This window comes from Copadichromis virginalis, linkage group LG15 (genome assembly GCF_057382275.1).
Source record: "Copadichromis virginalis isolate Kocher_CV1m ecotype Utaka linkage group LG15, C_Virginalis_male_GT1.1, whole genome shotgun sequence".
NCBI lineage: Eukaryota > Metazoa > Chordata > Actinopteri > Cichliformes > Cichlidae > Copadichromis > Copadichromis virginalis.
Genome location: NC_140632.1, coordinates 15365342 through 15433327, shown reverse-complemented (window position 1 = coordinate 15433327; position 67986 = coordinate 15365342). Strand labels below are relative to the sequence as shown.

Sequence of the window (67986 nt, the reverse complement as noted above, 5' to 3'; positions counted from 1 at the left end):
TTGTGTAAGCGTTCTGTTGCCGGCAAATCAAACATTCTGCAAATTAAGGCAAATACTCAGTTACAGGTTTCTTTATATTTTATTATGTTACAGATTAAGTCATTTGTTCATACTTACTTTGGTTTTTCTTTTCAGTCTTCAGGGTCAGGTGTGGGGAAACGCCCGCCTAGCATTTCCTCATTTTAGAGTCCTGATGATGTCACACATGACATCAGCAGGTCGAACCAAGTGGAGGGGTTTCTTTGTCCATAGAAATGCTTCCTTTTGTTTGTCTCAAGGTTTAAAGGGATTTGTTGGATCTTTTTCTTTTCGTTAATACAGCCTTAGTTTACAGTTGTTTAAACGTGCCAATTAGAAGTGTGAAGAGGTTTTGTGTCTTTTTAATCATCTGTGTGGCGTTTTAGATCCCTCAGTTCAAGTGAGTGGTACTGGCTGGGCTAATTGAAGGGAAATTGATGGCCCTATTTAAAGCCAGTCTCTGCCAGATTCAGAGGAGAGCGTAGCGTACCTCTGGAAACCTGAAATGTAGTGATGGGCAGATGAAGCTTCATGAAGCACTGAAGCTTTTCATCCAATTGGTTCATCCCAGCGCAAAGCTTCTTGAAGCTTCATTTGCTCTAGTAGGACACCTACTGGATGTAAAAATATTAGTTGGCATGAATATAACATTTTTAAGCTAACAGTTCACAACCCTTAAGTGGTACATCGCTGTGGTACTCTACTAAAACCATGTGACCTTTCCCTGGTATTTAAAATCGTCTGCAAACTTTATAACTAGATAAAATTAAAATACACTGAATAATGATAAAGACAGTGATATTATCAGAGCCATAACCTGCGGTCACTGGCTGTTTTTAGCAATCCAGCTGATAATGAAGTCACTTTTAAGAAAGCACAGAAATCAAGCCATAAACTCAGAGGACAGTCAGCTCTTTTCACAACTAGCAGCAGGACTTTCTACCGCCACGCACGCTCAGCTTTCATTTATGCTTATCTGTTTATGACAGCTCCCACAGTCTATTCCCCTGTGCATTGTGACTCAGTGATTAATCCATTCTGCACACGCTGTACACTTCGTGAAGGTAACACAATACCTTCTTATCTATCTGTGTATGAATATTAAGTAGCCAGCCTTGGTGACGCCAGCAATGTTGCAATGAAGACTGATAGTTTTGATAAGACCACCTAGAAACATCCACTAATGGCGAGTGAGCATTGAACCCTTTTAATCAAGGTTAGAATCAGTATGTGTAATAGATCACCGAGTGTTGAGGACTTTTGTTAGGCCGTTCTGCAGAGATCAATCATTAAAAGAGCACATTAGTGTTGGAAGGAGTCCAAGGCTTTCATTTGTTGCCTGAAATATAGATTCACACCCAGAGTCAAATCTAATTTTAAATAAAAACAGGAAAGCTGACTCAGATACATCACTTTCTTTTCTTTTTTTTTTTGCCAGAAGAAACCACATCCATAATTCAGGGTATCACAATGGGGTACAGCCTCCTTTGTTGGAAAATTATGTTTTGTTCAGCTTGTTAAGTGATTAACAAATAAATCAGAACTATTTCTTCTTTTTTTCCATTCATTTTTTCCCTCTATTTGTGTATTTAAGTGCAATTAATTTTTATTTGTTTGAACAAGGACACTAGCATTAAGTAATTATTAGGTGTTCCTTTGTAGCAGTTGCTGTGTTTTTTCCCTCTTACATCTTTTTTCACATTGTGACGGGCATATTCACCTCTTACTACAGTAAACATGCTTAAACACAGAGCAGCCTTGATCAGCATTAGCGCTCATTTACAAGTGCATTTCTGTCCACTTTACAAATGTCAAGCAGTCCAATATTCACTTCCTTTGAAATTTTGTTTTGGTTTCCATGAACTCCTGAGGGAAATATCTGGCTCTTTAGCTGCTAAATGCTCCAGTGTGTTCACCAGCTACTGTAGCAGCAAAGTGCTGGCTTTTTGTGAGAATTTCACTGGGCCGTGTGTCTGTTTAACACGAGGGGGCATGTGCTTACAGATTGGGTGGCTATGGAAATGGTTAAATCCTATTTTCACAGTTTAGGCTTTAAATGTTCAACAGTAAGTTTAGAAACCTGCGTGTTTGTATCCGTATTTAAGTCTGACTCATTTCTATGAACAGTTATCTGGATATTCATTTGCAGAATCTGTATGCAACGGACAATATTTTTACTGTTTTTCTGGTTTATGTTTGAGTGGACTTTGGCTGCATGTAGTTAAACAAACAATTATCTAACCTTTATTTAAACACTGGCTGCGGTTGGCCTATGAAAGCAGATCAAATTTCATGAATTTGTAAGTCAACATTAGAGTTTCTGGTAATACGGTAATATTTACTTTGTCAAAAAAAAAAAAGGATTAGAAGGTATAAAAATTATGTAAAGCCATGAAATGAAAAACATATCCAATCATTTTCTTGTCAAACGTTTCCATTAAAGGCAATACAAATCATTGAATGAATATGTTGACTTGCAATCTAGTTTAATTGCCAGTTTATTAGATGACTTCAACAAAGTGTTCAAACTGGCCTCTGATAGAAAGATGAATATCCGAGGCACAAACCCCAATTTGAGAAATGCAGGGACAGACCCATATTTATTCACAACAGAATATGGAAAACACATCAAATGTAAAACTTAACTGATAGAAAAAAACCGGCAATTTCGACTTTGATGGCAGCAGCATGTCTTAAAAAAGTTGGGATAGATCCATATTTTAGTGTGTGGCATCCCCTCTTCTTTTACCAACAGACTGAAACATCTGAAAAATGAGGAGACCAGCTGATGGACCAGAAGAAAGAGGAACATTGTTGTATTTCATGCTTATTTTGTCATGTTTTCATTTAGTTAAGGTCTGGTTCAGCCAGGCCCCTATCCTGGCTATTTTGAGACAAGTTACTACCAAATGACTTCAAAATACTTCAAAACGAGCTAAAATGTTTCATGAAATAGCAAAATTTCCAAGTTTTAAAATCTGATGTTTTTTATGTTCTATTGTGAATTAAGCAAATGTTAAGTATTAAACAAATACTTGCAAAACTTTTAGCATGATTCTGCAAGACTGAAGGTGACTGTTTGTTGTCCAGTGGGCAATAAATACAGTGCAGTTATATGGTGGAGTCAGTGAGTGATTTACATACAGATTACTGTGCACAATGGGGTGTGCAGCAGCAGCGTTGTGTAGCCACAGAAGTGACTATGGAATGAGAACAGAGACATTTACTAACAAGTAAAACACCGAAAGAGCCACCGGAGAAGAAACTCCTTCAAGTCAGCAAATACAAAGGTGGTTCAGAGAAATTCTGCAGTACCGGTAATGCTACGCTCATCTTATTGGTTCTGATTTAAATTAGCTGAGACTAAGTGCTGCAGGAAGTCGTGGATACACAGTAAATCAGATGCAGAGAGAGAAAAGGCACTTTTACCAACTTATTACATATGGAGAGAGCACAATTACATTCCTGATGTGCAGTCTTGGTGATTTATAGATGAGTCTCTCGCTCAGAGGGTCTCGGAAAGGTGATCTGTTGCAGAGGCAGGCACAGGTAATTTATTCTATTCCCAAGTTTGCCATTTACTTCCCCCCACCCCAACCACTTGCGCTGACAAGATTTATTCAAACAATAGCGGCATTATGCTGTTATGCTGTAAGTCTAACAATAAGAAAGAAAAAAGATTTGGACATACATATAAAAGTTCTAGTACCGTGGAACGGTTCTGTAGCTTATGTTCATATTCAGGAGGATGTTTTTAATTAAATGTAGGATTTCGTTCTTGGTTTCATTCTTCTGACTCTACCGTGTAAAAAACACGAGTGGAGATTTCATTTCGTGAGTTGCATCAGAAAGCCAACAAGGCATCTAGAAGTCTGTTCAAATTGAAGAAAATAACAGCAGTGTCATTCCAACACTTAGAGTAATGGTCTGTTTACATGCAATAATTAATTTTGCAGTACATGAGGTGTGTAATTAGATGTTTGAAATCCCCTTATTTATGTTGAGCGGTGTCAAACCTCGATTAACCGCTGTCCCTGCTAACAAGCATGCTGTGAATATGGGAAGCTGGATATGACATTAAAGAGTGTAAGGTGACACGATTTTGAAGGATTATTGATTTGGGGGGAGTTATATTTATTCCGCTATGTGACAGGTGATTGTCAGTAAACAGTGTAAGGTGATATTTTACTGCAAACTGTTTGCGCAAGACAGATTCACCTAGCATGTGTATTAGCATGCTGGTATGTTAAAATGTGAAAATGATCCCTCATTGCAGTGGGAAACAGAAGATAAGTACAGTATGTCTTTAAGCTGCGATAGATGCTTCCTAAGCAGGATAGTTTAACTAAGACTAGCTCCCATTAAAAATGCAATAATTTGCACACCCTACAGTGCAAGGACTATAGGCTGCTGTGACTGGAACAAAATATAAACGATGACAATCATCAACCTCCCTACAATTCGTGCTTTCTTCAGCTCCAGAAGGCTTGAGGATTAAAGTTAAATTCTTAGACGCCAAAAACTGAACTTATCCTCCACATTACGCCACAGTGAAATTGATGTTGTCAGCCTTCTTTAAGTGCAACCTCCACAAATGTTTTGGAGGTGGGTGTATTTAGGTTTGAAGTAAAGTTAAGCTTTTACTGCAAAACATGCCTGAAAATCTGCTGCTGCTGTAGTTTGTGCTCTCCGGAAATAATTCCAGTGGTTTTGCGGCTGAGCTTGTAATATGTGGCTGACTGCCTCGATTTGTTGGGTCTGAGCTATTACTGAGACTACAAACAATTAATTTTGTTGAAATGGCCAGTTGTTGAGTGTAAACTTTTGTAGTAGTTTTTAGCGCCGCTCTACTACCACATCTATCTAAAAAAAGTTAGCTGGCTCGTCTCTGTTAGGAAGTGATGTTTGACGCTTTGATTGTAAAAATATGAGAAACGACATATTTCAGTGTAATTTTCTTTCAGGCTGATGTCTTTGGGGTTGGCACAGAGGATCATGTGCCTCTGTCTCACCCCAACCTTTAATCCGTTTTGGTCACACCAACCCTCTTGCATGCCCTCCTGCATGACATCCTACTCTCTCTCTCTCCATCCGAGCATGCTTTCCCCCTCTCCTCCTTTGTCTTTGCCTAACAATAGCACAGCTTCCGTTGACACCCTGCTGATCAGCAGCACTGGTGGCAGTCTTGTTAACCCAGGCTTCAACAGATCCAGTATAGAAATCTCATTGTCAATGATCTGCATATTTTATTTGGCAAAGATTTGATACCGAATGCCTTTCCTGGGCATTTGCAACCCTTCCCATGTTCCCCATTTATCTTGGCTTGACACTGTCATTAGGAGCACATTGGCTTATGGATGACAAGCCTCCTCCCTCCACCAAATTCATAATAATTTCATAATGGATTGATTAAATATGCTACAAATGATTGCTTTTTATGATTATAAATAATTTAGTCTAAACACACTAGCAGGTCTAGCATATAGTATATTTCTCAAACAGTGGGAGATGTAGTTAATCTATTTTTACATAAACACCCTAAAATGCTGAAGAAGGAATTAAAGTAAACACTTGACTAAACTGCTGAGAAAAAATCTCTCTTAACAGGAAGTATCTTTCAGCACATTCAGGCCCATGGAGAGTAGCAATTTTCCACAACAATTTGCTGTGTGAGGGGCAGAGAAAAAAGCACAGATGTGCATAACAGAACAAACAGTACAAGCTACAAGACAGGAATCACAAAGTTACTGATATGCAACAGTGGCACATAAATACATGGAGAGTGAAGGAGAACTGCTCAATGCATGATGGGAGGCCCCCCAGCAGACTGAACCAGTCGCACCAAAACCAAGAGATGCTTCAGGGTCACCTGATCCATTAGATTAAGAAATGGCTTGCCAATAACAGCAATAACGCACCGTGTCAAAGTTAACATTTCTTTGTCAGCCTTAATAATGCAGACAGGAGCTGAACAGAAAACATTCAACCAGAATGAAGTGGACGTGCTCCACGTCTCAGAAATATTTCATACTCTACCAGCAAGAACAATCAATATGTTTCTACAGAGGAGAATCCATGAGAAGAGACTGTCAGTTTGCAACTAATACCGTAAGTCACATACGAACCCTGCGTTCTGTATTAAGTAATGAATCTAAAGTAACAACACAGGAAATCGGAAAGTAATTAAGCATTTCTGCAAATAGCTTTTGCTTTTTTTCATACAGTAGTTGGAAAACTGCCTTTTTGCGTATTTTGTATATTTTGCTAAAACAAGGCCCTAGTCAGTATGCAAGCACATGCAGCACAACTTGTACCAATTTGCAAAGCAAGCACAATTTTACCTGAGTTTTAGAATCATTACCGCTGCTTTGCAAGGGATTTGTAGTAACGCAACAGGCAAAGCAAATTACATCTTTCCACAGATAATTGATCTGAATTTGATACGCCTGTAATTGCTGCTTGTGCAAAACACCTCTGTGTTCCTGTTTTTGTGCCGCACCTTCCCTGCTTTTTTCTCTACCTTCTCTCAAAGGTCCCGTCAATCCTCAGTGAGGCTTTGCCCAAATCGCAGCCTTTGACCTTGTTGCTTCATTATCAATAACTGTTTTTCATTCATATTTGTGGAGTGTGTCCTTGCTAGCAAATAGTAATTTCAAATAGGAATTTTAGCCAATGCCATTTTTGAATTAAGCTGTAATTAAGCTTAAATACCATCAATACAAATATTTATCTTGGTCTTTGCAGTTATTTCAATCTGATTTAGCTTTATTAAAATAGTACTACCTGCGCAAAGGACAATTTGAGAACCGGGTATGGAATAAGTATGTTTTTTTAAATTAAAAAAATCTATTATGCATCATGGAATAAAACAATATGACAAAAGAAGTGGCTGAAATTCGACATCAAGCAAGAATGGGAAACCATTTTGCTTTTAAAAACTATAGCAATTGGTTTCCTCAGTTCCCAGACGCTTACCAGAGTGTTGTTAGCAGAAGAGGTGATGCAACACAGTGGCAAACATGTCCTTGCACTGACTTTTTTACTGGCATAAAAAAATCAGAGAGCATTAAGATTTCTTAGTTTCAACATTTTCAACATGTTGCCGTCAATTAAGTTTAATTACTTTGCAAAACCATGTATTCCTTTTTATTAACATTTTACGCAGACTCTCACCTTTTTTCTGAAAACTGTAAGAAGAAAATGCCATTCAGTCTCTTTGCGACTCTGCGGATGACAGTTATCGTTAATTGAGTTGGGCCACTCAGCGTCTGAGAGTGTGTCCCTTTGAGCTGAGATCAGCAGTTAACAGAAGTTAGATGACCTGATGACGGTAAAAAATGAATCTCCTCATGTGGCTGACCTCTCCACCTTCTTCTGAAACACCCCGATCCTTTGATACAAGTCTCTATGGAGACACGAAGGCTTCTCATTGGCTGAAAAAAGTTTTGTTTGATAACTGATACCCGGTCAATACAGAGGTGATAACTGGTAATAGAACAAAACAAATTTAAAAAAAAGCTGGAAGGTGATAATGAGAACTGGGAGGAAAAGAGCGAAACCAACAAAAGGTTCATACATTATTATCACATTTTGAGAATAAATTCATTGACTGCATTCCCCCAAAATTGGTAGCCTTAGGGACAAAATGCTCCAAGATCCCAGAAAAAGGCTGCGCAGTCTAAATATTTATGTGCTGTGTGGATTGTTTTGTGAAAAATATGTTGATGTTAGGAAGCTGTTGCTCTCAAAATATAACACAAGCACCAAATAATCTTTAACTGAATAAAAAAACCCTATATTTATTTAATTATACTCAGCACCGAATAAAGAAACCACCATCTTGTTATTATTAATTTCTACTTTTATTAAAACATCATTGACCTCCAACATGTAAAGAATGTACATAATAATAATAATAATAATAATAATAATAATAATAATAATGAACTGAATAACATCTGAAATGTCTTTTTTCTGTGTTATTTTATTTCTTTATGTTTGTCAATTCTCTTGTGAGGCATACTTGGGATTCTCAAGGCTTGAGATAGTTTTAAAGGAATGTACAGTACAGGAAACAAGGAGTATCTTTCCCCCATCATCTTATTTCGCTTCTGACATCTACATGTTTTTGTTTCATTTGCAGTTCGTCACACCCATCAAACACTTTCATCTGCTCCAAAACAGCTTGAAATAGGCTAAACCTCCCATGGTCAACACGCAAGCCCTTCAGACATACACACTCTCGCGTGCACGCATGCACACAAACACATATCGTTTCACTTTAACGCACTCTGGGATGCCTGCAGTGGATGGTATAGTGATTTGCACCGGTGCTTTGATCAGACTTGGTCTGTAGCATTTCCCACAGAGAACCTTCCTCAGCAGACCCAAACATAGAAGCCATCAACCTTGCTCTAGCACAGATAGCCAGAACAGATCGCCTCTCATGAATGACCCTTGTCACTCTCTGCTCCTCTTTTCCATCAGTGCTTCACGCTGAGTGGTATGTCCTTTGGTGCTGGAATTCAAAGGAAATGCCACAGATGCACTGTCATAAAAGTGACCTTTAAAAAAAAAAATGCAAGATACTCACTGAAGGGGAACCAGCTGTCCATTTTACACGACTTAATGTCACTGGTCAGAGCCGTGTGGAGATTGTCTCTAAATAAAGTTTGAACTTTTAAAACATTTGAGACAATTAAAAACACAACAGCACGATAAAAACTTTTGTTTTGACTTGAAAAGTCTGCTCGCTGCACTCAGTCAAGTGTAGGTTTACAGTATATTCTGACAGGCAGGTGATGCTAGAAATCTCTTTTATGGTTTCACAGCAGTTCGTGTGGGCTTGACAAGAGCAGAATATCATCCTGTCATGCAGCTGATTTCTCTATTCTCTGTCCTCCACTCCTAGAGCTTTCACTTATTTTGTACTGTTGCTGAGTCTAGCGCTGGCGGTCATGTGTCGATGACATCCTGCGCCGGTGAGGGTTCGTGTGGCAAACTGGTGGCGTTGGGCAGTGGCTGTGTGTGGCTGACTGAGTTCTGCTGCAGCTCTAGTGCCATTGCATTCTGTGGGTGGGGGAACTCTTTCACCTGTCTGCGATACTCCAGGAAGGTGGAGGCCTTGGTCGCGATGGCCACCACGTTCTTCCCGACGAAGATTGTGGAGACCCGACTGTCCTGAAACAACACCATGTTTACACCACGTATTAGGATAGTGACCACGTTAATGGTGACCAGGCTTAGGACTGGGTACAGCATCATTTTCTGGGGTGACATGTGCTCCCCTTGCATGCTGATTTCACTGAGCGACACACAGGGCAGAATAAGCAGCAGGATGTAGCAGTAGAAGAACATCAGGCCCTCAGCCCAGATGGGCAGGCCTGTCCGCTGGGGCTCCCACAGGTTAGCTTGGATATCTAGCAGGTCCAGAAGATCCAGAGCCACCCAGAAGAGACGACTCCTCATGTCCTCCTTCTTTCGGAAAGTTCTCACATATTCCATGCTATCCAGAGCCACTAAAACTAAGTATAACCCAGGCACACACACGGATAATAGTAACGTCAATGCTTTCCGTGCTACTGTCTCCAGACTTTTCCTGTCAGCCTTGCAATTCTGGAAGACAAAGTAGAGTTTGATCTCCAGCACAAAGATGTACAGAAACCACAGGATCATGGCGTATCCTCGTCGGGCGGTGCGCACCTCAGCACCGACCCAAACTGCCACATATCGTAGTACTATGAGAAAGCACACATCCCCGACTAGCACTATTATGCACACACCGATTTTCCTGGGACCCTGGTTCTGCTCCACCAGGTAGGCATCCATGAAGGCCATGCTGGTCATGATGACGATGGTGGTCAGGCAAACGTGGCGTTTGTCTGGGGGTGGCAACACCATGGCGAGGGCACCTCTTGGCTCTCACTGTCAGGCCACAGCTTGTGAAAATAAAAATAAAGTAATCTGGACACTCCAAACCTTTAAGGCTGGAGGGGGAAAAAATGGTATTTAAGGTGCTCTGACAGATGTTGTGTGCACAGGAGCAGATGTCCTGCTACAGTTTATTTCATAATAAAATAAGTCACTGCACTAATAGTCCATAGAGGACGATGATTATTGCAGCGTAGAAGCAGAGCTCTGTGTGGGGTACGACGCTAACTGCTGATTGCTCTCAGACCACGCGAAAACAGGGACATCTCCTCGTTACTCAACGCACTTCCATTGATCCAACTCTGCCCCTGAGCAGTAGCTACACCAAGGGCTCCACAGCTGACACACCATAACTGATCGTAATCCACACGCCGTCAAATGGAGCCGACTCTGAGAGCAGGCTTTGTCTAATGGACATGTGACTGGATGGCGGGGCACGGTGCCGCAGTGTAGGAATGTTTATGGGGGTGTTTATTTTTGTATGCAGTGGATATATGCACGCTTGTGGTGCAGCTTGGCATGTGCAAGGAATCCCTTTTTGAATGCTCCTGTGGACGGTGGTGCAGTGTGTGTGGCTCCTTGCGGTCCTGCAGTGTGCGTGAAGGGAAGTGGAGGAGAGAGAGGAGAGGAGTCTGCAGTGGCCAGAGGCCCCCAGCCGCCATAAATCACGGAGACAGCAGGTCAACGGCCCGTGAGGTCTTGCGTCTGACGCCGGCTTCCCCGGGGGGAGGCTCTTACACCGGGCTGAAGATCCATCCTACCCCCTCCTCTTCTTGCCACGTGCCGGCCTCTCCAAAGCCTAAAGGAGGAAGAAATAAAGAGGGGGTGGGGGGGTAGAGGAGAAGGAGAAAGAAACCTGTCAGCACTACTGGGCCATATAACACAGTTTCATTGCCAACGGCCTTCCACATATGAGGAGCCAAGTAATGTGTCAGCTTGGCTCAAATATAGCCCGTTTCACTATTGATGGGACAGAGCATATTGCACATGTAAAACTGCTTCAGGATGTTATTTCCTCTCTATTGTCTGTGATATCTCACATGACATCTGGTTGCACGACTTAATATGCTTCCGTGGAAATGTTAATATATTCAGCATATTTGGGGCCATAATACCCTGTAGTTTAATTCTGGAGCTAAATTAATAGAGGATTTATTACAGAAACTTGTAGAAGCCAATTTTAAAGTCACACACAGTAGCTAACTGCTCTACGCCTCTTTCTTTCATTTTTCCCCCCCATTCATTTATTTCTTTTTTTTTAAACATTGCTTGGCACTGCATTTTCTTCCTAGGCAAGGGTAAATGGGATAAACGACGGCAAAGAGTTCATTTCCTGCACATATACTGAGTCAGTTCGGTGCAGTTTCAAGGAAACGAGGAAAGTGCGATTGCAGCATGTATGCAGCAGGATTTTTTTAGCGGCTATGGTGACTTTTGTTTCAGTGACTGCAGAACACATTTCAGCTATCATTCATGCGTTCTCTGTGTAAAAAAAGTGCATCATGAATGATATTGATAATAATAACCCTGTCCATGTTTCATTTTACCTTCAGTTTAAGCTCCAGTTACAATTACTCTTCACACTCTGTTTTTTTTGCTGAATGATGTTTCAAGGTGTTTCTGTTTTGACCTGTTTAATATTTGAGCTGATGTGTGTGTCGGAGCGTGTGACAGGTTCGGTTTGGGGAGGCTGTGTGTTCATCTGTGAAAAAAAAAAAAAATTAATAAAAAAATTAATAAATAAATTAAAAAAAAAAAAACAGATGCCAAGCACTTAACTAGCCAGCAGGAGCTTAACTTCTGCACTGACCTCATCCATAAATAACTCAACAAGTCTAAATATTAGCGTGGAGAAAAGAGAAAAAAAGGAAAATTCGAGGTTTGAGAAAAGAAAGTGAAATGTGCTAATTGAGCAGAAACGTCTCAATCAGTTTGAGTTTGTCGAGTTTCACATTGAGCGGGAACTAGTGTTTATCTGTCGCTCTGTTCTGTTCATTTCTGCCTACTCCTGTCACCGGATCCTTCAGGCAGAACGCACATAAATCACATTAGTGTTTCTGTCAGCCCAAGCATGCTTCAAATCAAGACGACTGCAACATTCAATATGTGCTGCTCGTACAAACAAAAGTTGTTTGGCTAACGCAAGTCTAACTCAAAATTTCTGCAGTGTGGAAAATATCCTGTTATTGTCAGGAAAACAGAAAACACAACTGGTGTGATTTTACTTTGCATCATTAAATTTTCAACAAATGTCAATATAATAAAAAAATAACATAGAAATGAAAAAGATTGTACCAGCCGATATTGATTGTTTTTCTTTTCTGTTGTTATAAAGAAGTAATACGTGAACTGATGAATTCTCATGTTCTCAGTCATTAGGTCTTCAGTTATATACTTTACTATGTTATTGATGAGTAGGTTTTGTCTGGTTTGTTTAGTATTCTCCCAAATCTGGACACCTAAAAGTTGTTGGGTCATATATATTCTTTGGTACTACACACTTCAAGCCATTCATTCAATAAAGTGCCAGAACAATTCCTCGCAGATTTTGCTCCATATTGACATGATAGTATCACACAAATGCTGCTCATTTGTAAGCTGCATATGATGTGAATTTCCCATCCCACCAAATCCCTAAGGTATGCCTTTGGATTGAGATTTGGTGAATGCGGAGGCAGGAAAATTGCATTACAACAGCAGCCAGTCTGGCACCAACAACCATGCCACGTTTGAAGTCACATAAATCATCTAATGCTCTGAACTTTAGCAACTCATCTAAAGCATTACTACATCCTTAAAGTACTGAGCTGACTGATTAGATGTAAATGGTAAGTAGGACTTTCCTACTCTACTTAAGCACTCAAAGTGCTTCCATACAACATGTCTCATTCACACACACTCATACAGCCACTTTTTCTCCAAGTGCTTTCTATCTACAATAGTCACACTCTGATGAACAAATCAGGAGGAACTTGGGGTTCAGCATCTTGGCCAAGGATACTTGGGCATGTAGACTGGAGAAGCCAGAGGACTGACCCACAAACCTTGCAATTAGTAGATGACTCGCTCTCCCACAGCCACCTGATTATTGGGTTTATGAGCAGTTTAAGAGGTGGTAGTGGGTTGTTCAACTGCTCGTTAACACAAATAGCAACTTGAGTGTATAATGCATTAGTAAATCATTATGAAAATGTCATGGTCCCTGAGTTATTGACCAAGTGTTTTGAGTTTGAGTTTTTTCTAGGTCTTTCTCATTTTTAATTATCGTTGTATTATAGTTCTGTGCACATGTTCTATCATAGGTCTTTACGGTTTATGTTTGAGTCCCGTGACCTTCTGTCTATGATGTACTCTCCTAGTGCCTCAGAGTTTTGTTATTTATATTTCTAGTTGATGGTTTCATATTTGATTATGTTAATTTCTTTTCGTGCCCTAGTTTTGTCTCTGTGTCTTGTCCTCAGCGTCTCCTGTGAAAAGTCTCCCTGTTCGTTTATGTCTCTGTCTCTCCAGTCATGCCCCTGTTTAGTTCTGTCAAATTCTTATGTCTTAGTCTCAGTGTTTGTTTTCCCATTTCCCTAATTACCTAGTATGTATATATTCTCTAAGTCTTCCTTTCCTCTTTGTTATGTTGTCCCTCCTGGTTGTGTCCTCACTTGCAGTATGTGGTCCTTGTTGAGCTGAAGGTTTGATTTTCTTTGTTTTGGTAATGTTATTCTGAGTCCTGCATTTGGGTACTGCCTTTGCCCTTCACACAGCCTACATGATATAAAATAGTTAGTAAAAGCAGTGCTTTCAACAGCCACTCTTAAACTGTCTTTTTTTTAAATAAAAGTTTGCCTTTGAAAGTAGAACCAAAATTGGAAAAACACTAAAACAAGAAATACTCCAACCTCAAATATGTCAACTGTGTTTCTAACAAAAATGGAAAGTCAAAGCCTAAATTTCCTGCCCAAGCCACTTTCTGACCACTTTAGCAAAACAATGGCAAGCCTTTTAGTGATATTGATTACCTTCTTTGCAAAAAGCCTGCATTAAAAGTGATCCACCACTGTGGACTTTACTATTGTAATTTAGAAACTGGGACTTTACTCCTAGTTTGACTAACTGTGCTCTTGATATGAGAGATTTAAGTATGACATAAATAAACATGAGCTTGTTTTCACACCCGCTGTGTGAAATCACTAAAGCAAAAATGGGCTTTTGAGCTTTTTGAATGAGATCCAAATATTGCAGAGAGGTTGTTTTTCATCAGAAAATACCCCCCTTAGAAAACATGAACTGCACCGTGTACACCCTAAAAGCACATACAGAAAAATACAGCTTTAATGGCACCCCTGCAAGAATTTAAAAGGGTGCACTGGGTTATACCCCCATTTCGTTGAAGAATACAAAAACAACATGTTATCTAATAACATGTCAAATCAAGGACTGCCAGTGGAAGCCCAGTTTGAGTCCACGGTACCAGAGTGCGCCTCATTTGTAATCCAAGCATGGATTTGAATGTTTAAAACCCATTATGTAGAACAGGGCCTAAGTAAGAGATTAAATTCATAAGATGGTGATTAATTGACTGATTAGCAGAATGCTGTGGATCATTAACATGCTATAAGGAAGACTGCTTCCACATATACCGTACATCGAATCATCATTTAAATGCCATTAATTATCAAAAAAGACTTTGAGATTGTTTCGCTAATGAACGGATTACGGCCGGAGTGATAATATGAGAGTGCCAAATTGGATGGTTTGAACCTTGGAGGAATTATGACTTGAGCTGCGAAACATGGATCCCAAGATGTCATCGCTGTGATTCGTTGCTGCTGGTGCGCCCTACGAAGCAGGAAGCTGATGAACTTTGACAATATTAGATTATTATTAATCCCATCTGCCACAGACTGTGAAAAAATCTCTTTGTCTGCGTGAAGTGATGACAGAGGCGCACTGCTCTGCTTAGCATATTCCGTTCAGAATTATAATGTATTTCTCAAGGCTGAAGATTAGTTAACGCTGAATTAGAAAAAAAAGAAAAGAAATGTCCACTGATATGAGATTTGACAGCTGCGATTTCACATCTCTGCATGACTTTTTCCTCCCCTCCCTTTGGCGCAGGGGGCCTCTATTTATAGGAGTCTGTATGTTTCAGCTCTACTCAGAGGCTTCAATTATACTGCGTATTAATTATGGTTTACTATAAATAGGCACCACGGGGGGCTGTGAACTGGCAGGACAACATTTCTTCACAGAGGGAGGCTATTATTGTGTCTGTGGTCCAGGCCATTATCTCTCTAAACAGCCAGAGCTTCCTTGTCAGGCAGTTATTTTAACAGTTAGCCTCTCTGACTGGCTGCAGACGTCCACACTGATCACAACAGGACCAGAGGTTGGGGCATCAAGTGACATGTTTGCTTTGCTGTTCTGTTTGTCCTAAAAATCAGTGAAGGAGGTCAGTTTAAGCCAAAGAACAGGGCAGTGCAGCTGCAAGAACAGCACTTTGGCACAGGATTCTTTCACTCTCTACCATGTGGAAAAAAACAAAACAGAAGAAAAAATCAATTCAAAACCCTATACTCGTTTTAAATGGTGTAGTGTGCAGGTGCTGCTTTTGAAAATGAGCCTGAAAACAGAACCTTTTCAAGCTCTGACTTCACTTAATTACCCATGTTCCTGCTGGATTGATGTTTGTCTTTTTTTTGACACAGATTCAGAGCTTGAGAAAAGTAAAGTCTTTCAAGCTCCGAGAAGCTTCTCTTTTAACACTGAGGTGTTCTGACACTTCATACACTCAGTAAAGGTTGTGGGCTTGCACTTGTTTACAGCAGCAAAAACATTTCATCCTGCGACAGTGGATGGCGTTCTCCCTTACCTGTAGGTTTCAAAGAACACTGAGCTGTTTATGCTTTTTGGAAACTGTATTGTTATGCATTAAACATATCGCATTACACTGCCAGTGTCGTTGTCTCTCCATGCTTCCTCCTGCCTCAAAACCTCAAGGATGATCAAATGTTTACGTCGATGTCAGCAACGTTGCAGTGGGACAGCGCAGGTCTCGAGAGTGGGCCGTTTTGTCCGATATTTATGTCAGGTTGTCTTCATTAGGACCAGAATGAGACCCATATGCTGTCTTGGCTGCAAGCCATCTCCATCATCTCAGCAGGTGTTCTGCGCTGTCCTTTGTGTTACAGTCAGCGCTTGGCTAGGTTGAGGAGAGATAGCAGATTGCTTTGAATTTTCTCAGTACACAGGGTACAGCTCAGCACAGCTCAGCTGAACAAATGCTTGTGCACACACACAGTAACTTAACACACATGCACTGTGTATGTGAGTGAGCATGTGCAAACGCACGAAAGCTCTCAGAAAACTCCATCTTTTCTTGCCTGAAAGGCTGCTGAAAGGATTGCAATCTCTAGGTCACACCTTTATCCCGTATTTCACAGCTTCACAATGTTCGGTAACCACACACTGATCGAATATATCCTGCGCTGATTATAACACAGAAAGGTATTAAATCCCCAGATCCCTGAATACATGTTAAAACGTGTCTCACGTTCCCTACTGGGACCAATAACAAACCCAGCTGCATTCAAAGCTGACTGCTTGATTTCCCCATTTACGCTGAAGACTCCGTGTGACACAATGTTCTATAACCACCAGAGGCTTAAGCTCTTGTGCGATACATTATTTACAGTGTATTTCTATTATTCCTAATGAATTGCTGTGGTGGTGAATTCAAATTGTGAAGACATTTATTTTGCTTTCTGTTGTCATTTTTGGCAGGTTTAGTCCTTTTCCATCTATTTTGTGCAATTCAAAGCAGAGACATCAGTTAGTCAAAACACAATACACTAGGTTTGTACGTTACTAGCTGCTCTTATATTGCTATTCTCTTGTTTTCTTGTTATCCCTGTATAATATGCTTGTGATTGCTTATAAGGTTGCACTGGGTTAGAATACTGAGAAGGATCTGAAACTAAGAAGAAGGCTGTGATTTGTAGCAGTAGCTAAGCTCATTTTATCACCCATTATGGTTGATTAAGGCTGATCCTTATTCTACTTTGCCATGTCACATTGTGTGTGTGTGATAAGCACTGAGGGTTCATTTCAGCCCATAACTGTAACTAACCCAATCTGTATTTGGGCTGTCTCTGCTTTTAAATAGCCGTGGGTGTTGATCAAACACTATTGAATCAAACATGCTGCACATGACAAAGGATAGATAGCTGCTGTGCAGGATAGGCTCCAATAATAGGCATTGTATAGGGTTAGATGTTGAAAGCAGCTCAAAAGTGTTTTTCCTCCAACTTGGCCCTTAGCAGCAGAGACAAGGGGCTTTTCAACATGACAGACATGTCTTTTTCTCCTCTGCCAACTCTCAAACGGCCATAATGTGCGCAGCGTCAATCAAAGTGTATTCTTTATTCACAAAGCTGGGGAGAGGATCAAAGGCACCATGCCACAGTGAATCATCATCAAAGTGAAGAGCAGCCCTCTGACATCCCACCCAGCATTTAGTCACTGACACAGGGGGCGAAGATGACTGGTTGCCTAATGTATACACGTGAGGCAAGACACAAGACACTTGAGGTACCGCCCAAAGAAGATGCAGTTTAAATGGTCATTACCGTCAAACATCTTAACCTGATATTCTTGTAATTCTTCTATAACCAGTTTAGACAGGGATCATATTAAATGTAAACACTGCATTACTGTGCTACTTTCAAAGTTCTGGCAGAAGTAAGAGCCAATCGTTGATTAATTCCCTCTGATTGTCGAATTCTGAGGTCTAGTCTTTTGTCATCCATGCATCCATGCATTTTCTAACGATTATCTATTTCAGTGTCGCAAGGCGCTGGAACCTAACCAGGGTGGAGAGGCAGGATACACTCTCGACAGGTCGCCAGTCTGTCTCAGGGCTAGCATATATAAACAGCCAACGATTCATCTCACGTTCACACCTACAGCCAATTTAGTATCACTTATTAACCTAATCCCATGCATGTTTTTGGAGTGTGGGAGGAAGCTGGAATGCCTGGAGAGAACCCATGCAGAACATGGAAACAGAAAGGCCCAAGACTGGACCATCTTGCTGTGAGGCAACGGTGTTATCCACTGATCGGCTATGCCGCCCATCTCTATCATTTTTCGTTTTAACAAAGATAAACAATAACTGATTTGTGTAACATCAATAAAACTTTTTCCTATTATGGATGCAGTATCATGATATTAAGGTAAACTGCAGTACTTGGAAATTTAGAAGGAATATTCGCCATTAAATTTTGGTTGATTTTTGGTTAGAAATCGACAAAAAAATTAATTAAAAAATAAGAATAATAATACCCAAAACATAATAAAAATGAAATTGGATCATTACAACAGGAAACTGAGCTAACAGACATCATTTATGGAAGAAGAAATTGTAGGTCTGGAAATTTTGTGCTGCTTACAGCATTTATTTTTACTCAGTGTGACTAATATTGGTGAAAATTTGATTTCAGTGCAATTTAAATGTGTCGAAGTAATTGGTGTTTCACAATATAGATGGCAAAAGTGCCAAATCAATAAAAGCTTGATGATAGTGTTTTTCTATTGTACTGTGGGTGCATATGTTATCATAGGCACCACACGGATTGGAGAGATTGGGGAGTAAGTGCAAGTACAGCGAGTGAGACGAGTCATACATCGAGATAATTTATCTCTAATCACTCAGGCAATAAGTAAAAACCTCAAACATATCAAAGTACCTCAGAGACACGGATCCAAATCTTCATGCGGAACTCAAGCTGAGTGAGATTCAGTTTTTGCCTTTGTATGAACATGATATCAAATTACAGTTTGAAAGTTAATAACAAATATCATTGTAACTTTATCCATCTGCTTTCTGCCACTTGCGAGGTCTTGAGGGTGCTGGGGCTGATCCCAGCTGTTACAGGGTGAAAGTTAGGGTACACAGGAGAGGTCACCAGTCTCATTCGCAGGGCTAACACAAAGTGACAAATAACCATTCGCACTCACATTCACACCTGCAGTGAATTTAGAATTTGCCATTTAAACTAACATGCATGTCTTTGGACTGTGGGAGCAGCACCTGGAGAGAGCCCACTCAGGCAGAAGGAGAACATGAAAACACCACACAACAGGGCCCCTAGGTGGTGAGTTGACAGGTTTGACTTCTGCACCTCCCTGCCACCTTGTATTGTTAGTAGCCTCTGTAATAGCAGTCAGACTATAAAATCATGCCAACATGTTTGTTAGTGTATTGCATATACAGTAGTAGATACAATCTAATTTAAGATGAAATGAAATGTTGGCAACATATAAAGCTTTAAGTTTTTAGACAAAGGAAAAAGTAAGCTGAGCAAAAGTATTCCACGGGAAAAAAATGTTCACTTCTTTCTCTCTGCTTCTTTTTCTTTTCTTTTTTTTAAAACTTTGTACTCTTATACCCCACCTCTCAATTAGCCTCAGTCTGTCAAACATGTGACACCCAAACCCTTGAAGTTTAAGGCCTTGAAATAGTGTGTGAAGTGTTAGAGGCTGCAGAATAGTTTTCCTTGTAAAATTCCGTAGTCATGTACTAATGAGTATATGGATATTTTAATATGTCAGGAACCTCAATGTGTGACTGATACTGTGCAAAGGCCATTATATTTATAGGAAAGCAGCACTGGACATTATGGCAGCATAAATATCCCACAGTGAAATGTGGGCTATTGCTGGACTGTGATCAAGGCAGCTGAGCTCTAATGTGAATAACTCTTCATTCTGAGAGTTTAATTGGCTTCATGTTGCAAGGCATAATATACTTTACTTTGAAATTTGTTAATCATTACTTGGTTCATCTCAAACGAGGGTGGGTAACCATGGTAACCTGTCTTCAACTGGCAGCTGACAGGAAGTGGAATAGAGTGTAATGAAGAAGTGCATCCAATTAAGCATATTGTGCTTAATACAGAGCAGTGCATAGAATGAAATTACGTAGTTAGTTTAGTCTATAGTCTTTTCCTGTTTGCAGAACAGAAACAAGTACGCTTTATACCACGCGGGATACACCAAGCTGTCTGCCAAAGTAAATGTTAAATTTAATTAAACAAACACTAAAGTTGTGGGTCATAAAACTGAAAACTAAAAAAATGAAGAGAAAGAAACTAAAACGTCTCTGAAGTGCATAGTGAAAGTCAATGCAAGTGATCCCATTTCTTTTTTACATTTTTAATATAAAAACAGATTTAAGGTGAAAATGCAATGTTCTGCCAGTTTTGCATGGCATTTTTAAGCTTATACTTTGTCTGCAGGGAACGAGAACCCCATTTTCCATTATTTCCAAAGAACAAAATGAGAAAAATCCACTGGGTCTCAACATTACTGCTCTCTGTTCAAACTTGATCTTCCAAAAATAATATTGCTGGTTATACTGGTGATTTAGGACATTTGAATTGACCTGCAAAATATACCTTATACCCAAGTGTGCTTTCACCTCTAATGCTGCTGTCAGTTTTAATCAAAGAAACGCATCCTCATCCCTAAAGATATAGCCCCTCATTTTCTCTCAGTTTTCCAAAATTCCCAAATGGCAGTCAGTGAAGCAGCACCATCCTGCACACAAATCCCCCAGCTTTGGGCTTTGTGGAACTAAAGCCAAGCAATAACAATTAGTGATTCCTGAATAATTACGTTTTTTCTTAAGGCACACCTTCAAGCACTTTTCCTTCCTCTCACGCTGATAATTGGATTGTCCCTTTAAGCAATAGTGTGACTCCCTTTTAATTTTTTAAATTGAGGGCCACAAAAGGGCATAAAGTACCGCAGTGATTATCATTACCCCACTTCTTCACACACACACACACACACACACACACACACACACACACACACACACAGACAAACATCTGTGGCATGGCACTGAAGCTGTACCATGGTAACACGCTATTACGCACTCCTCTAGCTTTTAATTCTCTGATGTCTCTGAGTCTAACAAGCATATTGATTTACCCATGTGATCCAAACTCTCATATTTATTTCAGTAACGATCATTTGGGTGTGTGATCAACCAGGGAAAGAAGTGATTTTCATCCAGCAGTTTTACAGGGAGATCCATTTAATCTTTGTGTCAATAACCCAACCCCCTTTCGCTCCCATCTCCCTTTTTCAGCGTACTCTTTTGCCATGCTTTGCAATTCCTCCCCGTGTGTTCAGTGTTGCAATTTCTAATCTGGCCACCCTAAGGGAGATGGCTTCATTCCAGTCATGCTTCATTCCAGAACAAGCACTGTTCTGTTTGCTTTTATCCCACTTATGGAGAAAATGACATCTCAAAGACATCAAACCCTCACAGGTCCTATATTACGTTACTGGCTAAAATGTAGGAAGTGACAATCCTGATAGTTCTCTCCGGTGTAACCAGTAAAGCTTACTTTGTTGTCCATCTCAATTAAACACCCACTCAACCTGCTGTTGCTACTACTTTGCATAAAACAGATATGCGTTGGTAGGTAAAAGGGCAAGGCCAGTCACCTTCATGCGCTGTCCTCAGGGGGAAGAGCAACTAGAGAGCAAGGAGAGGGAGAATGAGACAAGGGAGCAAGGGTTGCTGTTCCACGGGATCGACTAAAAAGCAAAAAGAGATGTGATACAGGGAGGATTTGAAGTGTTGCTAATGAGCAAGGAGTTAAATCGGATATCCTTTGCAGAAGAATCTGATTTAAATATTAGCAGCTAGGGATTCATGATTAGAGGGGGGAGGAAAAAAACAGGAAAAATTGTCCCTTTCAACAAGTCATTTAATCTTAACGTTCAGTCTTAAAAAATAATTTGCCATGAAGTAAGTGGAGAAAATCTATTGATGATGTGAGAAATGTCCCCAGTTTTAAGGATGATTGCTTTTTTAAATGGAATATAAAATCATTTACCTTAAGAGGAGTTTGGCAGAGAAAGAGGATCTTTGTTAGATTCTGTTCGTGTGCTTTCTATTATGACTGAAGCGGTATTTGACAAAATGTTGCAAAGCTTTGAATGAGTCTCATGGGTACGGTGTTTGCTGAAGGCTGCACCTGTTTTCTATGATAATGAAATGGAAAACAATATTTCACTCAGGATTAGACAATTGTTTGCCGTGCGACACACTGAGAGGTGTCGAATTTCTTGGCAGCTGCTTTATACCGAGGTGTGTTTGGGCATGACTTCAGTGCTCACAAGTGCCTATGCGTGGCGTGAGTGAAGGATTCACGCAATTTATATTTACTGACTATAACTTTAGAAAATCGGAAATACTTAATCTGTTTGCCGCGGCTGCTTTTGTCTGTTAAATGGCCTTATATTTTGCTCGTCTTCATTCCCCGTGGTTGTTGTTCACTAAGGTTTACTAGTGATTATTAGTTGTTTCATTGTGAAGAGATTGCTGCAGCTTTTGGCATGTTGTTATTACTCTACACAGCAGTGTGCAATTTTTAATGGGATAATACAACTGTGAAGCTGGAGCTTTTTAGCCTTCACATACACTGGACATAAGCAATTACGACAATGCTGGGAAAATTACTCGAGAATATATTCAGATGGTGAGTACTTATTGTACCCTAGTGACTGTACACGGCACTCCAAAATGCTATTCTCATAGCAGAAATGTCCATTTTACACATCCTCCAGCTGAGAACGGAAAGTAAGAGCACATAAAATGCAAAGACTGCAACTTTTGCAGTATCACACAGCATACTAAAAGCAAGTACTTATTTCCTGTGACTCAGATTACTAACAATCACACAAAGGCGTCTTCAAACCTCTTCCGAACCACTATAACAGCAGGCTACCTGGAAATATAAAAGAAGACTGTGGCTTTAAAGTGACAAGCTTAAAGTGTACAGGGATCTTGCTGATCAATAGTTCCAGCGCTCCAGAGATTCACCTCCAAATAGGCAAAAAAAAGCAGTAAATTAAAATAAACCAAAACATTTCATTTGTTATTTATCTAATTTATGCACTCTTGTTGCACTTCATCTGGATGCGAAAGCCTTTGCTGTCAATTACCCTTGTGATAGTTTCTCTCCTCTCTTTTGACTGTGTTTATGTCACAGTGTTTGTGTGTGTATGTGTGTGCTGGGGGATGGTGAAGAGTAGGAGAGGAGAGACGGCGTTGGCGAGAACTTGTATGCCTAAAAAGAAAATGCAGTCAAAAATGCTGTGTTTTTAGTTTTGTTGTTGTTGTTTGCAACTCAAGGCCACCGTATTAGCCTCCGTTAAGTGCTTTATAAGCTTCCTAACAAGTGTTAATACCTCTAAAACTGAAGATGGACAGATGCTGACCACAAACCTTTGAAAGTGCGATGGCAGGAAAGATAGTGCCGGCTACAGCCCTGGCGGCTCCCCTGCTGAGTTACAGCTGAACTCCCTGAGAAGCACAGGAGGACCAGCTTTGATCTACCTTCATTTCAAAGGCATGGGAGGAAGAGCTGTTATTATTAACAAACTGCCCAGAGTTCAACTGTGTTATCTGTAATCTGTCCAGAAGCTCTGGGATTCACAGATATTTCAAGTCTGAATGAAATTCAGGTAACTCTGCAAGACATGCCCACAAGTAGTCGGCTAGCCAGCTTAGAAGACACAGGTGCGCAAAAGATACACGAGACATGAATACATTTCACCTATTTTGGTGAATCCATCTCAATATCCATTTCTCCAATAAAAACTTCTCATTTAATTCTTTATGAGACAAAAAACGAGCCATCTACCAACATTACTGGATGGCCGTATGAAGGTTAATCATGTTACACTAATATGTAACAACCATGCAGATCCACACAGGTGATTTTGAGTATGTTATATGATTCAGTGAGAACTTGAGGAAAAACTCCCTCACTTTAAGTGACTAATATAACTTGTAATGTTATGGTCATATAAAAACAAAAAAAGAGCTTTCTGCCTAAAAACCTACTAAGAAGTGGTTATCATCAGTGATCTCTTCCAAAACCTAAAAATAAAACTACTCCTGACAAAAGCACAAGGTAAGTCTAAAAGTAATAAAATGTTCGGCCCATTCATCCACCTGCACAGACTTCCTCCGTCTTTGTACAACTACTTCTAATAAGTGAAGCTTACTTTAGTACTTTTTCTTCAGCTGTGGCGCCCCAACAGCCTGACTGGTCAGGTACAATCGTGTTTCTTTGATCAGTGTGATGTTGAAGAACAAACACTAGCACAGCAATGCCAGATAAACTTTTATGTTTTAAAAAAACTACAGGAAGGAACACTACAGGAAGGAACTTTCCTTTTTGCGAAACGAAATAGTTAGGGCTGGATCTGGTGACCCTGAATCCTCCCTAAGTTACGCTGAAATAGGTCTAAGCTGCTGGGGGATTCCCATGATGCATTGAGTGTTTAGTCTTCACTCACTATGTGTCTATACACCTCTCTGCGTTTAATCATTACTTATTATTAGTCTCTGGCTCTCTTCCACAGCATGTGTTTAGTCCCGTCTTCCTTCCCTCACCCCAACCGTTTGGCAAATGGCCATACCTCCCTGAGCCTGGTTCTGCTGGAGGTTTCTTTCCCTTCCTACGGTCGCCTACTTGCTCATAGAGGTCATATGGTTGTTGGGATTTTCTGTTTTCTTTGTATTATTGTAGGGTCTTTACCTTAAAATATAAAGGCATTGAGGCAACTGTTGCTGTGATTTGGCTCTATATAAAAAAAATAAATTAAAAATTAAATTGAAGTTATATTTGCTGTGTGTTACTTTAGTTGAATTTCCAGAATGTAGGTGTGCTATGGGCACACACTGTTTCACAATAAAACTTTGTCCAGCCTACAACTTTCTGCTAACATCTCCAGCTTCATTACATTACACCCTTTATTTACTGTTGCAAAAGTTACAATCATGGACCACAAGATATGATCAGTGATAATGCAAAATTATTTATATTTCAGTTTTCTCACATATAGAGACTATGAATGGTGAATAAAAAAGGTCTTAACTGCTGCACTCTCCAATGCCTCTAAGTGCGTACGTGTCCAGTAAGATTAATGCTTAATTTAACCATAAAAAACCAACCAACTGAGAGAATCTGTGCACACTGACTGCTTGCTTCCTTTGATGTGCTGCTGATCTGTCCAGGGGGCAAGCCTTCTGTATCCTAAAGTCAGCTGGGTTAGGCTCAGGTCTTTCTGCTACTCTAGTCAGAGAAGTGGTCAGAGCATGGATGGATGGACTATTTGCTAAACAGTGTAAACCAGGATGCAAACATTGACAAACACTGACTGCTTGAATTAAGGATCTTCTGACATCCACAGTGACTCAGTGTTTTACTCATCTAACACCAGCAGGGTCTGTTCACGCTGTTTGATGTCCAGACTGCAGGCAGAAATGGCACAAAGCGAATTTTTTTCTCCCTCTCTCATATGTGACTCAGATCTGTTTTTAGTGCAGTGGAGACAACACAAATCCCATGCAATCAGATTGTTCTTTTCCAGTTCTGATTTAGGCTGATTCCATATGCGATCCAAACACAGATCCTATGTCTTGCAATGTGATCTCAGTTTCAACAGCCACACTGAAAATCATGTGACTTTATGACCTGTCTGTCTAGCCCAGGGAGTTTCGTGCAGAGTGTCCAATCCTAAGCCAGATGCGCTTCTCTCTGTAAACATCGTCGCCATGCAAACTGCAACAACTGTCCTGTGCTTGGTAGCAATATGGCATGCAATCGTGAAAATCAATATAAACACAACATACTGACTTGTTCAAAGATATTTCTTCTGTGAAATAAAATTTAACGTGTAATGGGATGTAATTGCGGCTTCTGGCTTCCTCATAATGCTAACGCAATAGTCGGTAATCTGCTGCCGTAGCCATCTTCTATTTCCTCGTTTTCAAAGCTCTGCCAGTCTGTGTATAGACTCGATTGGTGCTCTCTATTTTTGCCATTGCAATCATTTCAGCAAAAGAAACTGCTGCTCAACATTTATTAGCACCGACTCCAACGTAACAGCTCAGATCAGTCCCCTTTGTTTGAAGTACACAAACTAACTCAACTCAGTGGCGTGGTAATCACACCGCCAATTAGAGTTTTGGAGAACAACCCATGTAAAATATGTTAGCAGATTTTTTTTAAAAAGGCATAAAGGTACAGCAATTAATTTTCACTTGTTTTATATTTTTATACTTTGTTTTTACATTATAGCTTCTCATGGCAGTTTACTTTGAAAATTACTTGAATTAGAGGGAAAGAAGCTCCTCTAACCTGGTGTAAAAGTCATAAGGCTAACACCACAAACTTAAATATTTCTGTTAAAGAAGAGTTACAAAAAAGATACTGACTACCTATGAGTGTTCTGAGCAAGAAGACCTGGCTTTTTAATTTAAATTAGCTTTATTAACTTGTGAATCCCTATCCACAATCACAGCTAAATGTTTCATTACCGCCAGACATAGTGCTTTGTGATGGAAAGCCTTAGAGTCAATGAGAAACCATTAGTGCACAAGTATTCTATTATTTGCTTAGAAAATAATCATGTCAAATCTAAAATTTATTATAGTGGGTGCAATATTATGGAATTAATAAAACTGATTAATTGCACCATTAATACAATTTAAGGGAGCAATTAATTTAACAATTTGAGCTGGTGCACCACCACGTTTCTGCAGAAGCTTTGTCAAGCAACAGTGGCATCTATTTAAATAGCATATTCTGTTTCACTTAATGCAGGCATCTTTAAATTAATTATGGAGATCAGAAGAAAGGCATCAAAGAGTGACATCAGGTTGTCTCATGTACACGCAGAGCCCGGCAAACAGATGGGGCACACTAATAAACTTCTGGTATGTCACGCTTTTCAAACAATGCTCATAAACAATGCAGAGGCGCCATTAAGACGAGCGATTTCAATCTGAGGTATTAATTACGTGACAATTAAGCTGTGGAATGAAGAGAGAAACTTTCATAAAAAGCCTGAAAGTTATATCAGACTGCAAGTGATGACTTGTGGAGTTGTTTTAATTTGATGGCCTCGCTTTATCAAGACAGAAAATACAACCACCCGGCGGGCTAAGCTGGCCAAGGCCCAGCCACCTTAATCATTGTCAGCCTTCTGTCTTAGGACATCAGGATGCCAGTGAATGCTAAAGGGCTGTTTCCTGGCTCAACAACCAGCATCTGATAATAAGTCATAATACAATATAGAGTAATAAAAAACGTTATGTTGTTGTAGAAAAATACTCTGTGGTGAAATACTTTGGATTTTGTTGTAGTACATACAGAACAGTTCTGGTTCTTTTAGTTCTGTATCGGATTTTTGTAATATTAGTTTTTTTCTGATCTCAGATTTTTCATCTGTTTTTTAGGTTTCTGTTTCCATGCCTCGCCTGTGATCCACGCTCCACGCTTAGCCAGTCTTATTTTCATGTTTGTGTATTTCGAGTCTCCGCGCTCGGTGCTCCCTTCCTGTCTCCCCAGTCACTCAGGTCCCTGTATCTGTTTCAACCTGGTCTCAGTGTCAAGCCCCTGTGTCTTAGTCTTAGTCTCCGTACTTCCTGTTTTATTTTGACAGTCTCTCGTCTGGTGTTCAGTGTGTTCAGTTTTGCTTCCAATGTTCTGTTAGTCTGTATTAGTTCCAGCTGTGTTCCCTCCCATCCTCGCGTTATCCTGTGTATTTAAGTCCTCTGTCTTCCTCTTTTTGTTGTGTTATCTCCTCATCCTATGTTTTCAGGAGTTATCTGTGAGTTCCTTAGTCTCTCTGTTCTAGTTTCCACCTCGTATTAGTTTTTGGATTTTTTTGTATCTTTGTTTTTTCACTCCATTGTCTTCGAGTCCTGCATTTGGGTCCGGCCTGATAGTTAGGGCTGGATCAGGTGAACCTGAAGACTCCCTTAGTTATGCTGCAATAGGTCTAGGCTACTGGGGGGTTGCCATGAAATGCTGAACATTTCTATGTGTTTTTACACCACTTTACATTCAGTCACTAGTTGTTATTACTCTATTCTCTCTTCACAGTTTGTCTTGTCCTGCCTTCCCTTCCCTCTCCCCCAACTGGTTATGACCAGATGGCTGCCCCTCCTTGAGCCTCCTGGTGGTGTCTTCCTGTTAAAAGGAAGTTTTTCCTTCCCACTGTCACCAAGTGCTTGTTGAAAGGGGATCATCCTATTGTTGGGGTTTTGAGGTGAATGTTGAGGTGATTTGGTGCCAATAAAATCTAAATAAAACTAAACTCAATTGAATTATTTAAGTCGTCTACATATTTCTTAATTTTAAGATAAAATCACTGTATTTCATGATTTAACTGGATTTATAAAGCTGCTTTACTTTAATAAGAAATGTTTGAACTGCACTGTGTGAACAACAACACTGATCAGTTGTTTCAGGTTTACATTTATTATCATGGCCATCTTCATTTTTTGTACTAAGGTACACGCTGTATTTTTACATAGGCAGCATTGACGTTTTTGAATTCACCAAACAATCCCATTCTTGAACCGCTGAGCAGCAAGACAAAAGAATTACACAAATCAATTTAGGTTTTGATTTAGATATTACATGTTATGCTGCTTGACCTCTATTGTGAACACTGCCTTGTGAATCAATTTGAACAGTGCGAAAAAATATTGTCCCACCCTAACTCAAGGTCTCAGACGAAGCCGGGTGGGTGGGAGGTGGTGCTGTTGCAAGCTAAAAAGTCAATCTGATCAATCAGCCAACTTTCAGACGTGAACAGCCTCAATCTGTGGAAATGCTACGCTGGTGCATACCACACACGCACGCACGCACGCACGCACGCGCGCGCACGCGCGCACACACACACACACACACACACACACACACACACACACACACCTCAGGCAAGCCTGCACCTTCATAGGCAACAGAGTGTATAGAGGAAGAATTAAAAAACGTCAATTGGTGTTTTTTTCTCCAGAATATTCTCCGTGTTTTCCAATTGATTCCGCCTTTGGGCTGTGCCTTCTGCCTTTATTAACAGATTAAAGGCAAAAAAAGTAATCAGAATTAGCAATTCATCAGAAAGTTATTGGCAGTTTGGTCTCGCCAAACTGGGTCTGAAACCATTCAGGCCATAGGCTCCTATTACAGACACATTTTTTTTTTGTTTGAGCTTAGAGCGGTAGTCAGTGGAAACAGTGTTGTTTGCTAATGCAGTTCTTTTTGAGGTTTGTAATGTCCTCTGACAGAAGCTGAGCCCTATTTAACTGCCTCCTACATTGACACGCAATTTAGTTTCTGCTAATTATAGGGTACAGCGGTCATAAATTATTCCCTGCTCCTTAGCTCTCTCTCACCCGCTCTCTTTCTTCATACACAGACAGAAACACACACACCCACGCGTCCTCACTAATCATACAAACAAAATTACCCATCTGCTGATTTTCACACTAAGCCTGAATGTTGTGCACAATAGGACGGCACGCACTGACTCGCGGTGGGAGAAGGAGAGAGCAGGCGAAGAAACAAGAGCAGGGAAAATCCAGCAGTTCATCTCTCCCCTGCTGTTAAAGGCCATTCATAAATACTCAGCCTTCACTCTGCCTCACATTCACAGATTCTATCAGACTCCGGCGCCTCGGCATATCACAAGAAATGCTTTAAATTATCACAACACAAAAATGCTAGAGACATAAAATGCATCTTGACAAGAGAAAAAGAGCAGAAGCTAGAAGAAGGCAGCACCAAAGTGCCTGCTAACAACAGAACATGCATGAGCTCCCCGGCTATAATAATGAGACTTTCATAGAGCTGATATATTCAGTTTGCATGCAGCAGTAAGACACTTTCAGAGTGTAATGCTGCAAATGCTGAAGCAAAGTGGTTTTGTGTGCCACTATATTGTGGAATAATTGGATCACCTTAGACAGAAAAGCTAAATGCAATGAAGGCATGTCAGTACAGAAAACATATTTTAACAATATTTATGTGCAGTTCACATGCATACATTATGGAGGCTATAGTCTAAAAACCTACTGAATAAATAAATAAGACTTGCGGACCTTACAGTACAGAAGTAGCATGATTTTGCTCCTAAAGATTTTGCTTTAGGAGCAAAATCAGTATTCATAAAATAACTCAACAACTCACAACTGGCTGAACGTGCTCTCTGCCATGATTGTGGTGTTGGTGCTTTTGGAGAATTTTCAATGCACTTATCTAACAAGTAATATGACACGCTTTGCAGTTAGCTCTACAGCCATCCAAGCCATCTGTGCTCCAGTTATGGTGACTGAAATGCTACCATTGTATTTGTATGCTATTTAACACTAATTAGCAGATGCACCACTACAACTGATGGATGCTTACTAATCAACATTGCTAGCATTAGCTGATCACTATAATTATTGCTAATTGTAGTCACTTCTGGCTCTAAAAATATAGCATTATGAGAACCATGATGGTTAACTCAAAGCTTTAAAATCAGAAAAGCTTACCAAACTGTGCCTTTGTTTAAATATGATCTATGATCCTAAATCAGACATTCAAGGAAAAGTTGAAAAGTGCCAAGGAGCTGTGTATTTCTAAATGATCGTGTCAGATCTATGTTGAGTTTATTATTTAATCCAGGTCAATTCTGCCTTGACTGACAGCTGGACTTGATAGGCAGGACAAAAATTTAACGAGTTAACATTAGAAGAAGGATTTAGCCATGCGAGGGCTAAACGCAGGTATAAAGAATGCACATATATATTTTTCTCTCTTCTTTTGTCTCTGTCTGTCTGGTCATAAACGTTGAGTATCCACAAGGGGAAAATGCTCCAATTCTCCCATTTCTCTCCTTGAGCGAGCTCACAGATTCCTCCCCCCCTTCCCACTATGATCCCTCTCTGCCTCTTCATCTCCCTTGTCCTGATTTCTTTCTTATTTCACAGAACCTGTTTGACCTGCACTGAGGGGCTCCATCTCTCCCTTACTCTCTTCTCACAGAGCCAACGGACTTTCTTGTGCTCCCAATTATATTGAGCATTCTCGGTGCACACCTTGCAATGCGTCTTTAATTCAATGCTAAGTTTGCTCTCTTCATGTTAACAGTAAATTCCAAGACACCAAGAACAGTTGCTTGGGATCACAACTGAACCTACACAACCTGCAGTAACTTTTTTTAATGACTTAAAACAGTCATGCACAGATGAGAGGAGCCAACCAGGGTGTTTAACAGACCATGTCAAAGCAAAATTCCTTTGTTGCAGAGGCGACCTGTCTCCTGGCAGTCTGGGGTGCAATATTGAAGAGTAAGGATATAATAAAGACCTGGTTCCCTGTAGAGAAAACACTCGTGGCCAGTTTCACAGACAAGGATTATGCCTGGTCCTAGACTAATTTGCCTTTTCAGCAGACGTCTCTGTTGAGAAATCTCTTTAGTTGGTGACTATGCGTAACTGGCCCCCTGTGTCTCTCTCCTGAAGTTTCTTCAATTCAAGTGTGTGGCCTTTCTCCTCCTTTCTCTTTGTGAAAGCCGTAGACTGACTTAAGCTTGCTCCATCCATATTCTCACCCCGCTCCCCCTGGCGAGGAGTCTAGATTTAAGACTTCAGCAGATAGCACAAGTTGTACAGCTCAGGCATATTCATCATGTTAAATATCTCTTAGCCTTCCGCTCTCTCGGTGTAGATTATTCAAATGACGGCTCCCTCATATTTGGAATTAGGCTGTAGACATATCGGCTCATAAATTGGCCCGATCCGACAACCATCTCCAGCAGCAAAGAACTCCCGTGATGTATGCTCTTGTGTGTCATAATGTACTATTATTCCATTTCGAACATGCTAGTAGGCCCTGTGTCTGTGTCAGCTGTCCAGATTAGAGTCATAAAACTTGGTGCTTAGATGATCTGACATTTCACCCAGGCTGTAAAATCTCCACAGGCTGATCATGCTTTCAAAGTGTAAATCCAAAGCTTGCAGTAAGAGCACTGAGACAGGGTTGTGCATGCTAATGGTATGGTAAATTTGTGTCTGTGGCCACAGTACAACTGGGTGTGTTCACTTTTATTTGTAGTGTACGTGCATTTATCCTATTTACTCAAACACATCCTCTGATGAGGTCTGCATGAATTTATATATGCAGGATTTAAAAGACCTAAAACAAGAGGCGTTTAGGAATCTTAGCTCTGATTGCATGTATTCATCCATGATGACTGAACACATGTGTGCACAATAAACTGTAAAGTATATGCATGAATGGGTATTTGCCTAGCTACTGCTTTTGTATGAGGACTAAAAAACTTTCTGTGAATGTTCAGTGCACTCTCCTGTACTGTTTGTGTTCGCGTCTGCGTGGCATGATCAGTATCTTCACAGTCTATCGGGTGTGGTGGAAGCAGGTTGTACAAGGGAAGGAAAAGGGACAATGAATGACATTGACAGGCAATGTGCTCCAGAAAGTCTCCCTTTTCCAGGGACAACGAGCTGATCGCTGATAGCAGATGTGCGTCTAATTGCAGAGGGGCTGGGCGCCCTGGATACGTCTCCTCTCCTCTGCCTGCCAGGAAGCTAAGCCCCCTCCAGAGCCCCCAATCACTGCCTTAATTAGAGGCCTTATCTCTGTCAATCACAGTGCCTTTTGCTCTCCTCTGCGGCCCGCTGCACGGATAACAGGGTAACAGGCCTGGTCAGGACGGCACGGTGTCACTGAGGATGAGGACGAATGGAGACAGGAACGAGAGGGTGAAACGCCTCAGGGGGCTCACAGAACTAGAGGAAGGATCAGAACGATGTGTGTTTGTATGTCACTGCGTGTGTGCTCAGGTGTGAGTGTGCTGTGCTTGCACAGGGTGGTGTAAAACTGTAAAAGTGGAGGTAAGGATGGAAAATGTCTTTTTAATTCAAGTAAGCCTAGCTTTCGAAGATCCATCTATACAGATCTACTGAGCGAATGCGCTGGCTCGGTTGGAGGTTAAGTGCTTTGCTCAATGGTAACTCAACAGCAGCTATTGACTGAGAGCAGCACTGAGTGTATTTACCTTCTCCTCCCACATTTTTCTAGTTTCTTCTCATGGATGTCAGGCACAGGAGCATTTATTTACCCTTGAGGATACTGCCAAGTCTAAAATAAAATGATACAATTGCAACCACAATTTACTGTTTATATGTTTATATGGGACTAAACAGGCAAAAACTAGTTAAATTTGGTTTAACATGCTAATGATGTCACTATCCTGGGCAATCACATCAAAATTCATAGATAATCTCCTATAGATAGTGAGCTTTGGACTCACTGCTCCATCCATAAGAAATGTATATATTAAAACAATTATAAAAACGTAAAAACTTGGCTTAAAAGGGCATTGTGATTTCATTAAAAATGTCCCATTATATTGCCACTATTCAGTTCAACACTGAATTTCTCTTTGAGAAGCACAACTGTATTTGACAAGAGGAATGCTGCTTTTCATATGTTTAAACATTGCTTTGGATTTGTTCAGCGAGTGACACGAGAGGATTAATGACTAAATATGAGCTTTGCCTGAGACACTCTTTGCTCAGCTGAGCTTGTAACATGAGGGCTGAAGGTGGTAACCTAAACAAAAAGGCAGACGCGGCCCAACTCAAAAGGTTTAAACAGCCTAACATATGCAGAGCCTGTTATTTCTAATATTACATCACATGAGAAAGAAATCAGCATGTGGCTTTGCTCGGCATTTCTAATACAAATTATTTTGTCCTCAAGTTATCATCCACATAGTTTAAGGAAAGGTTTTATCTTGCACTCAACTACCGCAGATAAAAATACTTTGTTCTCTGAGGAAGGGTTTTAGAAAAATCTGATGATTTGTGTTGCTGTTTCTCAGAAAAATAAATATGATCAAAGGATTTTAAGCAGGAGTCTATCTAAGGTCATGCAAATGGACAGAAATAAACTCTCGTCCCCCTACTCATAAAAAATTCTAGTTGTGATTTTGACCTCTATTTATTCACCCATCCTCCAGTCTCTTACAAATGTTGTTATATAAAACACTGGCACATCCTGTCTACTGGCCCTACTTTTGTCAAAGAGTTTGTTAATTCTCCAGTATTCGCTTCAAAGCAATCGAGTAATTTCAGAGATAAATTTTTAAAGTCCCATCTTTCAAGTCCTCTTTCCCCTGGAAATGTTCCATGTTTGAACTGTGTGAACTATGATGCCACAATTAAAGCAACCACAACCCCAAAAGCCTTCAAAGAATCTCATGCAGGGCCACATGCAGTATGTAGTTGAGTTAATAACATGTTGATTTTGTTATGCAGAGAAGACTACTGGAGATTTGAGAAGACAAGAGTAACATTAGAAATAATAACGAGGGATCTCACATAGCTACAGTTTTTCCATTCTGTTGGACATAGTGTTTGCTATGTATGGTTCAGGGGTATTGAAGTAAGGCAACAATAGAGAGGGGAGGCTTCTTCAAAGTGAGGCCTGTTGGATATATCATCAAACAATGTATCCTGCAGGATTAAAAGAGCAATTTTTGTGTTTCTCGTTATTTCAGTATTTCATCTGTCTTTAGTGAGATGTCTTGTATTCCTTATCAGACGTCCTGGGGTAATCAGTTTATTTATGTGGGCAATCGTGCACAGTGGCACAGAATAAGACATTTGGTCATTTTTCTTATAATGGGTATGGGTTATAGTCACTAGACTCTATGAAATGTTCAGGGTTTAGTTTATTCTGTAAGTGTTTTCTGTATGTTGACCTGTTACTGATGCAGAACTTCGACAATCTCTATTCTTATGACATACATACGGTGGCCCTGAGAGGCCAAACGGATTGCAACTTAAGAAAACACCAGCAATAAGAAAAACGCTGCAAAAGCACACAAAACACAACGGAAATAGGAAAAACAACAGCGGAAATAGGAAAAAAGAAGACAGAAATAGGAAAAAACACAAGGGAAGTGTTTCTGGGGAGACAATAACCCGACGGACTAGTTGCAGGAACCCAAAAGATGGTAGGTGTGTTTTATCATGATTCATATAATACTGATGACAGATTTTTAGGCTAATAGTTAGGCTAACACACTTACCTCTCATCTTTTCTTTCCTCACAAAACCGATAGATCCTCCACTCTTATTTTGGTTCCTGCAACTGGTCCGTCAGGTTATTGTCTCCCCAGAAACACTTCCCTTGAACTTTTGGAAATCTGTTTTTCCTATTTCTGTTTTCTTTTTTCCTATTTCTGTTGTGTTTTGTGTGCTTTTGCAGCATTTTTCTTATTGCTAGTGTTTTCTTAAGTTGCAGTCCGTTTGGCCTCTCAGGGCCACCGTACATACATCATCATTTCTTTCAGTTTGTTATTCGATGAGTCGATGATTGTCAGGTGTGATAAGACATGATCGTTCCCTCATATGGTGCTTTAATGTCTGGCTGAAATGCACTACTGTACATTTTATCCATCTGCAGTTCCACAGTGACATAGCACTGCAGAACGAGACCGAGGCAAAATTTCTTTTTAATTGCAACTCTCTTGTTCTGTCCATCAGACAGCCTTTTTAGAAACTGAAAAATACAGGAGGCAGAGGATGTAGGAATTTAGCTGGTTTCTTAAAACAACAACAACAACAACAACCCCCCCCCCCCCCCCCAAAAGAAAAAAGCCCAAATAAAGGACCATCTTCTGAACAAACACCAACTAAAAATTGTTTGAAGAGGGAATTTTTCCTGTGTGGAGCTTAATCATACGTTGTCTCCCTTAACTGGTACTCGGTTATCAAAAATTTGGAAACCCTTGTCCTTGTTGATGTTACGAAGGCTACAGGTTTATTCTTGTTTGTCGAGGGTAGTGGAAAATACTCTTTTTCAGTTCTCCGCACTGATTCAACTGATGCACTTTCCACAGTGTATCCCGTTGACGATATAATTCACACTCTTGAGCAGAACGGCTCTCTTTCTCTTTGCCCTGCTCAGCCTAGAATCAGCATTACCGCAACAACACTTCCTCTCTACTACAGAGCGGCAACACCTTTCACAAGATGATTCATTTGGCCTACTTGTTCACTGAAATCCTGTTTACTGTTTGGTTTAGCTTGGGAAGAGATGGCAAAAAAGAGGCAGTATTTTTTTAGTCGTCACATAGAGCCGCGATGTCAAAGTCATTTACCTCATGGACCACAAATAGCTCAATTTGATTTCAAGTGGGCCCAACCGGTGAAGCCAATGCATAATGACTTATTTAAATAACTTCCAAATGTTTCCTTTTCTTATGAAAAAGTACAGCTATACTCTAAAAATGTTTTTTCCACATTCAGCCAGTCTAGTGTCATTACAAAGAAATGCTAGCGTGGTAAATCAAAAACATGCCGTCACGGCTCTTTGGCTTAAACCATCTTACTTGCGAGCTGATGGCAGGCCGTGGGTAATGTCTTTGACAGTAGGAAGGCTGTAAAACTGATGATGATTCAGACCTGTGGCTCCTATGAAATTAACAGTTTCTCACTCTCACGAGGTGATCCATACTTAATGCAACACAACGCTGCATTAAGACTGGGAAAAAAGGGGGGAAAATTATGCCCTCTTTGTTTCTTGTACAAAGCCATCCAGTCGGCAGGACTGAAACCTGTGACGGGCTGGTTCAGGCTTTCGCACCCATGATATAGACTTTATATGGAGTGCCGTTATTAATTCTGGAGGTGGCTAATTTCTTCTGACGGGAACACAAAAGATGTCCAACTGAAAGCACATTAAATCCACTTCACTTATACTACATTTAGCAGTGTTGAGTTAACATTAGCATACCTTTTTACAAATGTTAGGATGCTGTTTGCATGTAATAGCTTCCCTTAGCTGTTTCTTGGCATTTCTTTCGATGTAACGAGTTAAGCTCATGGACCACTTTGTTTTTCCAAGAACCAGTAACTTCACACAGGCAGACACATTAATGAATGTAAGTAGGCTCTCATTAATGCCAGTATAGCAGTAGGAAGCTTATTCTAATCAGGAGCTGAACTGTGGGATTCCAGATGCTGCAGACCACTGAATAAGACTTTAAACAGTGCATAGTCCATTTGTCCATTCCAATGTTTTTTTTTTATTAGAAAGTTCATCTGGTTTTTATTTATTGATAAAAAATGCAAAAGAATTTTATCCTGGTTGATATATTCTTTATTTAGGCCCGAGTGCTGACAGTGTAGAGGCTCTATTATGTCTGTCCAGTTTGTTAGTAGGATTATTTGCAGCCTTTACAAGGACATATACTCTCTTGAAAGTACAGGGAATGTACGTAAACAGGAGCTGTGCTTGAAATTTGGTACACACTAGAGATGGACCGATCCGATATTACGTATCGTTATCGGTCCGATACTGACCTAAATTACTGGATCGGATATCGGAGAAAAATAAAAAATGTAATCCGATCCATTAAATATCACGAAAGCACCTCACAAAACTTGCAACACACCGTAACTCGCCTCAGAACGTCGGAGCAGTATGCATCATGTGATAGAGCAGCTGTGGCATGCGGGACCTGTCGGTGGTCTGGATAGCATGTGGAGCTTCGCTAGCAACCTGGCATTTCATCTCCGACAAAGTTATCCCCGAGAGAAGTAAAGCAAGTGTGTAAGTCCATCTCTGAATGTTTGTAAAGCATTCCCACGTTAAGCTTAACGAGCGACTGCCTCTCGCTCTCCGGCTGCTACTTCAATCGTGAAACTGCTAATGATCAGCTGATCGGCTTTTCTGTCGTGAGTCCGTCTCTCTTGTTTGTTTTTGGTCCACTTTGCGCCAGAAAGAGCAAACCAGCGGCTGAACAACAGCAGCACGTTTAAGCTTGATAAGCTGTTGTTAGAATTTATTTAATATTTCTTTCTACACCAGGATCTTTTTCTACGTAGCTGACGGCTGGTAACTGTGCAGGGGCGGATCTAGCAAAGTTTAGCCAGGGGGGCCGATAGGGCATTAACAGGGAAAAGGGGGCACAAAGACATACTTTTCTTTCTTATTCTCATTTAAAATGTCTAGCTTTTAATAAATAATTATCTGACACCCAAAGTTTTAATTTGATGTAAAATGAATAGAAGTCAATTACTGTATATAGTGACTATTAAGTCTAATATATATACCCTAGTAAGCTATAGTACATTTTCCTTTGGGAAGGTACCATCTGTGCAGTCTGCAATTTTGTTGAAGAAAGATGTTGAATCTATTTAATATTTCTTGAAAAATAATTGATTTCTGTGCATTTTTTTTCACACTGCATCAAATTAAGGTTGATTACGTTGATTAAGCATCATGAGGTGGAGCGTGAGGGGTGGTTCCCTATTTTTTATTTATTTATTTTTGTTGTTGCTGGGAGTTGGAACCCTATTAGTTAGGTTGCTTAATATTTACGCTAAGTACTCTTTAAAATACCAGAATAGGGAGGATGGTGTAGGTCTAAGTTTATTAGATTGATCAGTATTGCTGAACTATGAAATATTTTTTTTGTATACAGGTATAACAGAATAGCTTTAGTGTAGTTGTTGTTTTAAACTTGAGTATGAACTTGCAGACTTGCAAAATGCAGCAAGATATTTTAAAAAACAGTTTTGTTGATTAAAAAACACTATATCGGATTCATATCGGTATCGGCAGATATCCAAATTTATGATATCGGTATCGGTATCGGACATAAAAAAGTGGTATCGTGCCATCTCTAGTACACACATAACAGAAAAGACACAAAAAAGCCTCCATGACCTAAACCCCAAAGGAAGTTTGATTTGAAGAGAAAAGTTTGATGCCATTTTTGTCATTTTCAGGGGTTATACTTTTTTAAACTTCCATCCATCCATCCATTTTCATCCGCTTTGTCCGGGGCCGGGTCGCGGGGGCAGCAGCCTAAGCAAAGAGGCCCAGACCTCCCTCTCCCCAGCCACCTCCTCCAGCTTATCCGGGGGAATACCAAGGCGTTCCCAGGCCAGCCGAGAGATATAATCTCTCCAGCGTGTCCTGGGTCTGCCCGGGGCCTCCTCCCGGTGGGACATGCCTGGAACACCTCACCCAGGAGGCGCCCAGGGGGCATCCTTGTCAGATGCCCGAACCACCTCAGCTGGCTCCTTTCGATGTGGAGCAGCAGCTGCTCTACTCTGAGCCCCTCCCGGATGGCCGAACTTCTCACCCTATCTCTAAGGGAGAGGCCAGCCACCCTTCGGAGGAAGCTCATTTCTGCCGCTTCTATCCGCGATCTCGTTCTTTTGGTCACTACCCACAGCTCGTGGCCATAGGTGAGGGTAGGGACGTAGATCGACCGGTAAATTGAGAGCTTCGCTTTTACACTCAGCTCCCTCTTCACCACGACGGACCGGTGCAGCTTTTTTAAACTTCTCCCGGGGATTTTATTTTCTTTGTATTTGGTCAATGTCAACTACAGACCCTCCAGAGTTATAATGACTAATAAGGGTTCATGCACATAAGGTGCAAGGGCCCTCAGTTTGACAGTGAATATCTTTGATATTGTTTATGTGGATATTTATGCTGTTTTTCATCGATAACATTTCTTCTAAACAGCAAATATGTGGAAAAATGCAAAAATGTAAATAAACTTGGTATAATACTGCAAATGCAATACACAGGGTTGTTTTCTCTCTCTCTTTCTCTTTCTCTCTCTCTCTCTCTCTCTCTCTCTCTCTCTCTCTCTCTCTCTCTCTCTCTCTCTCTCTCTCTCTCTCTTCAGACCACTGCAACTTTGAAAAAGTATAATTTAATATGTGACTACAGATCACTACAGATTTGTCCTTGGATTTACTCCATTAACCATGAGATGTCAACTTCCATTTCCTTACTGAAATCCATTCATGCTCATTTAAGTTCGGTTTGCATTCTCAGTCCAAAGAATTTAGACTCCAGTTCACCTCAAAGACGACTGGGACCTGCAATTTGGGGTCCTGCATATATATGAGTGAAGAGTAAAATGGGATAATAGTTCATAAGATGATCCCATCGTAGAGATATGTGAACAGATTGTGTAAATGAAGGTGAGAAGTTGAGGTTAAGTAGGAGAGATTGAAACAAAAGGACAGATGTGTGGCGATGAAACTTAAGTACAGGATAAAACGGCGGCTGAGGCCAGAGGTGTAGAGGGCTGGAACATGTCCAGAGAGAGAGTGAAACAAGGAGAGTGAGGAAGGAATCCTCTCCCTCGCTCCATCTCAATGTCTCTCCATTCCAGTTCTGTCTGGGCACCTCTTCAAAATCAATTTAAGAAATTACCATTCAGCCGGAGTTCCGTCATTAGGATTTTATAATTTCATCTTCCTCCTCCAATGCCTTTATCCCAAAGCCCCTCAGTTCATCTCTGCAGCGCAACCCTGGTGAATAATTAACCGCAGCCGTGAGCAGAAAGACGATGAGCGACAAAAGCGTTCTATCATCCACACACAGGCGCACACCTTTGGCGGCGGCGTGCTTTTAAGTCTCTTTCTCTGTTTATCTCCATGCAGTTTTACTTATATCTGACATACCATGCCTCTCATTTGGAGGCAAACATGCCAGAACTCTGAAAGACAAAAACAAGGTCTCACAAGCAGAACTCACATTCCCCTTATCGTATGCACGCACGCTTGCTTACTGTCTGTCTGCTCTGCACTTCCTCTGTTTCCTAAAATGAGAGGTAGGTGGGGCTGGAGAGGGTTGATATAGGACAAGCAACACCTCACTCTCTAAGATCCCATGGTGACATAGCAAGTTGGCAAGCCCGTTCACCAAGACAGGCAATGGGAGCAGGGCTGGGGCTGGAAAGACAAAGCCTCAGTTGCCTGAAGTGTAAAGCTCTGCAATTACTGCTGCTAAGGGGTGCATGAGGTGACGGTCTTAGTCTAGAGTTTAGCTTTGAGACCTGATGTGGGCAAACATGCTTTGTGACAATCAATAGGACAGGTCAGATGGATTCTCTGCAGTCCTGCCGTTTCCAGACTTTCCGAAATCAGCTGACTCTTAGTGGAGCACAGGCATTTATCTGGGAGCCGTTTGGTTAATGAGCCTTTGGTGTGTAATATCTCCTGTAAACAGCGGTAGTGATTACTCATATTCTGCTAACACGGGTCCAGCATGTCTAGAAAAAATATGCTAATGTTTATCCAAAGAATAAATTGGCAGATTCAAGCAATGGCAGGGAATGAGAGATCTATTTAACATATGTACGTAGTTCTACAAAGACAATACATTTCTTTTCTTCTATTGGCCTTACTGTTGTCTATTGAATTCTTATTATTGTTTTTCTCCCTGCTGAATGTTTCCATTCAATTCCTGCTGGTTATTTTTTTTTTTTTAAATATCTTTAAATTATCATTTTGATTCATATATGTCTGTTTTCTTTCTTTTCTAATTGGTTCTCTTTGTGGTGTGATGCTTTTCTTTTTGTGTCTCATTGTTTTTTCTCTTACATGCCTCTGCAGTGGCCACAGGCATTATGTGCTTGAGTTGTTTGCCCATCTGTTCTATTCTTGTGAACTCGATATCTTGCCAATATTACGGCAGAGATGTTCACGGGGGTTAAGGATGAAATTGTTAGGTTTTTGTGGTCAAAGGTCATTCTAGCCCCACAAAACACATCTTGCATAATTAATGTGCATGAAAATTCATACATCAGTGATTAAGGAGGCTAATAATGACGTAACGATGATCAATTTGGCTGATCGCTGATGCAGAATTTTTTTTGTTGTCATTTATTCGTTCTTTTTGTAAAAACAACTGAACTGTTTTCCAGTCTTTCAGCTCGCATTTGAACATTTGACCACTGTAAATTTAATGTGACACAACAGATAAAAATCAGCCACTCTCAGTGATAAATCCATCTATCCATTTTCCACAGCTGGGGCAGCAGTCTAAGCAGAGACCCAGACCTCCCTCTCCCTGGCGACGTACTCCAGCTTTTCCCAGAGGACACAAAGACATTCCCAAGGCTGCGAGAGATGTAATCTCTCCAGCATGTCCTGGGTCTGCCCCGGGGCCTCCTCCTGGTAGGACATGCTTGAAGCACCTAGTAGATGCCCAGGAGGCATCCTTCCTCAAACCACCTCAACTGGCATTCAATGTGGAGGAGTAGCAGCTCTACTCTGAGACCCGTATGTCAGACACTCAGTGGACGAAGCTAATTTCCACAGCTGTCCTTTGGTCTCTACTGGTTATAAGTAGGTGTGGGAACATAGACTGACCAGTAAACTGACAACTTCAACTGAACTTCAGTCAGCTTTCACACTCGGCTCTCTCTTCACCACAGCAGTAAAGGGTCTGCATCACTGCAGACGCTGGAACAATCTTTCTTTCAGTCCACTCCACTCTCCCCTCACTCATGAAAAAGACTCTGAGATACTTCAGCTCCTCAGGTATTATTGATATTTACCTGGTGTATTAGTGAATCTCTAAGAATAATGATAAAATTTTACACATTTGTCTGAAACCATGAATTAATATCCTAAGTGACCAATGAGCGTTATTGGAACATCATAAAACAACAGTGGAAAACCAGCTATTGTTTGATATTCAGATATTCAGATATACAGAAGGAGAGATGGAAGTAAAGTGCAACATATCAAGAAGGTTTACAACCAAGGAATAATTATTTTAGTTTGTAAATGAAAGCTAATAGCTATATGAATAACATACCAGCATATGCAATAAATGAGAAGTTTTGCTCAACATTCTCTGTCCCCAGCTGAGACAGTGTACTCTGGTACCTGCTGAATTGTTATCTAACTCCAACAGCAGGGCAAAATTTACATAAACAGATCTCTGAGGACCATGAATGATTTTAGTCATCCTCCTGAATTTTTCTCTACTGCCATCAGTAGGTTGACAATAGCGACTCAGACTATAATTTCTCCAGAACTACTCCAACAGGCTGACTTGCCATGAAGTTAGTCACACTAATTCTTGGTTTTTCATAAACTTTAGGTGATCCAGCTTGTCATCTACTCCATTTAGACACTCAGAAATTCAGTTTATTTCATACTTTGGTTACCTCTATTTAGCATAAGCATTGCAGCCTGCTAGCATGCTGGCACACACTTGAAATGCAAAGTGCTGTTTCACTTGCAGAGGAAAGTACTAAAGTGAGCAAAGGATTGTTTTCATCTATACAACAATGGAAAACAGAAGCTGTTCTGGCTGGCTCCACAAAATTCTGGAAAGCTTGCTAAGGGTAACTGATTGGTTACTGTCTCTGTCTGGAATCAGACCACTGCAGAGAAACGAGTTGCTGCCAAAAGAATAATGTTCCAAAGGATGTAATCTGGGAACAAATCAGTCAGGAGTTACTGGCAGCTCTGCATTTAAATCACAGCCCTCAGTTGTGATAGAAAGTTATAGGAACACCAAAAATAAATAGAAAGTTAAAGTGTGAAATACCCATTTGGCCTCATTACGAACGGGCAACACTTAAGAGGAAAGACACAAACTGGAGAAAGCATGTTTACCTAAAATATATAATAGGCTGAATATTTAGCTTCTATCCCTTTCAACATGAAAACAGGATAAGCCGCTCTGATATTGTTGGCATGTGGAGATTTGTGTGTGCGTGGGCTTAGGGTGGCAATGTCGGCCTGACTGAATACCCCGCTCTCAGATGATGTTCACCGCACTAAATCAACGCCACTTACAGTAATGTTAGGCCTGTAAAACAAGTGTAGAAACTGTTGGAAAGATTGCTTGCGACTGCTACAAACTAGGTGGAATTTGCAGATTGTAAGTGGCATGCAATCATTCTTAATAATACACATTCCCCAAAGTGTTGACTAATTGGAACCATTAAAATCTTGACACCGGTGGTTAATTAGTTTCCTTGTGTTTTATAGAGATCATTTGTCCCATCGGAAAGCGCTGATGAAACATTAGGCGATTATGCCAGTAAATAAGTCCGATGGCGTTGAAGCGGCTTGAACAAGGAGCAGCCCAACATCTCACACCTCCCAAAATCTGTAATGCCATCAGTTGCTGGTATTTTGTCACGTGGAAATATGAAGATCAGTCGTCATGGCGAGCAGGACCTTTGCAAATCTGCTGAGACCCAAATGGGAAAATAGTCAGCTTGACCTTTCTGTGAAATCCTTATGGAGAACACAGTGAAATATCTTAATTAGAAAGAGATGGAGTTGGTAAGAACACACATTGATCAGGCAGAAACCACAGCAGTCTGCAGGGCTAGAAATGGGGGAGGGGGGCACAAAGCAGGGCTTGCTGTTAGACAATAATCATGAATCATGTTAACTCTGCTCTGGAGTGAAGAATGGGATGAGTATCTGTGCAAAATAGTTTTTAATACAGACACAGAGCGCTCCCAGCCCACACTGTACATAACAGAGCCTAATTTGATTTAGCTAAATTTCAGATAAAAAATAAACAATAGACTGTAGTCTTTAAACCCACTGACTGAAAGCAGAGGCAGGAAAAATGGTGACAGTGATGAAACCGTGATGCCCTGCCAATCATTTCAACAATCTGTAGGTCCTGTTCATTGTCAGCAGGTTATAAAAAGCCCAAAGACAAACCGTACAGTCCAGGACTGTCTGAAATCACCCCGTTCACTCTTTCACTATTCACTTTTCATGTTATTGTCGAATACTTTGTGAATACAATTAAACAGTCAGAATTCAGAACTGAATTTTGAATGCAGGGAGTAGCAGTTCGTCTAAAACACCCAAATTATTTACAACACTTGTTATTTTCTGCTTCAATATTATTTATTTATTCATTATTATTATTATTATTATTATTACTACTAATAATATTGTTACATAAGTTGTGGGTTAGGATGTAACGATAGCCTGACCAATCTCATAACAAAGTGTCTCTTTATTTTTTATCTTCCTGGACTCAAAATCGTCTTAGCGAGGCTGAATTTGTAAGTATTGTGTTTCAAAAGTAAGTATACTTCATGTCATAATCATGAAGAAAGTGGGGAAGTGCAATCATTGCAACCAAGAAAGCGAAAGCATAATTTAGTTAAACCTCTGTTCAGAAACGAATCAATTTCAAAAACCATTTTCAAAAATAAGACAATGCTGGATTCATTGGATCAAAGATGATTTCACAGTGTCCTATGATGTTGATATTTTTGTGTAATATTTTTTCTGTGTTGTATTTGAGGTATCCACCAATCCATTTTATTCAATTTAGGGTCATCGGTGGGGTTGAAGCCTATCGCAGATGTCATAGGGCAAAAGGTGGTGCACAACCATTGACAATCATTGATGTTTACAATCAGACCTTTCGACAGCTGCTAATTTAGGCTAACATGCATGCCTGTGGACTGTGTGAAGAAGCTGGAGTTCCTAGAGAGATCGAACACACGCATGGGGAGAACATGCAAGCCACATACAGAAAGGCTCTGGCAGAGCAGCAGATTTAAACTCAAGATCTTCTTGCTGTGAGACGACGGCGCTAACCACGGCATCACCATGTTAAAACTTTAAATAATTAAATATTTCTCATACCACAATCTTCCCTAAAATAGGCCCAGATGATCTTCTTTCTCAAACCTGCAAAACTGAGATTGATTGATCAAACTAACTGATGCAATCTTCATGAAGGATTTTCTTTTCTTTTTAAATTTTCACAAACATTTTCCCCCCAATCTTCACCAAAATTGACACAGAAACGTTTCAGACCAAGCCTCGCACGAGTTATAGGATGATTGAAACGGTTTTGCACCCTTCTACATATGAAGTGAGCTCATATTATTTTTGCAACTGCTTATAGCAAACTAGCTGTGTGGTTTTGAAATGACTATATAACAGTGGTTTTCCTATCAGTAATTACAGCCACAGTTTTAACATTAGGTCAGGTACCCTTCTGAATTCCTCAGTCCTCTTATCACTGTTTATAGCTGTTTTTCTTTATTTTTTCTGCCCTTTTTAAGGAAATCCTGCTGTTTTGATCCTCAATATACCAATTATGTTTTGTGTTTAGTAGGCTTATCTAGTAAAATCCTATAATATTGAAGTTTTTAGCATTTTAGATACGTAGACTGTCTTTATCTTGTCCTCAGGCTGCACTTTATCCCTCTTTTTAGTATATTTTCACTGTGTACATGTGCATACTCCTGTTCAGGGCTAGTGGGAATTGTAAATTTGTTTTTTCTTAGACAGATGAGCTTCAGAATATAGATGCACGGGTTCCCCAGTGCCGTCTAGAGTGCAAACATGTCGCTTGTAGCTTGTCATGGCCATTGACTGAGACCTTGTAAAACTCACTCCAGTGTCCAGTGATGCAAGGCACCAGTCAACATTTTTGACTCCTGTTGACCGTCTCAGATTTAAAAAGGGTGCCAGCAGACCACTTGTTTGACCAGTACAATGTGCAGACCAGCTGTCTGTCTGCTGGTTTGATACAGTCCGGCCCCTTATTCAATTTCCGACCTCCACTTGGTTTCCAACAACTTGCATCAATGTAAGTGGCTGCTGTGATTGGTAATACAAGCATTTCCTTCCTGGCATGCTTCAATTATTGGCAAGAGATTAAAAACAACAAGATATGAGAGATATTTGGCCTGACAGCATTCACAAGTAAAGCCTAGTAAGAGATGGAGATGCTGCTGGTTTCATCACACAGCTCCAGAGAGTTTGAGGTGAAAAAAAATTCATTACTACCAAGTTTTAGTGATTGCAAACAGACCGACAGGGAACATAGTTGATGTTGATCTGCTGAGGCTAAGAATAATGTTCAAAGGCATCAGGCATCAGGGAGTGTGCTGGTCTGTTTCATTAAGTGTAAACATTTTCAGCTAAGAAATAGCTCGAAATGAGAGAAATCTATAGCAATGGCTCGGTGGCGGACTCCCTCAGGTGTCGGTGTGTTGGTGGTTCTTTGTGTCTGGGGGTGGGCGTCCGGGTACACACCGGCTCACTCCTTGGCGGCCGCTTGTCGGGGCCTGGGGCCTGGGGCTCGCTCGGGCCCCTTTGGAGGTGGGGTGCCCCCGGCCTCTCAGCCTAGGGCTCGGTCACTCAGGCGCAGCTGGGGGCCGGCGGAGCTCACGGGCGCGTCACTGCAACTCCCCCTGACTTCTGCTCCGCGGCTGCTGGGCGAGCCCTCATCTGGGACTCTCCTCAGCTCTTACTGGGACAGTGGCGCGGCTGCCCCTCTGTTGGTCTTCCATGGTCTCTTGTGTTCTGGGGGCCTCTGGATGTCTGGAGTTTTGATCTCCTCCATACCCGCTTCACACCCTGGAGGACGGGGCTGTGGCCCCCCCACACTCCCTAGCAGATCATTACATGGAGAAACCTTTGGAATGCAAGCATGCTGATCCACACAGGTATGCACACATGGGTATTCACAGACACGGACTAAAGCTTTCTTGGCTGCTGGCTCAAAGCACACTGTGCGCTGTCTATCTTGCGTGCTGCACAATATCGTTTATTATTTAGTAAATATTGATATCTATGACTAGCTAGTTTATTGTGATGGTGCTTTGTTTTCTCTATTATTATGTTGCTCTTTGTTGTTTGCTGTCTCCTCTGTTTGTTTTTTTTTTTTTTTTTTTTTTTTTTTTTTTTTCTCCATACAGGTGACCCAGGAGTTCTTTTTTTTTTTTCTCTCTCTTCCCCCCCCCCCCTTCTCACCGTCTCTTCTCCTCTTTGGTTTTCTTTCTTTCTCTCCCCCTCTCTCTCTCATTCATTCCCCCTGTCCTATTTATTAAAAAAAAAAAAAAAAAAAAAAAAAAAAAAGACAAAGGATGAACTGAAGCTCTGCCATCACGTAATGTCGCATACTGCTGTTTCTGATGTCATTTAAAAAAAAAAAAAAAAAAAAAAAGAAATCTATAGCAATGGCTGATGGTATAGATAGAAAGCCAATGAGAAAAGAAAGAGCAAACAATTCATGTTTTTCTTTTTTCCATTTTTTTTGTTTTAAATTCCTCAAGCTATCTCTTTTGCTCTGCAGTCAGCTCAGGATAGATGACCGTGTTTGCTGGATGATGGAGCTTTTCAGTCACGATGGTGGCTGCATTCCCTGACTTTGGCTCTGACATGAAACTATGGCTAGTAGCCCCTGATACTCTCTGCCATAGCACTGTGGGGACAAGGATGAAACAGCCACCACTGCTTTAACTCTGATTCCAGTAACAACACCCACATAAGTGGCCTATATGGGATTTTAATAAGTGTTTGAGCAAACAGGCACTTGCATCTGCTTTTGTTTGATGTGTTTCAAGGGTATAGTAGTATCTGTTTGGCAGAGCGGGCTTCCACCTGCCGAAATATATTGCCGGGATGATAATAGCATTTGACTTCGATTGAGGGTTTTGCAATGGGCAGGGCGTAAATTGTTTCATCTTTGTTTATCAATGTTTTTCCCGTGGTTTTCGGCTAATTGCAGTGCAGAGTGGCTTGCTGAATGCCTATTAGTGCCGTGCTGAGTTGAGAGACAGGCTAGTTAAAAAAAGTGCTCATCACTGAAAACAAGACACAAGCACTCACACACATTTGTATGTAGGCAAATTCTCATCTGCTTTGTTCAAAAGTGCACTTCCATACACAAGTGTGCGTTTCTAAACACACAAACACACACACACACACATTTGGGCAGTATGACAACAGGAAAGATAAGAAGGACCAATCTTTTGTGTTTGAGCCCACACAGAAAACGAAGCAGTACACGTGAGAGTACATCACTGTTGGGTGCGTGTGTGTGTCCTTGCATTATCTACTGCCTGTTGGTGCTGGTGTTTAAGTGCTGCTGAGAAAGGAAGCAAGAAAGATGGGAGAGAGGGGGAGGTGCAGTGGGAAGAGATAGAGGAAAAGAGTAACGGCAGAGAGGGGGGAGAAAGCAAGCTTGGGGAAAAGGGGAGGAGAGTTGTCCTGTATCTCCAGAGTCTCCTTCCACAGCCGAGGGGCAGTGACACAGCAGCAGCTGCTTCTGCTTTTCCGAGCCGGAGTAACAGTCATATGGAGCTGAATTTATCCCCCCAGCAACATCTACCAGCAGCCACTATGGACTAATCAGTCTACCAGTCCTGGCTCCAGTCCAGCTCAGGGTGTCTGACTTTTCCCTTCGTCAGGCTTGATCTGTATCGATGATGATATACACAATAGTTACTGCACTCGGTGGGCTGAAACGTACAACACACAGGCAATAATGTCTTACAGACGGGTCAGGTGGCCCCATACAGCAGGGTTAATTCCCTGCCATGGTGGCTATCCTCCTGCACCTCACAAACCCAGTGAATTTGTAGAGGGCTGGCAAAGGGCAGCGAGTGACAAACGAGAGGGGAATACAGAGAGCTGCAGAAGAGAGTATGAGCCTTGTTGGCTTGCTGTTGTTTGTGTGCACATGTGTGTGAACTGTGTGATTGTGCGGTAATTAAATCACGCAAGCCTCTGTTTTGTTGCATTGTACATGGAGCCTAGGCTAGCTTGGGTGCTGACTCGATGGGCCAGACTTAATTACAAGGAAAAAAAGCACAAACTGTAATTATGCACAATCACACGTGCACAGCATTGCCAGCTTTACAAAGGTTGTCCAAACAATGTTCCCTACAGGAACAGTTTAAAATTACTAATAAGGATGCTTAGAGGACGATCTAGCGGTGTTCCCTTATTATCTACTGTATATATTTGGTTTGGACACCGCCTTAACCAATATAACCCTGACTGGTTTTGTCCGGGAGCAAATAAAAAACAGAACAGCAGGAGACTGTCAGCAAAATGTGCCGTGGCTACTTTGATAATCTTTTTATGTCTCCAGTGGAGTGAAATCTGTCTCATGTGCACCTCTAGCCCTTGCCCAACTTAGACAACACCATAATGAGCGGGCAGCATATAGCTGTACAAACAGACATATGGTGACACATAATTGAAAACAACTTGATGACATCTACACAAAGGGTGACTCTTTGCACAATACAGAAATAGACGCACATAACGAGGCCCTTGATGTACACCACAAGCTGTGTTTGGCAGATTTTCAGACAGTCTTTTTTTGTTTGTTTTTCCAGATGATCTCAATTCATTTTGCTTCTTAACCAGCAATGGCAGACAAGTCAACCAGCAAGGCAAGCCTCCCTGTCATACTGGTACACCGATCTGTCACTCACTTGCTAACAGCTCTTCAACCCAAATGAAAAATGTCTTAAAAGCTATTATTAATGTTCACCATTCTTTTGCAATCTGATGCAAAATACTATTGCTAAGTACAGAAAAAAAAGTCAACTTTAGTGTGAACCTATAAATGAGAAAAAATGAGGCAAAAGCTGACATAAACCATCTTGCAGTTGGTGCAGCGTAATACTTTTTCATATAGTTTGTCAGTGGAAATCTACTGCAGCAAATGTAGCGTATATCAGCCAGCCTGTGTAGCCTGTATATAAAAGATGTACATAGCCACATTTTGAACATTGCTTTTCAGAACCTAAACTGACAAAATTTGGATTTCAAGATGAATATAAACACTAGCAAACTTGTTAAGTAGACTTCATCCATTAACCGTATGGATGTATGGTTGTATCCCACAGATAGAAACAAATGCTGATTAGTGATAAGAGGCTCAGACTAAGATAATAACACAATCGCAGTGTTTGAAACTAGAGCAGAAACTTCTTGGATGTGCTCTACTTCGAAGCAGCACATAATGTTTGTCAGATAACTGCTTCAAAAGGCACTGACACAAAGAGCAATAACGAACAGAGGTCCAGTTCGGTGACTTGAATTTGTAGAGGCGTGGCACAGCAAACAGCTGTGTAGGCACAACCGCCAGGCAATGAGAAAACACTCGCGATTTTTATCTTTCGCAAAATCCAAATGGGATTTGGTTATTTTGCTGGGAGAAAGAAACTACAGGGACTGATTTCATGGCTGAAGTCTATAGGGATTCCTCAAGTGGCCTCATCAGGAACTGCACTTTTTGGCACTTGAGCGTTTTGGATTCATTTTTCAGCCCTGGAGGTTGCAGCTTGAGTGAAAACCATTTCAGTTAGCCAAGCTTGTGGAATAGATTATAGGGGCTTTTAAATGCTTCATGCACAGAATGATAGCATAGGTTTCAGGTGAGCAGTGTGGCAGCAAATAGTGAGCAGATCACTGACAGCTTAAGTACACCGCCATGATTGAAAGGGCGCATTGGATATACGCTGCTGTTAGGGGAGTATGTCATGTGGGTGTGAAGGAGGATCAACTTGGCTGTTTGAACTACCGGGCAGCTTCTGTTTCACGTAGCTCCAGGTTTGCTTTTTAGCTAATAAAAAGTGATGCCTTACTGATTCTACTGATTCACACTCTACACATTATTTACCAACTCTTAATCTTAAATGGAAGCATCTGCTATTTTTCTCATTCCTGTTCTTTGCATTCATCACCCATCTGTATCCCTCACTAGTGTAATAACAGAACTCCAAAATGTGAGAAATGCCATAATGCCTTCTCTCTTCTCTACTAAAACCTTTCCTGCCTTCAGTAATGCTAAATTAAAAGCAGCACAAAGTGATTCATGGTTCTTGAAATCATATCCCCGCTGACACTTCGCTGTCACTCGTAGACTCCTCTTTGCTCACAAATGCAAACATCTACTGTCACACAGAGGCATAAACCAACACGCATTTAAAAACACACACGCACACTGCAAAACACACACTTAAGACTAATCCAGACATACAGTACTCACATACCGCGCATTCACAAATTAGAAGAAATCAACTCATCTAGAAAATACACACGTGCACACATGTAAAGAAATATACACAGAAAGCATCTTATCCAGTGTGCATACTCGCAGTAATAATATAATAAGATGGAAATGTGAAACACATTCAAAATGTGGACAAACATGGAATATTGCTGTTTATTTCCCTTTTAATAGTATTACACAGCAGAAACTGCAGCATTGCTGTGACACCCTCGTTATCCATGGACGTGTGTATGTGGCCAAATGCATTCACAGCCAAACACACATGCTGACAGATTAACGTGAATCCTTGTTTTGCTGACAGTCCGAGCATTTAAACGAGCGAGGTTGTGCATGTTGTAAGCTGTTTCCTATAAGTGCCCTGAAAAATGTAAAAATGGAACACGCATACAGACGTGCACTTCCTGTCTCTACCTCCTCACAAGATAAAGCCATTGAGAAGTCTGCATGAAAATGTGAAAATGGGTTTACTCTCCTACTTAAAATCACCATAAAGGAAACAGTCTCAGTGGGATAATATAGCATATTAATGTTTATGGACACTTAAATCCTCTAGAGCCTCTAGCTACAGCACATTACCTTGTTCTCTTCATTTTTGTATGTGATTCAGGTTTGGCCTGTGCACCTCAGAGAACATATATGCAGCTGCAGAGCAACAATAACATGCATGAATTAGAAATGAGGTTGACACAGAGATGTAACAGATCTTCTGAGTTTCATTCTGCAACACTCCCCTCATATTGCGGCAAGTAAATATGGCTGTAGGATAGGTAAGGTTAGAGATAGATATTTATATAGAGGAAAAGAATCTTAAAAAGAGGGCAAAACATGTATTTATGCACAATAGTTCATTTCAAGACCAGAACATATTCATAATAAACTAGCCATGAGTGTTTGCGGTAGATACTGCGCACTCAGTCTGTAAAACTATAATCAAGGACTCAGAGCAAAAGCACTGCATTTCACTCAGTTCTTCATCAGGCTCATGGATAAAGGAACACTACTTTTAGGCTGGTTACAAGGATATCTGGACATAATAAATTTAAACCAAACTACTTTTTCATATTCTTTGTGCCCCCTGAAGTCATGAAAGATTATATTTTAACTTATGCACGCAAAATACGCACAGGTTTTAGAAATGTCTTTAAGCACATACCAAGGTCTGAAGAAATGAGTGTTTCCCTATTCATTTTTTTCTCCAAAGAAAAACAAACCCCTCACTCTTATTCCATCCTGAGGCGCCAGAAAATAAAATTTAAATAGAGTAGTTTACAGGTTAAATAAAATATGAAGTATACGTTTAGAACGTATACATAGACTTTTCTACAAAGCCTGGCACAACAACTGCGTTATTTGTAAAACACAGCAACATTAGGAAATGGGATGCAAACTGCAGTTTGTCTTCTAAAAAAACAGACATGCCCCCAACATCCACTCTGCTCCCCTGAGGTCTTGTAGCAGTAAACAACATTAGTACCTCCACCCCTGTTTCTGCGAAAGACCAATAATTATTTAAGCTTCACATATACACATTATTACCCAAACCACAATCTGTTCTTGGCCCTTTCTAACCACTGTTGACCATACTTAACCATATATTAGAACAAATCTCTCTACATCTACCCGTGGTTAGAACGTAAGCTGCAGACATCAAGGCATGCACCTAAAAAAAGACAAGATTCTCTTCAGCACAGGCCAGGCCACTCCACTTGAGCTGATTGATTTCCCATCAGTTCTATATCCCTGATAACTGCATGCCTGGAGGGCTGCAATGGCTCCAATATTTCACTTCTATATACCCGCACAATCACACTCTCTTTAAAGCATTCAGTGCGCAAGCATGTGTATATGCGGGGCGTGGGTGGGTATATGGGTGGCATTAAAAAATGTAGGTGTGCTGTGCATGCCGTTGTGTGAGGGGAACAGCACTAGCTGCTAGTTACATGGTGACATTTGTGGTAATGACATGCCAAACATTTCTGCATATACGCAGGACAAGAGGCAGATTTGCATTCTGCTCCTGCTACAGGTCCCTTTATGTTTTTTTTGGTCAACAATCCTCCACTGGAGCAAATTAGTGAGCTGCGAGCAAAAAAAACATCCACAGTCAAAGCAGAGATAAAAAAAAAAAACTAAAATAAAACCTTTAACCACCATACGGATGGTGCAGGTGGAATTTTATGCTACCACAACAAAGCTTGGAGTGATTGTTTAAAAATTCACATGGGTACATTTGTTTTCTCCTCTAGCCACACTCTGAGATTTGAAGTCTTTGATTTATAAACGTCCAGTGTAGCTGCTTTATGAGATGCTGAGCAGATTGCCAAATTGCCCTCTAACAGAGAAAGTGCCATTTAGGGTGGCAGAGATTTTTTTAAAGGCTGGATCTAATCATATCTTGGTTCTAGCAGTGTTAAAGTGTGGAACAGACAGAAAGATAAACTTCTTATCTTCCATTCAGGGCAATTTGCTTCTCTGCTGGAATAACAGCCGTTATTTAGCTCTAGCTGTGACCCTTACCTAGTTACCTTTGCAATTTGTATTCTTCCCAGAGCCGTCTTGGTCTTTTTCTCTGTGCATAACATTATCTCTGAGAACGGTGCAGACAAAACGTTTAAAACTGGATCATTTAAAGGCGCCTTTTCTACAGTTTGAAATACTAGCTGGATTCTATCAGATAAACCTCTGAATATACTCCATACTCCCCCCATCGCACAGTTCTTTAAGCTAGGTTTAGATAAAAGCTTGACTAATACTTAAAAACCAAATGAATTTTCTGGGTCCTCAGGGAAAACCAACAACTGTTAATTGAAAAGGCTAAATGTGTGAATGCTTTCCCCTTGCCTAATATTGACACCCACTGGTTTGTGTTTTCAAGAAAATCTGAAAAAAAAAAAGCTTCCAAGTACGACAAATGATGAATATTTACTCAGGACTTTCCTCTGTGCACTATGCAAACTTCTATATTTTACAGTAGTTCAGGCTCCAGTTTTGTGCTGTTTGTGTGTGGGATGTGGTGATTAGAGAGTGAGGAAAGCAAGCCTGGAAAGTGGTGCCAGTATTTTTCCAACTGCTGTGCTTATATTAGCGTAGGTCATGCAGCAATCCATAATGCATGGATTGTTAACAAGGCTGGTATTTTTGATCCATAATTAACCCCTGGAGAGTCTTGGGTTGATTTGTGGCTCTAAGACCGATAGTGTATGCATTTTTCTAAGACCCTCCAGGGGTTAAGGAGTATATATTCAAAGGGTTTTTCAGAGTTAAACACGATGGCTGCATGCTGCTTTTCTCCTCTGTCTCTCCCAGGCCACGTTATTGTACAGTATTGTAGCTATCGATTCACTGTGCCATTTGGCTATTGATTGGAGTGGGTGCCATTATGTCAGTGAGATTATAGCCCTCCGAAGCATAGCAATACATGAGTGCAAAACCAGTGGCAGGGAACCGGTGAGACGAGCTGTGTGCTCACTGCATCAGATGCAATAGCAGCTGTGTTTCGGCTAACGACACTGAGCACAGCAAAGCAAGGCACAACACAGAACCACACAGTTTAGCGTAGCACGCTTTGCCCAGTAGAGCCTAGCACAGGAAAGACAGAGCACTCTCATGAATCCAGTTTCTATCTCTGCAACAGGACCAAAAGACACACACCTAGGAGGGAATAACCACACTTCTGCGGACATGTAGATTTTATACTGATGAGGCTCACTGTGGCCCAGTATTCTGTGTGACAGCCATTGCTTCCTGACTGTCTTCTGCTGACCATTCAAATTGCCCACAACTCACCATGTGGCGGGGTGAGGGGGAGAGGATTTCGATTAGGAAGGGGGAGTGATGTGGAGTGAGGAGGGTGAGTGGGTGTTCACTGCCTCTGCCTGTTCGGTGGCCTTCAGATCGGCCCATCGTGTATTTATAGCAATATGGGATCTAATTGCATTTCTAGCAAAGGCCTGAAATTTAAGAGACTCCACAAATGGAATTCCGGGCATGCAGAAACATGATCCACTGTGCAATGAGCATGTAAAATGCATACTCATGAAAAGCAACGCGGTTCTGCAATCTATGTAATGCAAAAAAAGAAAAAAAGAAGAAAAATCTAAAGCAAAGCCCATCAACAAGCTGTGTTGTGGATGCCAGTGTGAACTCCCAACTGCTGACCCTAAGGCTGTGGTTGTGCCGTGCCATGTTTCTCAATGAGGCATGGTTTGAGACAGTGTGAACAACCCCAGTTGAGAAGTAACCCTCTAGGTGGGAAATGAATGTTAAACTGGCACTGCTTTCATGGTACAAGAAAATGAAATGCCTCAGGACAACTGCCCTGAACTCAGAGCATCTCATGTTCACTGCAGCCACTGCAATTTTCACAAAATAAATGCAGTTTACAGAGAGGTAAAAGGCAATTCTGGGGTGTGCCCTCTGTAGGGCCACTATTAAAATTCAAATTCATGGTCTGTTTATTGGATAATAAATTGAGCATGAAAGATTAATTTGCATTTAGTTCATCCCAATGATATAGAGCAGCAATTTCTATACAGTGGTGCCCAGAGCTTAATAACCCAGAGGCAACACTGGCATATCAATATATGCTTTCTTTCTTTCAAGGACACAGGAGTGGAGCCCCGTGGCAACATCTCCGCTGTGATTCACACTTCTTGCTTCCTCCCACTTAATTCTTGTCACTCAGAGTCTGAGCCGACATATCAGACACACTTAACGCAGTGCCGAGAGTTATCACACATTCAGTGTAATCAAAATCCTAATGAACATCATTAAAATCAAGGCTTTAAAAACTGAAGCTTACATCACTGTGAGTTTACACACAGTTAGAGCGTATGCATGTGTGTGAGAGTGTGTCTGAAGGGCTATCAGAGCCTGTTGGAGTGCCGCAGGCAAAAAAAAAAAAAAAAAAAAAAGCCACCAAAAACCACAGGGGTCACCTCTTATTCAAAGCAGCCCTGACACTGGCATTTTTCTTCTTTCACATTTTGAAAGCTAATTTCTTCGTGCAAAAGAGCTGCAGCCGACAGATCAAGCAATGCATGGAGTGAACAAGCTGGGTGGTCACATCAAGTTTAAGCACCAGTCTGGAAACCAAAAGGTCACGTGGTTAATCCCAGCAATGGCTAATGTGCTGCTTAGATTAAATGGGTATTAAAAAAAAAGAGAGAACCTTTAATGTGACAATATTTGCTATCACTTGACACAAGGCCTGTGGGTTTTATTCATGAGTGGGTTAATGATTAATATGCTCATTGTTTTAATCTATGAGGCATAAGAAAGTTTATGAAAAAGGCCTTTTAGTCTCAGCTCCACACACAGTCCACCCCCCAAATAACATCTTACTGTTACATGACATACAATAACAGGAAAACAGCATGTATTCAAACTTCAAAGGTTTACAGTTTGAGCTCGTGGACTGATTTTGTCCTCTTATATACACTCCAATAATTACCAAACTATAGTTCTGACTGGTAGCTAAAGGAACTGGTTATCACACACCTATAACTATACGGCCTAACACACACTTTAATCATCTGAAGCTTCACAGTGGTTACACCTGCAAGATTAACCTTTGGAGTCATCTGGTTAAAGCCACGGCTGGTGGCTTTAAAAACTCAGAAATGAGGCGAGAAATTGAAACCGAGGCTTGTTCTCTCCGAAAAAGAAAGAAATATTGAAGTAAATGCGTGTGTGCTAAAAGGGAGGAGCACCTTTCTTTCTTGTGCCCATTATCAAATAGAAAGGCTCAAATATCGATGAGGTGGGAAAGCACAGGGGTCGTAAGGATTAACAGTCGCGTGCTGTGGGGGCGGTGTGAACGTCTATGTGTGTGTGTGTGTGTTGGGTACGGAGGCTGTTGGGGGCCTCTGAACACGGATGGACTGATTTTCCGCGCAGACCGGAGGCACGAGCCGCTGCCGCCCGGGCACGATGGAAACCGGCGGGGGTGAGGGGGTGAGGGGGGGACGGAAGCCCCCTGCTTATCGAAGCATGGCGACAAATCTAATCATTCAAATAGCTGTAGAAACAAGTAATGCTTGGCAATTACTTTAGCCCCCCCCCCCCCCCCCCCGACACACACACACACACACACACACACACACACACACACACACAGCACGAATTCCTTTAAAGGAGCGCCTAAAATAAGCCCCCCAAAAAGAGTCTGAACAAGAACGAGGGAAAGTGGCAGAACTGGGAAAGCTTTACACCTACCAATCTTTTTTAAACTTACTAGCGAGGAAACTGTGCTTTCTGTGATTTCAACCTCTCAGCATCACCGTTTCAATGTCTGGCATGTGCGCACATCCCGCTCCGAAGCAGCGCTGAGACAAGTGATAGCACGTTCAGGAGTCATTTGGTCTCCTTTTAATAACCTGCTCTTTCCCGTCACCACCGTGAAGATACAAGGCAGAAGGGCTTCTGCTAACTCCTGCTGGCTTACCTCCACTGGACGGTGAATCGCTGCCCCGGGTGCTGAAACGCTTAGTCTCTGTCCAGGGTGCTGAATTTCATTGCGGGTTCCGGAGAGGCTTTGTAAATCCGCTGCGAGGAGGCGCCGGGGAAAAAAGAAAAAAGAAAAACGCCGGTCCAACAACTGCTGCCGCCGTTAAGTTATGTTAAAGAAAATCCTATTCCCAGCTGCCTCTCCAGCACAGCGCAGACAGGAAGAGACGCGGAGCGACTGTGGCTCGAACACGTATGCAAAATTGTTCATTCACATTTAAACGGTGAATGCTGCAAGTGTAGCCTGCTGGCTAAATGGAACCGTTTTGGCAAGTGTAACTGCTGAGGCTTCTTGGCTAGTTGCTTCTTCCTCCGGATAGGCTTAACCACCTCTCTCTCTCTCGCTCTCTCTCTCTCTCTCTCTCTCTCTCTCTCTCTCTCTCTCTCTCTCTCTCTCTCTCTCTCTCTCTCTCTCTCTCCTATTCTCCTTGCTCTATCAATCACTGTTCAGTTCTAATATGTTGGAGTGACAAGTAGGAAACCAGTATCCCAGTATTGTATAGCTTACAATAGACATTACTGCCAATTCTTAAACAGAAAATCATTTGGAATTAGCCTCATTGGTCGTGATGTGATAAAGAAACGTTCAATTTGATTTAATTCAGTGCGACTGTGCACAAAAAGAAAAAGTCTCCTCCTGCTTATAAGCTCTCTAAGTCTCTCTCTCTCTTACACTCACACACACACACACACACACACACACACACACACACACACACACACACACACACACACCAGGGAGAAATGAATTGAATTTATGGTCAATTTATTTATGTAGAGGGAACAGCCATCTGTTTCGGGCCCCTCCTGTCCTGTCATTTAGTGTGTTTGCCCCCTTTTTATTTAAAAGTGTTACAGTTTTTCTGCAGGAAATTTTAGTAGCACATCAACACCGGAAAGGGGGGAATTGAGGGAGGGTTCAATTAGAATAGGTATGGCAGCAGGTGTCTGAATAACAGTATTATAAGAATTAGTGTTACAAGTATAATTGAGATTTGTGTGACTATAAACTGGCAAAGTCTTTTTGGGAGCACCGATAAAATGCGGTCACTGCTAGGACACAGACACTCATCAAGTCAGCGTGTTTCATTATCTGCAGTATGTGAAGTCAAAAAGCCTTCTGTGTGGAGTGAAAGTAAAAGACTAATATTATTCACATTAAGTGTGTCCTGGATTCGGGTTCTAGTTGATCTAAGATCATGCTTTATTTCCTAGTTCTCTTCCCTTATGTTTTCTCTTTCCACTCGCCTCCTGTTTTCTTATCTGTGTCTCTCCGTTTGTCATTTCCCAGATTACTCTGTTCCCTTCTTCTTGTGCCCCTGTTTTCATACTTACTTTCTTTGTCTGCCTTTTGATTACTTTCCCCACCCCAATTAGTATTGCCTTTGTTTAGTCATCTAATCAGTCACCTCCCCTGTTTCTCTTTGGTTCAGTGCCCGGTCGTCTTTATTCAACCCAGATGCCAAGCGTTTCAGCTTGGCATCTGGCGTTTTTCAGCTAGTTTTATTGTATCTCTTCAAGATTTGTCCCTTTCTTTTCTTTTTTTTTTTTTTGTCGTCTAGTTTTTGCATCAGTTTGCAGTCAGCACAGTTTGCTTTTTGTCTTTCACCTCAATTGAACTACACTTTGCTACTCGACATGGTCTTCTGCTGCCCATCTGCTTCACGATTCCATGTCTCATTGGGGATGCTCGTCTGCAAACCTTGGCTGTAAAATTCTCTTTGAGTGACTTTTACCTTCCTATCAGCTCAAACTAGTCTGGACATTCCCTGCTGACATTTGATATTGACAAGGTATTTTCACCGGTGAGAGAACCGGTGCTCACTGGATCTTTTTCTCGGTTTCAGGTCATTCTCTGTAAAGCCTAGAAATGCTTGTGTGGGAAAATCCCAGTAGATCAACAGTTTCTGAATTACTGAGACCAGCCACGTTCGAGTCACTTAAATCACCTTTATGTCCCATGCTGATGCTCAGTGTGATCTTTAGCAGGTCACATGCCGTGTCTGCATGCCTAAATGCACTGTGTTGCTGCCAGCTAATTACCAGAGTTATTAGGATGCATTTTCTGGATTTTCTGGGAACCATGACTATCTGCTCACCCTTCCCATGTATGTTGCTGTGTTTCACTGATTAAGTAGAAACTATGATCCAGACCGAGAAGGATCAAAGCCATTAAGATCCACTGGGATCCGTGGATATCTCCCCAAAATTTTACAGCAATTAACCAAAAACTACAAAGGTCAAACACAAAGTGGTGTTAAGATAAAACATCATGAGGTTTCCCATCCTCTGGGGTCCATGATTGTTTGCTAAAAAGAAAAGAACACATCTGAGTCACAGTGGTTGACAAGCTAAATTTGCTATCCACTGAGCCATGCAGGTGAAAATGTTACAGTTTTTCTCAAATGCTAAAACACATGTCACAAACGTTACCACCAGGTCCCCCAATGTCCAAACACAACACCCTTCTCTAAAGCTACATAAACACAACCACACCTTCCCACTGCAAAACTCAAACTCCCACACCAAGAGAGCAGCTCGAAGCTGTCAAAACTGTAAACACTATACACAGCATTACACACTACAGCAAAACAATTGAAAACACAATGCTCAATTTGTGAGAAGGTTCTTTGGTTCATAACTGCCAATGCATATTTTTATAAACTGTACAGTAACGGATCGTCATAGAACCCTGCAGAGGATTAGGCATTTAGATTTGTGAGTTTCACATGAAGACTATAAATCTATAAAAACATCCTGCATGTACGTACACTACTGTAACACAACTCAATGCAAAAACAGAATCTATCGCACACAACAGTACTCTCGGAAACATGATCAGGGTGTGAAGTCTTTTTTATTGTCTACACGGTCATTTTACAGTATTACACACAGTCACTGTGCGGCATCATGTCGCCGAGCTGCATTGGGCCACATCACCGGCTATATTGTCCCTTGCTAGGCACCGCGGGAAAAACGCCCTGGAATGGCGAATCCATCCCTGGAAGGCCTCCACTGGGATGTCAGCACAGGCCAGCTCCATTGCCCGTACGAGGTTCTCTCTTGTGTATGGCTGTCTGTCATACACCTTCCATCTCCATGATGAGAAGAACTCCTCTATAGGGTTCAGGAAAGGGGAGTAGGGTGGCAGACAGACGTTTAAAAAGTGGTCACTGTTTGTGGTGAACCACTCTCTGATTTGGTGTGTCTTGTGGAAGCGGACGTTGTCCCAAATGATCACATACATGTGATGTGCTAGCCTAGGATGGTGTTGTTGACGGTCCAGGAGGATGTCTTTTAGCTCCTCTAGGAAGGTGAGGAGACGTTGGGTGTTGTAAGACCCAAGGACAGCATGCCGGTGGACAAGCCCCTCCGTACCCATAGCTGCACAAAGAGTAATATTACCCCCCCGTTGGCCAGGAACCTCAGTGATGGCTCTCTGGCCAATGATGTTACGGCCTCTTCGCCTTCATTTCTGGAGGTTGAAGCCAGCCTCATTCAGGAAGAGGTACTCATGGGGTCTGGCCATCGCGTCCAACTGCATTATCCTCTGTGAACATGGGAAAGCGTACAGGTGTTCAGAACAGTCAATCAGGTAGCACAGGTAGTCCAGAAGTAATGTAGGCCACTAAGCAACACAGTATGTCCACTAACTGTACTGTGGACATGGATGTATACGTACTTGCACATACTCGTAACGTTGTTCTATGTGTCGCGCAGAGTTGCGCTCAAAGGGAACCCTGTAGACCTGTTTCATCCTCATCTGTTGGCGCCGGAGAACTCGGTCTATTGTGGACACACTGACAGCATCAATGTTCTCAAAGTTTACATTATCTGCAATGACTTTGTCTCTGATCTCTCGGAGTCTAATGCAGTTGTTCTCACGGACCATATCTGCAATGAGGGTTTCTTGTGCCGCTGTGAATATGGCAACCCTCCCACCTCTATGTGGCATTCTTTCAGCTCTAAAGAAAGAAACATGTGTTGTCAATTGACTGATTTATATGTAAAACTACATGTAAGGTAACAGACCACTTTCACAGGCCTGTAAAACTGTAGTGTGACAAAGAAAGCAATAGCGTACTATACCTGTTGTGTTGTCTAAATGCCTTGATAATGGTGGCCACGGTGGACCTACTCAGGTTTGGATGTGCTCGTCGTCCCGCTTCAGCCATTGTCATGCTATGGACAATGACATGATCAATTACTGTTGCTCGCATATCATCTGTTATGATGGTGCGAGGTTGTCTTCTTCTCCCACCTGGACCTTCTCCTCTCTCTTGTTGGCCTCCTTGTCTTCCTCCTCTACTCCGAACTCCTCTTCTTCTTAGGCCTTCACCTCTTCCTCCTCTGATCTCAACCCCTCTTCCTCTTTGGCCTGCAGCTCTTCTCCTTCCGCACGCTCGAATGCCTTCATCCATTGTGATTGTTTGGCATCTTCACCAAACTATGCTTTCATAGGTGGGGTCACATCATTAGCAACAGGTGTCTTCAATTTTGAGTCGTTGTGTGTAGTGACTGACGCCAAGTGTGTTCCCTGTGTTCACAGATTGGTGACTGTGGCAAGCATTTTGCATCACATGAGCTTTCATTTGAGAATATGTGCAGAGTTGTTTTGCAACATGTGTTTTGGCAAGGAAAAATGTGTTTAGATTTATGAGTACAGAGGGTTGTGTTTTGTGAATTGTGTCTTCATGTGACATGTGTTTATGGTACTGGTATATGGTGGCTACATTTAGTAAATGTGTTTAGACTACTGGTCATTTGGGTTACAGGATTGGCTTTTGTGTTTTAACATTTGAGAAAAACTGTAACCATGATTTAGTCACTGAAATAACTCTTTAATAGCAGACAACGGTATGAGACAGATGAAACATGAAGTATATTACATAATACCTTCAGATAAAATGATGAGTTCACAGCCGAGTTAGTTGGATGCATTAGCGGTTGTCCTTTAGCAATATCAGACTTGGAATGAGATTGCCTGGGTCCAAACCTTTATATGAGTCCTCTCCACTGAGTTGACAAGGCTAATATGAGGCACTAAAACTGTTAAAAAGAATAAGGTCACTAACTCCATATCAGTTTACACGGACATAGTATAGTTGGCGTATGGATAAAAATGCCTTCAAGAACAACTAAAGTCCAGATTGAGGTGTCATACACAGTATATAGGCCGTGCTTGTGAGGTTTGCAACAAGAACATTGTAATGTTTTTTCATCAGGGATTTGGCTGTCCCCATCTTTGTGGAGGAGAGCTTTCTGCTCTGTCTCATTAGTTTTCAAAACCACATCCATAGAGTGACTGTGCACAGCTACTTAAAATCAAGTAGGCACAGAAAAACCCTCCTGGAGTCACTCGTCATTTTAAAGTTATTCAGAACTCACACATACCGGCATCACACTGAAAGTAATTTTCAGTGATTAGGGTTTTCATAAGCCAATCAGTGCCGATTAGACTCGGGTATAAAGGGAGATGTGAGGTGACTGGCTGAGTAACCTTTGATGGATGAGATCAGAAGGTTATTCCTCGGCCCAAGTCAAAGTGAATGTAGGATGAGGTGTGTTAAATATTGAGGATCCCCCACCACCCCCTCATTCGACAGTTTAGTCGACTCTAGCTCCAACTTCAGCGTTATGTAATGTTGTTTTCCTCGTGTTTTGTGGGGTGTGGGAAAGATTGTAAACCAGCTGCTAAGGAGGGGTAGTTGACTGTGTAATGCTTGGTTTCATCATACGGGTCATAGTACTATAAAGGCCGCTGACTGGAGCTACCTGTGTGACTGCAGAAGAATTTCAAGTGCCGCAGATACTCATTTGATACAAATAGCTATTCTTTACTTAGCAGTCCCTCAAAGAAAGCCACAGTCGGATCACAGCACTTTAAAAATCCACCAGGGCCTTTTTGTATGCAAATAAGTTCAGAACATTATATACACTCCTACAGAATCCCATTATAGTCTCCTTTAGCACCAATTAGTCATCACGGACTGCTATAATTATCATGGCGATATGGAGTACAAATACACATTTTTTAACACAATACAGTATTATCTGGGATGTCTTGTTTTTACAGAGAAGTGTACAAATAACCACTAAAACTGTGGGTGTAGACTTTATAATACATTAAAATTACAGTAAAGATTAGAATGTCTGTACCACTGTAAGGTTGGCCAATCTCATTTCCACATCAAAATACAAATAAAGCAGGAGACACAATGGCCACAATGTAGTGCCCTGTGTTTGATAGAGTTGTAGCAGGTAGCAGCAGAGTTGTAGCAGTCTCTTTAGACTAGATCAGTGTTGTATTTGTGATTAGTGACTGAATGTGATCCTTACAAAAGAACTGGCACTGACAATTCTTCCTATTATTGCAGCTGAATGCGGTAAGGAACAAAATAGAGCCTCTAAAGAAAGCTGTTGAAAGGAGTATTTATTAAAACCGCTCAAAGTATTGCCTTTGTTTGCACCTCTAATCTATACTTTAATAATAACAATGTATCTAACAACAGTGAAAAAATAATCAGTTATCTGCAACAATATAGAAAATTGTCTCCCTTTGAAAATGATATTATTAGCACATTGGACTATTATAACAAATGCTTCATTGTGTGAACCCTTTTGCTGTAACTGTGGTTGAGCAAAATTCACCTAGTTTATGTACTATAACATAGCAGAACCTTCAGTTTTTCATTATCATGAGCAACATGATGCTTGTGGGTTTTTACTTTGGTTTTTATTTTTATTGTATAGATGGCGCTGATACACTAGAATGCTCAAATCTGAACTTGAATGGCATCCCATTTTTCATCCATAGGGTTTTATATGACGGCAGCCCATCCTTTTGCAGCTATAACAGCTTCAATTCTTCTGGGAAGGCTTTCTGCAAGGTTCAGGAGTGTGTTTGTGGGAACGTTTGACCATTGTTTTAGAAGCACATTTGTGAGGTCAGACACTTATGTTGGATGAGAAGGCCTGGCTCACAGTTTCTGCTCTAATTCATCCCAAGGGTGTTCTGCCGGGTTGAGGTCAGGACTTGCTTTGTGCACAGTCATGGTGGAACAGGACGGGACCATTCTCAAATTGTTCGTACAAAGTTGGGATAATGAAATTGTCCAAAATGTCTTGGTGTGCTGAAGCTTTAAGAGTTTTTTTTACTGGAACTACAGGACAGAGAACAAACACTGAAAAAACCCCACCAAACTTTACACTTGGCAAAATGCAGTCAGACAAATAGGTTCTTTGGCAACTGCCAAACCCAGACCCATCCATCTGATTGCCCCGTGGAGAAGCATAATAAATCACTCCAGAGAACACGTCTACCCTGCATGCTTTACACCACTGCATCTGACACCTTGCGTTGCGCTTGGCAATCTAAGGCTTGGATGCAGCTGCTCGGCCATGGAAACCCAATCCATGAAGCGCTGTTCTTGAGCTAATCTGAAGTTTGGAGGTGTGTAGTGATTGACCCTGCAGAAAGTTGGTGACCTCTGCGCACTATGTGCTTCAGCATCCATTGATCCTGCTCTGTCATTTTACTTGGCCTGTCACTTTGTGGCTGTTTTTTCAATCACTTCCACTTTGTTACAATACAATTAACAGTTGACTTGAAATATTTAGTAAAGAGGAAATTTTATGACTGGACTTGTTGCACAGCTGTCATCCGATCACAGTACCACACTGGAATTCACTGAGCTCCTGAGACCGACCCATTCCATGTGTTACACCCCGGCCTAGGCAACCGAGGTGCAACGTAGAAAAACAAAGATAAGGAAAATAAAACCACGAAGGCTCTCCACCAAAATCCCAAAACGAAAATATCCCATGACGAAAGTATTAACAAACCCATTCACAACTATTTACAACAGACTATTTATTTACAACAAAACACCAAACTATTTACAACACGGGGGAGATCGCGACCATGACACACTGAAACACAGGGTTTAAATACATAGAGGGAGCAATCAGGAAATGGACCACAGGAGGGAAACACAGCTGGGGCAAATTAGAACTGACGAGACAGGGAAAATGTAAACTGAACACACTAAGATAACACAGACTTTCAAAGTAAAGCAGGAAATACATAAGTCATGCAAAAACAAAACACTGACACACCGAAACGTAACATTTCCCCCTACCCAAAAATCAAACATGTAACCCCAAGTGAAAAGTTTGATTCAGACAAACGAAGGCTGAAACGAAGGCAGACGAAGCTGATGGAGGCTGGAGCGGTCCCACTGACCCTCCAGCAGACGATGAAGGCTGGAGCGGTCCCTCGGACCCTCCAGCGAAGGCGGATGAAGGCTGGAGCGGTCCCCGGGCCATCCAGCGAAGACAGACGGAGGCTGAAGCGGTCCTCGGACCCTCCAGCGAAGACAGAAGGCCGAAGCTGTCCCTCCTTCGGACCCTCCAGCGATCCCGGACGAGCCCCCATATGTTACACCCCGGCCTAGGCAACCGAGGTGCAACGTAGAAAAACAAAGATAAGGAAAATAAAACCACGAAGGCTCTCCACCAAAATCCCAAAACGAAAATATCCCATGACGAAAGTATTAACAAACCCATTCACAACTATTTACAACAGACTATTTATTTACAACAAAACACCAAACTATTTACAACACGGGGGAGATCGCGACCATGACACACTGAAACACAGGGTTTAAATACATAGAGGGAGCAATCAGGAAATGGACCACAGGAGGGAAACACAGCTGGGGCAAATTAGAACTGACGAGACAGGGAAAATGTAAACTGAACACACTAAGATAACACAGACTTTCAAAGTAAAGCAGGAAATACATAAGTCATGCAAAAACAAAACACTGACACACCGAAACGTAACATTTCCCCCTACCCAAAAATCAAACATGTAACCCCAAGTGAAAAGTTTGATTCAGACAAACGAAGGCTGAAACGAAGGCAGACGAAGCTGATGGAGGTTGGAGCGGTCCCACTGACCCTCCAGCAGACGACGAAGGCTGGAGCGGTCCCTCGGATCCTCCAGCGAAGACAGACGAGCAGCTCACTAGCTGCACACATAGATACGCAGCCCACCAGCTGCACACACGGACACGCAGCCCACCAGCTGCACACACGGACACGCAGCCCACCAGCTGCAGAAGGCTGGAGCGGTCCCTCGGATCCTCCAGCGAAGACAGAAGGCCGAAGCTGTCCCTCCTTCGGACCCTCCAGCGATCCCGGACGAGCCCCCATGTAAGCCCCCTGTCTCGTCAGTTCTAATTTGCCCCAGCTGTGTTTCCCTCCTGTGGTCCATTTCCTGATTGCTCCCTCTATGTATTTAAACCCTGTGTTTCAGTGTGTCATGGTCGCGATCTCCCCCGTGTTGTAAATAGTTTGGTGTTTTGTTGTAAATAAATAGTCTGTTGTAAATAGTTGTGAATGGGTTTGTTAATACTTTCGTCATGGGATATTTTCGTTTTGGGATTTTGGTGGAGAGCCTTCGTGGTTTTATTTTCCTTATCTTTGTTTTTCTACGTTGCACCTCGGTTGCCTAGGCCGGGGTGTAACATATGGGGGCTCGTCCGGGATCGCTGGAGGGTCCGAAGGAGGGACAGCTTCGGCCTTCTGTCTTCGCTGGAGGGTCCGAGGACCGCTTCAGCCGCCGTCTGTCTTCGCTGGATGGCCCGGGGACCGCTCCAGCCTTCATCCGCCTTCGCTGGAGGGTCCGAGGGACCGCTCCAGCCTTCGTCGTCTGCTGGAGGGTCAGTGGGACCGCTCCAGCCTCCATCAGCTTCGTCTGCCTTCGTTTCAGCCTTCGTTTGTCTGAATCAAACTTTTCACTTGGGGTTACATGTTTGATTTTTGGGTAGGGGGAAATGTTACGTTTCGGTGTGTCAGTGTTTTGTTTTTGCATGACTTATGTATTTCCTGCTTTACTTTGAAAGTCTGTGTTATCTTAGTGTGTTCAGTTTACATTTTCCCTGTCTCGTCAGTTCTAATTTGCCCCAGCTGTGTTTCCCTCCTG

General features: G+C 41.4%; 1 protein-coding gene and 1 pseudogene across 1 annotated transcript; both read right to left on the bottom strand.

The window, feature by feature from the left end:
* Positions 1-7968: 7968 nt before the first annotated feature.
* Positions 7969-58332, bottom strand: tmem121ab (transmembrane protein 121Ab). The gene is made up of 2 exons (XM_085432141.1): positions 57934-58332; positions 7969-10747 (listed from the first exon to the last, which is right to left on the bottom strand). The coding sequence occupies exon 2, from the start codon at positions 9916-9918 to the stop codon at positions 8974-8976; it is 945 nt and encodes a 314-aa protein (XP_085288267.1). The 5' UTR covers positions 9919-10747; positions 57934-58332; the 3' UTR covers positions 7969-8973.
* Positions 58333-60943: 2611 nt separating this feature from the next.
* LOC146692159 (uncharacterized) lies at positions 60944-62136 on the bottom strand (annotated as a pseudogene).
* Between the last annotated feature and the right edge of the window lie 5850 nt (positions 62137-67986).

Bases quoted from the DNA above. Each gene is read 5' to 3' on its own strand.
- tmem121ab (XM_085432141.1), bottom strand. From the start codon at position 9,918: ATGGTGTTGCCACCCCCAGACAAACGCCACGTTTGCCTGACCACCATC.